This window comes from Balaenoptera ricei, chromosome 1, assembly GCF_028023285.1.
Source record: "Balaenoptera ricei isolate mBalRic1 chromosome 1, mBalRic1.hap2, whole genome shotgun sequence".
In the NCBI taxonomy this organism is placed as follows: Eukaryota; Metazoa; Chordata; class Mammalia; order Artiodactyla; family Balaenopteridae; genus Balaenoptera; species Balaenoptera ricei.
In genome coordinates, this window is record NC_082639.1 from 185,563,808 (window position 1) to 185,635,896 (window position 72,089).

General features: G+C 33.5%; 1 long non-coding RNA gene across 1 annotated transcript; it reads right to left on the minus strand.

Annotated features, from left to right (window-relative positions):
- Positions 1-10,218: 10,218 nt before the first annotated feature.
- LOC132354220 (uncharacterized) lies at positions 10,219-51,416 on the minus strand. The gene is made up of 4 exons (XR_009499211.1): positions 51,344-51,416; positions 25,865-25,923; positions 16,250-16,282; positions 10,219-11,002 (listed from the first exon to the last, which is right to left on the minus strand). It is a non-coding gene; the product is annotated as an uncharacterized LOC132354220 (long non-coding RNA).
- Between the last annotated feature and the right edge of the window lie 20,673 nt (positions 51,417-72,089).

Below are 72,089 nucleotides of genomic sequence, written 5' to 3' on the forward strand. Positions count from 1 at the left end.
AAAACTTCATAGCTTAGTGCTCAGACACTGGAGAATTGGGCTTCCCTGGTGGTGCAGTGGTTAAGAATCTGCCAATGCAGGGGACGTGGGTTCGAGCCCTGGTCCAGGAAGATCCCACATGCTGTGGAGCAACTAAACCCGTGCGCCACAACTACTGAGCCCACGCGCCTAGAGCCCATGCTCCACAACAAGAGAAGCCACCGCAGTGAGAAGCCCGGGCACCACAACGAAGAGTAGACAGACCCTGCTTGCCGCAACTAGAGAAAGCCACGTGCAGCAACGAAGACCCAACACAGCCAAAATAAATAAATAATAAATAAATAAATAAATAGAAACTGAAGTATTTTCTCACACCACACACATTCAGTCATTCAGTTATTTTCTCAGTGTTTAGAGGACATTTATTGCAATGAGGCCTTTCAGAGTTACACATTTTGTGTATGAAACTGTTTCAGCTATAGTTAGTAATTTTTTTTCCCAGGAGGGGGTTTATAGAGTGGAGACTGTGTTTTCCTTATCAATATACATGAAAGAGGGCTACATATTTTGAAACAAACAAACAAAAAAAATCACAAAATTTTTTTGTGTTTTGTGTTTAGAGAAATAGCCTTCAGTTTTATGATATGATTACATTACTGTGCTAAATGCTTCGGGACATACAAAGATGTATAAATTGCAGCAATAAAGTAGAGGGACTAATTTTCGTTTTCTTCACAGTCATGCCAGTATTTGAATGGTGACAAAGAGATGTGTCACCATTATGTAGGCATATTATGCAGACAAAATTCAATCTGTGAAGTAATTTCCTATGGAGAATTTAGTACAGGTAATTCCAATAGTACTGTCATTTTAAAAATAACATTTTAGAATTTCTGAGGATCAGGTTTTTCATTAGACGAATATAACTATTTTCCAAAGATAACTTATTCTTCTTTTTTTGTTATTGGCAGTGGATTTAATATTGGTAAATTGCCAAAACCATTCTTTTCAAGTTTACTGAATATAATATGCACACACCTTTGCTAGTACTATTTATAGTTATACGTGAAGTGACAGCAATGTGAAGAAACTGACTTTACTTCACTAAATGCATAAGGGACAACCTCAATGATAGATGCTCCAGGCTAGGAAACAAAACATGTTAAATGTGTCAGGCCTTCTTAATCAGTTAATTAATTAATTAATATAAAGTTAATAAAATTTAAGACAGTGCTCGTTTTAAGCTTAAAAATTATACAACAAAATTTATCTGGGTGAATAAATTGCCAAGGAATTTTTGAAGAAGAAAACAATGATTGGGAACTAATTTCATTAATATGAAATTTTATATATATATAAATAAAACCATTTTGATACAGTTGTAGATATAAACAAATCTCATAGACCAAGATGAAGAGTATGGAAGTACAGCCAATCTTGTATGTCATTGCATGACAATTAGAATTGTAGAAAAGGATTTTAGATTCCTATTTCATTCTACATAAGAATAAATTGCTAAGAGTTCTACTTCTGAGCTTTTAGTTATTTAGTTAAATTTTTCTTTTAAAATGTTGGAATGTTTGTATAAGATGTAAAAGGCTTTTTCTTTATTCCAGATTATGGTATGTTATTCCATTTTTTTTTTTGGTATTTTTATAGTTTTAAAAAATGTTTATTTCTTCCTTGTGAATAGTATAATAAAATTTTTAAAATGAACTCATAAAATTGAAAGAAAGCATAATATGGGAAAATAGATGCAACATACATTTAAAGAAAATGAATTAATATTCATAGTGCTAAAATACATTTTATAAAAAAAGAGAATCTAAAATATGTGTACCTGTAGTTTATAATAATATATTACTTTTATTTATTCAGTTTAAATGATTTCCTCATTAGATTCAAATTTTGGATTTCATTCTTTTTTTAACAAATAAATAAGAAGAAAATTAAATCAAATTCCTCTTGCCAGAAGAGAGAATCATATTCCTGTATTGAGTCTCTTTCTCTTACTGAAATGTGCAGCAATAAATAGACTGTACATTTTTAAATGTACAATTTGATGCGTTTGAACATGTGCATACACCCGTGAAACGATTACCACCCTCAAAATGGTGAATATATACATCACCTCAAAGTTTCCTTAAACTATTTTGTAATCCCTCCCTCTCATCCCATACTCTCTCTACCACTAGTTAACCACAACCTCCTTTCTGTCACACTAGATTAATTACTTTCTCTAGAATTTTAAATAAGTGGGCCTATATGTTATGACCTTTTTTGGGTGTCTATCTTCTTTCACTCAAAGTATGTATTTTAAGATTCATCCATGTTGTTGTGTGTATGAACAGTTTATTCCTTTCTGTGGCTAATTAGTATTCCATTATACTGATATACTGAAATTTGTTTTTCCAATTATTGCTTGGTGGACACTGTGTTGTTTCCAGTTTGGAGGTATTACAGTTCTCTTAGGTAATTACCTGAGTGGAATGGAGAGATCGTACGGTAGGTGTGTGGTTTAACTTTTGAGCGAATTGCCAAACTCTTTTCCAAAACGGTTATACAATCTTACATTCCTTCCAGCAGTGTATGAGAGTTCCAGTTCCTCCATAAGCTCACCAATACTTGAAATAGTCAATGTTCTTAATCTTAAACATCCTAATAGATGTAGAGTGGTAGCTCGTTGTGGTTTTAATGTGCATTTCTCTGATGTCTGCTGATGTTGAGGATCTTTTCTGTGTTATGTGTCTTCCGTATATCTTCTTTCATGAAGTGTCTGTTCAAATCTTTTGTCCAGTTTCTTTTCCATTGGCTTGCTTGTTTTCTTATTTTTGAGTTTCAAGAGTTCTTTATATATTCTAGCCCTTTACCAAATATGTAACTTTCAAATATTTTATCACTGCCTTTGCTTTGCTTTTCATATTCTTAACAATATATGTTGAAAAACAAACGTTTTCAATTTTGATGAAGTCTAATTTATAAATTTACTCCTTCATGGATTGTGTTTTGGTGTCATATCTAAGACATTTTTCCTAATCTAAGTAAACAAGTATTTCTTCCATTTTTTTTTCTTCTAGAAGTATTAGAATTTTAGTTATATTTAGGTATAACACTTGTTTTCAAGTGATTTTTGTATTTGGTATGAAGTATGGCTCAGGATCCCTTTTTTTTCCCTTTGACTAGGGAAATCCAGTTGTTCTAGCACCATTTGTTGAAAAAACTATCCTTTATTCTCTGAATTATATTTGCAACGTTGTCAAAAATCAGTTATCCATTTGTGTTAGTCTCTTGATCTATTTGACTATCTGTATGAAAACACAACATTGTCTTTGCTCTTTTAAAAAAATTTTTTTATGCTTATTCTTGGCTATTTGGCTATTCTAGGTCTTTTGCATTTCTTCATGAATTTTAGTATCAGTTTGTCAGTTTCTACAAAAAAAGTCTCCTGAAATTTGGATTGGGATTACACTGAATCAAGAAATCAATAAAGGAAACATTGACATCTTATCAACATTGAGCCTTCCAACCCGTGAAAAAAAGATGTATCTCTATCTTTAGGTAGGCCTTCTTTAATCCCTCTCAACAATGTTTTCTGGTTGTCAGTGTGTGTGTCTCACACACCTTTTTTCAGATTTACTCCAATGGATTTCATATTTTTGATGCTATGCAAATTATACTGTTCAAATATAAATTTCAGTTGCTTGCTGTTAGTATATAAAATTGAAGTTGATTTTTAATATGTTGATCTTGTATCCTGTAATCCTGATAACTAAACAAACATTAGTTTTATTAACTTTTTGAATATTTCATTAGAGTTCTGCCTGTATGATCATTTCATCTGCAAGTAATGACAGCTTTACTTCTTTCCTGTGTGGATGGCTCTTATTTATTTTCCTTGCCTTTTGGCACTGGCTAGCACCTCCAGTTTCATGGTGAGCAGAAGTGGTGAGAGGAGTCTTGTTTCTGATCATAGGGGCAAAACATTCAGTCTTTCACCATTAAGTGTAATGTAAACTGAAGGTTTATGGAAGATGTCATTTATTTGCATTGAATGCATTCCCTGCTATTTCCTAGTTTGCTGAGACTTTTTATTGAGAATGAATATTTGATTATCAAATGCTTTTTCTGAATCTGATGTATTTGTCAATTGATTTTTTTTATGTTAAACCAAACTTTCATTCTTGAAATAAACACTACTTGATCATGATATCAGCTTTTTTTCATATATTTTTATACTTTATTTGCTACATTCTGTTAAGCATTGGGCTGTAGCTTTGGACTATTTTCTTATAATGCCTTTGGGTGGGTTTGGCATCATGGTTATGATGTCCTCATAGAATGAGTTGGGGAATATTTACTCCTCTTCAATTTTCTATAAGAGTCTTTATAGAATTTGTATTATTAATTCTTTATAAGTTTGAATGGATTCACCAGTAAATCTATATGGGTCTTGAGTTTTATTTGTGCAAAGTTTTTAACCACAGACATGTGTGTATTCATGTTACCTTTTTCTTCCTGAAAGTTCTTTGGTGTTTGTGTTTCTCAAGGAATTTGTCTGTTTAATGTAACCTGTTGAAGATTTTGGCAAAATTTGTTGATACTTTTCCCTTATAGTCTTTATAGTATCTGTGGAATTGCAATCTGTAGTGGTGTCACTTCTGTCATTCCTGGTATTAATAGTTGTTTCTTTTTTCCTGATCAGTCTGACTGGGTGAGTTTCAATTTTATTGCTTTTTCTCAAAGAACTAGCTTTTTTGATTCATTGGTTTGGTTCATTGATTTTTCTTTTTTTTCTGTTGTCTGTTTCTATGTCCTTGATTTCTACTTTAATCTCATTTCATTTCTTTTGCTTACTTTGGAAATAAGTTCTATTTTTTCCCAAGTTTTTTAAGCTGAAAGCTAAGATTATTGATTTGAGATTTGTGTGCTTTACTTTTTATAAAATTTTTATTGGGGTATAATTGATTTGCAATGTTATGTTAGTTTCAGGTGCAAAGCAAAGTGAATCTATTATACAAACACACATATCCACTAGTTTTTAGATTCCTTTCCCATATAGGCCATTACAGAGTATTGAGTAGAGTTCCCTATGCTACACAGTAGGTCCTTATTAGTTATCTATTTTATATGTAGTAGTGTGTCAATCCCAATCTTCCAATTTATCCCTCCCTCTCTTTTAACCCCTGATAACCATAAGTTTATTTTCTACATCTGTAACTATTTTGGTTTGTAGATAAGTTCATTTGTAGCCTTTTTTTAGATTCCACATATAAGCGATATCATATGATATTTGTCTTTGTCTGACTTACTTCAATCAGTATGAGAATCTCTAGGTCCATCCATGTTGCTGTAAATGGCATTCTGTGTCCTTTTCTAATATAGGCATTTGAAGCTTTAAAATGTTCTCTAAATACTCCTTTATAGGCAACTAACAAATTTTGCTATGTTCTGTTTTCATTTTCATTCAGTTGAAAATACTTTATAATTTCCCTTGTGATTTTTTTGATATAAGCAATATTTTGTAGTATGTGATTTAGTTTTCAAATATCTGGGGATCTTCCAGATGGCATTATATTATTTACTTCTAATTAAATTTCACTGTAGTGAGAGAACATTCTTTTTATGACTTGAATCTGTGCAAATTTTTGGAAACTTTTTTAGGGCCCCAAATATGGACTACCTTGGCAAATGTTCCCTGACACCTGAAAAGCATGTCTACTCTGCTGATGTTTGGTGTTGTGTTCTCCATATGTCATTTAGATCCATGTGATTCAAGTCTTCCACATCCGTGTTTATAGTCTGTCTACTTGTTCTTTTGATTATTGAAATTTCTAACGGTAATGGTGGATTTATTTAATTCTCCTTGCAGCTCTATCACATTTTTCTTCGTGTACTTTGAATTCTGTTATTAGTGGGAAAAATTAGGATTATTATTTCTTCTTGATGACATAATTTATCATTCTGAAATGCTCCTTCTTAGCTCCTGTTAAACATCTTTGTTCTGAAATCTACAATGTCTTTTATTAATACAGCAACTACAGCTTTTATTTTACTGTTGTTAGCATGGTATGCTTTTTTTCTCTCCTTTCACTTTTAACATACTTATTTTCATTTAATATGTGTTTCATATAGGTGGCATGTAGATGACAATCTCCACCTTTTCATTGGAATGTTTGTTCTATTTACATTTAATGTGATTGTTGGCTTATCCAGGCAAAACTTCTTAGGGTTCATTCTCAGTGTAACAGAATACATTTCATCACTGGATTATAAATCAAGATATGTGGGAGAAAATTGGTGTGAGAGAAGCTCAGAAAAGGTTTCCAGCACATTCTTTAATGCTTCGCTGGTCAAATAGTTAAGCTAGACTGTGTGACCAATTATATCAGTTATACTAGGTATAAGCCATCAATCCATTCATCTCTAAAAAATGTAGACAAACAGCCCTGAATACCTCCAGGGAGTTTCAAAATTTAAACAGTACATTAAGTCACCAGATAGTCCATCTCTTCCCTATGTTGGCCAAGCGGTGGTATCAGACATACAAGTATGCCCAAGGACAAAAATATTGCTTCCAGGGAGTTTTCATTTCTAAGGAAAACATTTGGTCTTTCACCATAAAGTATGATGTTAATTATAGTTAATTATAGCTTGTTTGTAGATGTCCTTTTCCATCCCTTGGATTCTGATTTGCAACTTTTTTTTTACATCTTCTGTATGTATCTCTCATTACATGTATATGGTTTCTGCTACCTACTTGAACATATGGAATATAGTTAAAATAGGTATTTTAATATCCATGTTTACCAATCTTGTCATCTGTATTGTTTTGAGGTCAGTTTTAATTGATTATTTTTCCTGTTTATTTTGACTCATAGCTTTGTTTCTTTGAATTCCTGTTCATGTTTTATTGTATGCCAGACAATGCGAATTTTACCATGGTGGGTGCTAAAATATTTTTAAGTTGTTTTGAGCTTTTCCTGGGATGCAGTTACTTGTAAATATTTTATTCTTTTGAAGCTTGTTTTAAGCTTTGTTAGACCAGATCAGATCAACCTTTTGTCTAGGACTAATTTTGCCCGACTACTGAGGCAGGGCCCATCTGAGTTCTCTAACCAGTACCCTGTTTCTTACAATGATTCTTCACTATGGTTGGTGGGAACAATACGTATTCCTAGTACTCAATGAGATCTGGTGATTGCTCTGCTTTTTCCTTTAGGGTTTCTTCCCTTGTGAGTCAGTGTTCTCACACATGTGTGCTAATCAGGACTCAGCTGAGGACTGGAGGGGGACCCACTGAAGATCATCAGAGTTGTCTCTTGGTGTAGTTTTGTCTTCTCCAGCACTCTGCCCTGAAGGCTGTGACACTTTCCCCAGAACTGAGGGAGATTGATGGGCAACATCTGAGCTTCCCCTGTCTATGACTCTGGAAACTCACTTTAGACATTGTCTGGGGCAATTGTAGTCACCTCATTTGCTCACTTCTCCCAAGAATCAGTGTAATGTGCTGCTGTTTAAGGTTTGAAGTCTATTTTTCATCCATTTTGTTTGGTGTTATTGTATTTTAAGGTGGGAGGGTAAAACCTGTGCCTTTTACTCCATCTTGGTCAGAAGTAGAAATCCATACTCCAGTCTTCTTATACTTACTGCTGGCATGTTCCATATATATATACATACATATATATGTGTATATATATATATATATATATATATATATATATATATATATAATATATACATTTCCCCATAATTTACTTTCATCCTATCTTTTTTATTTATATTCAATATCGTGTCTTCTGTAAATAGCATATGATTGGGTTACTTATCTATTTTGACAGTCTTTGCTTTCAATTGGAGTATTTATACCATTGATAATTTAATTATTGCTATGTTTCAATTGTCAACTATAATTTTACTCTTTTCTCTGTTCTACTTGTTGCCTGCATTTCCCTGTCCCTCCTTCCCTTCTTATTTTGACTTATTTAAATATTTGAGGAGTTCCATATTTACTTATTTATGGCTTTTAGCTATACCACTTTACCCTTTTTGTTTTTTAGTGGTTTCTCAATCATTGTTTTTATATTGTTTACAAATCTAATAATCTTTATATAACAGTACAGCAGTCCCTTTATTTAGCAATCACTTTTTCTTGATCTTTGATTATTTTGATTAAAATTGAACTGATTTAATTTTTAGTCTTAGTTACTAACTCAGCTAGTAGGACTAGTTTTATCATCTAGGATGGAGGGTGGGGTCAAAGATCTGGGTTGGTATATGATTGTGTTTCGGGCACAGATTTTATGTGAGGACACGGGATATGAAGATCATATGATTTCAGGAAGATTTTACATAGCTAGTGATATATATGATGATTCTTATTTTCTTAATAACTGCTGTGAACCCTAATCCATTTTCTTCACTCGAAGTAAGTTTTGCAGTGTTTCCTGGTTACTATTTAAATTTGCAAGGCCTGATTGGATTCAGCTGATCTCTTTATGCTTTATTGAAATTTAATAGCATCATATTTTTGACATATTATTTTTTAATGACATTCCATTTCAATTTTACATTTCTTCTCTGTATTCTCATAGCTGCACAACCTTCAGCAATTATTTAATTTCTCTCAATCTCATTTTCTTCGTATGTAAGATGGTAATGGAACAGGTTCCGAAAAATGTTATGAGCATTAAATGAGGCAATACATGTCCAGTGCTTAGCTCAGTGGCAGATGGATCATAATTTTAGCTAAAATTGTTATTAGTAAAAAAATGCTGTTATTGACCTTCATATTAATGCAAGGACTTTGAGTTTTCTTTCCTAATGAAAGAACTCCATTTGTGATGGTGTGTTCACACACTCTCAGTCAAGTCTTACTGGGATACACAATATATTTACAGTGGCTTTCCTTGCTAAATTGTACTGTGTCTCAGATAGATTGCCCTAACATGATCTGAAAACACCCTAGTGCACATGGGTGTTTTAGTTCACTTCATTCACTGAACCTTCATCATATGTCTACATTTTTTTCTCCTACTTACTGCTAGGTGTTGCTTCTCCACAGATGGAGTGAAAACGACCGAATGTTCTTGTTTGGTTTGACTTTTTGAAATAATTTATCCAGCATTGACATAGCATCATTAACTAAAGTAGTAAAAGGGTGTAATGTGAAGTACAGTGTTTATTTGGTAGCACTAAAGGAACAAAGAGTTTGAATTGGATTGAAGTGAAATGACAAGGACTGTTTATGTGTTGACTTTGTGGGATGCCCAAAATTATGAACAAATAATAGCTACCCTAAAATCAAATATTACTTCTGATAATTCTTCGTAATTTGAGGTGCATGCAATATTTGATTAAGTTTTTATTGAAAATAATAGTTAATTCCTCTTGCAAACACAGTCTTCTCATTCATTAGAAACTTTAGTAATTTTCAATGACACTTCAAAATTGATCCATGGACTAATGTACGAGATTCCAAATATTTAACATGTTAAAGCTCACAGAATCACAAACTTGGTGACTGGACAGGGCACATGACACCAAAGCCAGACTTCATTTGTCATAAGAGTTAAGAGAGATAACCATTCCGAACTAGCTAGTAATGAAAATGCTACTACAAAAAAATGTGCATTAAAAAGCTTTCCGGCATAGACTGTTATTAATTCTGTGGGGATCATCAGGATGGAATAACTGTAAAAGTTTTAACAACTATTCTTATTAGCACACTTTCTTAAAATGAATTATTATTTAATGAACAAACTAGAGCAGTTTGGAATATCAGTAGAACTTTAACTCATTCAGTTCTTGGCATTTTAGGCATTGGAGCAGAGCAGTGAAAGGATTTTCTGCACTTACGATGTGTACTTTTCTGTTCCCATGTTGTATGAGCTTCAGCTTTAGATTTCCACATTTTTTTGTTTGTTTTAAAGCTATTCTTTAATACTCATTTAATGTGTTGGACCTAATCATACAGTCATGGTAATCTATACTTGAGTAAAGACAATGGAATTGGTCTCACAGCTGAAATTTAATTTTGTTCCAATCATTACAGAAAGCAATAAAACTTCAAAGTCATTATAAAACCTGGCAAATGCACCTATATAAAAATGCACATGTGTCATATTAAGATATTCTTTCTCTTTTAGAATTAAAACTAAACTTCAATAAAAAACTTAAGTGAACCTTTATCATTTATTATAAAAATAGACAGAGATGAAAGGTAATAATACAAGAGACCTATCCAGTTCTTTGACCACTGCTATTTGTATACCTTTTATTCTTAATATTTTTGAATACTTACCAATTCATAATGCTATTTAAACCTGAAGGGGCACTTTTAATATAAGTCCAATTCATTTTGGCTAAGTATATAGTATCTTTTTCCAAGGATGCCTAATCAATTTTCATTTAAAGATAGAATCAACTAATAATTAATTCTCTAGAATCTATCATTGTCGGGCAGATAATTTATAACTAGGGTTGCATTTCCACTGAAACAGAGTCATGCATTCACAAAGATTCATCAGTGCCAGTGATCGAAGGCAACAGTGGCTGAATTGTTTCGGAAAAATAATTTTCTACAAACTGATTTCTGCATATTACCATTCTGCAGTAGAAACAGCATCCCAGTAATTTTATGTTAATCTTATGAAAACAGAAACCATTCTGACTCATGGTTTCTTCAGAAACTAGCTTTACGTGCTACACTGATAAACATTTTCAGGACAGGCCATGCAAATTCTCAGTCCAGATCCCATGTGTGAACTTTCATGAAGGTGTATATAATTTCCATATATTCACATTCACTGGTTCACGTTGTAAATCCCCTGCCAGTTCAGCTCCTTCCTCGTCTCAAACACGTATTCCATTAGAGCGTTCTCAGGAGGGCTTATCAGCAGAGATGGGAAGAACAAGCCCCATCTGGAGATCCTGTATTTATTTTCCATGTTTCAGTGTAGCATATTTCTTTTTTGTGGGCTGTTGGTATTTCATGACATTCAAATGTGCATATGAGTGGCTTTATCTAAAAAAACAGGAAATGTGGGATATTAGAAGAAAATAAAATTATATGGTGACACAAAAATATCCTTCTTATACTGGGTATCCTTCTTACACTTATATTGACCTCACTTATATTACATTGTTGGCGGCTACTTTCAAAGGTATACATCAACATTTTCTGCCTCTTTCATCATTTACCTTATCTAGTACAGAACTTCCTGCCTAATAACCTCTTAGCATGTTTCAGGCCCACTGTTTAGACTTGCTCATACTGCTTTTTCAAATGTGCAACTAAGTTATATCATTTGGACTCCTTTAAGCAGCAAATAATCTTGACTCAAACTGGCTTAAATGATAAGGAAAGTTATTGTTTCTCATCAGAAATAGTTCGAGTGTCATCTGTGTGTTCCCATCCTCTGTTGACTTGGTAACACCAATTCCAGGTCCAGATTTCCTATCTGGATACAGCAACATCCCTAGGAAAATGGGGCTGGGACTGTTTTCCTCTAACTATACCTTAGGAACAGTGGATACTTTCCCAGAAGTCTTACCCTACAGATTTTCTAACATGTCTAACAGACCAAAAATGCTCATAAGCCCATTATTAAACCAGTCACCAGCCAGGGAAATGAGAGTCCCATAATTGAGACTCATAATTAGAGAAATCAGTTTGTCATTTCCTGTCGCCACGTACAAGAATACTAAAACATCTTAAAACATTGAGGCAGCAATCACAATTTAATTCATATATTAATTAGGGAGAAACTTATTTTTAATAATGTTAGGTTTTTAGGTTTTTACCTAATGGAAGATGACCTGTTTCTCCATTTACTGTTGTCCTGTTTTGTCATTTAACATAATTAAGTAGTGATTCTGCAAGAGGGTCTTTTGGCATTCTTTTTTATTTACTTTGACATTTTATAATTTTGCTGATTTTTGTTAATTCCATATCTCTTTGGTTAATGGTAGCAAAAAATGATTTATAGTTGAATTCTTATTGTTCTGATATTTTTAGTAGAGCCTTTTAGGTTTCTAATGATATAATCTCATCATTTATCAAAAATGATAATGTCACCTCCCACCTTTTGTATAGGATTTTGTAATTCAGTTTCAGTACCTTCTCTCATTGCATCAGTTAGAAACTTCTCATCACTATTCAGTGTCAGAAGCAATAAGGGTCAGCCCTGTCTTCTTTCTGGTTTTATTGAAACTGATTTTAGTAATCTTTATTAAAAGTAGACCTTTACTTTTGGTTCCTACCTCAGTACTTATTGGACTTGGAAACTTTCTACTCTACCATGCTTAAAGATAGCTCTGGTATGGCTCAAAATTTATCAAGTTCTTTCTAATGGTTCTTCATAAACTTGATCCTTAAATATTTTAGTAAAAGGAATTTTATTGACAGGTATTCTAATGATTGAATCATCTTTTTATTCATGGGATAAGTCCTAACTTGTCATGCTGCATTATTCTTTTAAAATGCTGCTGGGCTTTTTTGTTAATCATGTATTTATAATTTATCATTTGTTTTTATAAATACAATTGAGATTTTTTCCTTTATTAGTTTGTGATAAGAGGTTTGCATACTAGCATTGCAAAATAAGTTGGCAGGCAGTCTGCTGTATACGATGATCTGATATATTTTCATATCCAAGGAATTATCTACCACTTGAAAATTAAATTTCAATCACCTTGCATTCATTAAATAAATAATTTTTAATAAAAAGAGTGACCTCTTACTGAAACTTTCAAATATTTTTTTTTAGTAAACACCTCAGCATTTCTAAATAATATAATTTTACTGCTCCTTTTTTGCTTAATGAGGTTAAATATCATCTACTGTCATTTCTATGGAAGATGAGGATTTAGCACACTTTCGCCATCACCCTCTATTTCCATTTCTTCTATAACCCCAGTATATCCTCTATCGTGTGTCTCCTTTCCTGGTTTATCCTTGTTTCAGAAATTGATAGTACTATGTAATGAAGGACCTCATGAGTTTTTACAAAAAGATGGATTTTATTCTATATGAAATAGGGAGCAGTTAGAGTTTTTTAGTAGAGGAATGGCGTAATCTGATTTCATTTTGAAAAGATCATTCTTTTTATTGTGTGGAGATATTTTAGGAAGCCAGAAATGGAAGAAAGGAGATCACATGGGGAGCTATTGCAGTGGACTACGTGATAGAGGGAAGTGGTTTGAATAGGGGAGTAACACTGGACACGAAGAGAGTAGACAGATTTATAGTTTGATGTAGAAGTAGAGTCAATGAGACTTGTCACGGATTTGATGTAGGGGCTGAAGAAGAGTCCTCAATGATGACTCCCAGGTTTTTGCTCACAGCAAATGAACGTACTGCCATTTTCTCCGATGGGATAGACTTGGGAGGAATAGGTGGAAGTGGGTTGTGGGTAATTCCGAATTCTGCTTTGGATCTGTTTATTTTGAAATGCCTGTTGTGAACTATATTTAAGATATTCTTATTTTATCCCATCTTTGTGAACATCCCTTCTAAGTTTTCCTTACTGAATCTTTTTCCTTTTCCTTGTGAGGTTTCATAGTATTTTGCCTGTTTCTCATTCTACATCAGGCACAGTAAGTTCTGTTTCTTTGAATTCATCCCTTATCCACATTCCTTTCCATCTGATGCTTCAGCTGTATGTAAATATCTGTACCATGTGTAAATATCTATAGGTTCTCAAACAACATCCTCTTGTACAGTTTTTGCACCAAAAACCTCTCTCCTTGAAACGTTGTTACTGATCTTGACTACTGAAGAACATCTTTGAAGCCCCCAGATTAAATATTTTAAATTAGAATATAATTGTCTCTAGAGTTTTTTTTTTGTTCTCCTCATAAAACTTTCTCCATTACTACACTTATTTTAATGTATTGTTATACCATTATCCATGTGACCATCTACTAAAGATGATGAGCTTCTTGGGAACAGTGGTTGTGTCTTACGCACTCATTGGATGGCACCTATGATAAGCCAGGCACACTTGTGGAGGAGCACAGTGATGTTAATGGCCCATGACTCCAAGGACCTAACAATTTGGTGTAAAGAAAATAACCAAAAGCTGTCAAATAGAGAAATAAAATACAATGGAAAACATAATAAGGAAAATCAACATCTTTATGAAGTCAGGTAAATTCTCTCTGAGTATTAGAGGAAGTCATCCAGATGTGATGCAAGTTGACCCACAAACTGGATGCAGGCAGGCAGAGGCACCGCATCCTTCCCCCATTCTTAGAATGTATATTCTGCCCAGGGTTCCCACAGCTGCGACCTTTTCAAGGACACAGACTCCAGAGAGCAATGTGTCCTTGAGACCATCTGGACAGTAGATGTGACTGAACCCTTCAGACCTCCTAATAAACTCTTAAGGTTCTGGAGGGTGGGCGCAGAGATCCACTCATCATGCAGCTGCCCAAGACAAGCCTGGTAGGTTCCCTTGCTTATTAAAACTGCTGTCTACAAATCTGGAGTGGTCTGCCTCTTTCTTTGGTCTCTCCTCCTTCTTCTGTATGGGGCCCAATTTCAGATGTCACACAGGAAGCTCCTGAGTTTGCAAACCAACACTGAGGGAAGCCTAATGAAGAAATGTCTTGAAGATTGAGTATAAGTTGATTAAACCAAGAATGTGATCTAAGGGTAGGCAGTGTCCTAGACAAGGCGACGGCAGGTGCCAGGTTCCCAGGTGAGAGAGAAAGCATAGGTATTGAAGCAATTAAAAATAATTAATTGAATTTGAATTCAAAGAGAATATGTAGCGAGAAGTATATTTGGAACCAAGCTATAGATTATACTATGGATATTTTAAAATCTATTTTGACTATGTTAAATCTGAAGTTGCCAGCTTTTTGTTTGTAAATATACATATGTATCATGACCAAATTTTTCTCTAAAATGGTTTGATTTTTCTCAGTTGCTTTCCCTTGTTTATGACCTTTTTTTACATTTTTTGAAAATGTGGTAAAAAATTGAAAGATTATCTAGTTTCTGTGCTATTTTAGACAAAAATTTAATGTCTTAAAGACATGAGGGGACATTTAATATTTTAAAGAAGTATATGAATGGGAAAAATAACACTATTTTTTGTTAGATAAAAAGGAATAAGATACTAACGGTTTTATCTATTCACTTATATATTTCAAGCACCTGGCACTTAGAAGATATTCAATAACTATTTGTTGAATGAATGAATTAATCCAGGGTAAATACCTTTATATGTAACCATTAACTTCTTTGGATTAGTTTCTTTATCCTAAATTTTCAACTGGACATATAACAATTGCGGATACCATTTAGAAAAAGGCAACATAAGCATTCAAATTTTTTATAATATTAAACAAATTGTTTTCACTTGTGAATCTTTCTATCTTTGGACTGCTTACATTCTTTACATATTTGCACTGAAAATGACCATAATAAAATGGAGTCTGTTTTGTGTATTTTAACTTTATAGCATAGATATTTAGTAATTTTATATGTAAAATACATTTTATAAACATTTTATGATTGTTCTATTTACTATAATTGAATTAATTTTTAATAAAATATTAATAATTTCTCCAGTATTATTCACCTGTTTTTACCAAATTTTTGTTCAAATATAATTCCACAAAGATATTGTTATGCAATGAACTTTGAATTCTGTGAATTATAAACTTAATTCTTTTAGTAATGTAATGATTTTATATCTAAATTATACATATACTCATATTTTTCTTCAAAATTGAACCAATTTATAAAATAAACTATAAATTTAGAAAATAAGCTTCTTTTTATTTTTAGCCTTAAGAAGATTTGTATCATTATTGAAAACAATGTTTTGCTAGCCTAGAATGTAAAAGTCATCACTTAACTTTTCTTCATATTATCGAAGATAAACATTTTCCCAATTATTTACTCACTCTTTTTATTTTCTCTTGTTTTCACTATTTATATGTTTCAAAGTTTATTCTTGTGACCTGTCATTTTTCTTGTAAACTTGAATGAATTCTTTTTATAAAACACATGTGGACTCTGTATCACATGTGAAAAAATTTATTTCTAGAATATTTTTATTGTGATTTAAATTATAATCCACAGAGTTTTAAATTCTATGTTTTATGTCAATATTTTATTTGTTGTTATTGCTTAAATAAAGATAAGATTGTTATTTTATTCTTTATTTGAACATTGAATTCTTTGAACGAAGTATTTGAACAAATTCCTTTGCTGTTTATAGTAAAGCCCGACAGAAATGGTTAACAACAGGCTTACCTTCTGTTCTCTTTCCTTCCTAAAATGATGTCCCTGGTAAAGAAAAAAAGATGTCTTGGTCAAATGCCCTTGTAAACACAGACAGAATTCTTGTCAGATATGTTAATAGTATTTACTATTGGGAGAATCCTTATCTGTGAAATGCATTTAGCAAAATATACCTGGTTAATCTAGTATTTCTTATGATCAAGAAACCAGAAATGTATTAACTTGTGGAGCAATGCTCCCTAGAAAACGTCATGTAAGCTTTGTAACTCTAAGTGTAAAATGGAGGTATTTCAAGTCTGAAACAACTCCCTCTTGTGTAATTGATAGGACTGTATTTATTACGTAGAGATTTCAATGTTGACTTGAGATGGGGGGCTAATCAGCAGTCCCAGACCACTCTGTTTTGCCTGAGCCTTGAAATTACTGGTATTATTAAAATTGCTTAGTAAGTGTGGATATCGCCTAATCACTGATACATCTGAGTGTGATTTGATAATCCAATCTTTGTGTTATCTCATGAGGTGAATTGAAATTATTGATGTTAATTTTACTAAATATTCTTCCATTTTCTCATGTTTTCAAAAAGCTTTCACATATATATGTATATGTGTGTGAAGCACGTGTGTGAGTATAGACTGTGGACAATATTACTTTCTTCCCCCATCAGTGTTTTTTATTTTTAAATTTATTTTATTGAAGTATAGTTGATTTACAATGTTGTTAATTTCTCCTGTACAGCAAAGTGATTCAGTTATACATATCTATATATTTATAGATATAGATATATATATAGATATATATATATATACTTTTTCATATTCTTTTCCATTTTGGTTTATCACAGGATATTGAATATAGTTCCCTGTGCTATACAGTAGGACCTTGTTGTTTATCCATCCTGTATATAATAGTTTGCATCTGCTAATCCCAAACTCCCACTCCATTCCTCCCCCACCACCCCACCCCGTTGGAAACCACAAGTCTGTTCTCTATGTCTGTGAGTCTGTTTCTGTTTCATAGATAGGTTCATTTGTGCCATATTTTAGATTCCACATATAAGTGATATCATATGGTGTTTATCTTTCTCCTTCTGACTTTACTTAGTATGATAATCTCTAGGTCCATCCATGTTGCTGAAAATGGCATTATTTTGTTCTTTTTTATGGCTGAGTAGTATTCCATTGTATGTATGTACCACATTTTCTTTATCCATTCATCTGTTGATGGACATTTAAGTTATTTCCATGTCTTGGCTATTGTGAATACTGCTGCTATGAACATAGGGGTGCATGTATCTTTTTGAATTAGTTTTGTCTGGATATATGCCCAGGAGTGGGATTGCTGGATCATATGGTAATTCTATTTTTAAATGAAACAACCAACAAGGGATTAATCTCCAAAATATACAAACAGCTCATGCAGCTTAATATCAAAAAAACAAACAACCCAATCAAAAAATGGGCAGAAAATCTAAATAGACATTTCTTCAAAGAAGACATACAGATGGCCAACAGGCACGTGAAAAGATGTTCAACATCACTAATTATTAGTTTTTTAAGGAACCTCCATACCGTTCTCCATAGTGGCTGCACCACTTTACATTTCCACCAACAGTGCAAGAGGGTTCCCTTTTCTCCACACCCTCTCCAGCATTTGTTATTTGTAGACTTCTTAGTGATGGCCATTTTGACCGGTGTGAAATGGTACCTCATTGTAGTTTTGATTTGCATTTCACTAATAATTAGTGATGTTGAGCATCTTTTCATGTGCCTTTTGGCCATCTGTATGTCTTCTTTGGAGAAATATCTATTTAGGTTTTCTGCCCATTTTTCAATTGGGTCGTTTGCTTTTTTGTTGTTCAGTTGTATAAGCTGTTTGTATATTTTGGAAATCAAGCCCTTGGTGGTGGCATCATTTGGAAATGTTTTCTCCCCATGCACAGGTTGTCTTTACGTTTTGTTTATGGTTTCCTTCACTGTTCAAAGGATTATAAGTTTGATTAGGTCCCATTTGATTATTCTTGCTTTTATTTCTGTTGCCTTGGGAGGCTGACCTAGGAAAACATTGGTACAATTTATGTCAAAGAATGTTTTGCCTATGATCTCTTCTGGGAGTTTTATGGTGTCATGTCTTATATTTAAGTCTTTAAGCCGTTTTGAGTTTATTTTTGTGTATTCTGTGAAGGAGAGTTATAACTTCATTGAGTTACATGTGGCTGTCTGGGTTTCCCAGCACCACTTGCTGAAGAGACTGTCTTTTCTCCGTTGTATATTCTTGCCTCCTTTGTCGAAGATTAATGACCGTAGGTGTGTGGGTTTACTTCTGGATTCTCAATTTTATTCCATTTATCTGTATGTCTATTCTTATGTCTGTACCACAGTGCTTCTATTGCTGTAGCTTTGTACTAAGTGTTGAAATCAAGATGTGTGAGCCCTCCAACTTTGTTTTTCTTTTTCAAGATTATTTTCTCTATGTGGAGTCCCTTGCAATTTCATATGAATTCTAGAATCAGGTTTTATATTTCTGCAAGAAAGGCTGTCAAGATTTGGTAAGGATTGCATTGTATTTGCAGATTTCTTTGGGTATTATTTCCTTCTTAAAAATAATAAATGTTCCAATCCATGTACATGGGATATATTTCTTATCTAGATCTTCTTTAATTCCATTCAGCAGGACTTTAGTTTTTGCTATACAGGTCCTGTACCTCTTTGGTTAAATTTATTCCTAAATAATTTTTTTTTGTTGCCATTAAAAATCAAATTATTTTCTTAGTTTCCTTTCCAGAGTATTCATTGTTAGTGTAATGAAATACAATTGATTGCTGATTTTTGTGTGTTGATATTGTCCTCTGCAACAATGTTGAATTTGTTCATTAACTTTAATAGTTGTGTGTGTGTAAACTTTAGAATTTTCTATGTATAGAATCATGCTATCTGTGATTAGAGATGGTTTTACTTATTCCTTTCCCATTTGAATGCCTTTTATTTATTTTACTTACCTAATTGCCTGTCTACAACTTCCAGTAAAATGTTGAATAGCAGGGCCAAAAGTGGGCATTCTTGTCTTGTTTCTGATCTTAGGGTGAAAAAGTCAGTCTTTCACCATTGAGTATGATGGTAGTTGGGGATTTTCTTATAAATATCCTTCATCATGTTGAAGAAATTCTCTTCTACTCCTATTTTGATGAATTTTTTTATCATGAAATGTTCAAATATGTCAAATGCTTTCTCTCCATAAATTGAGATAATCATGTGTTTTTCCCCTAGTTCTCTTAACGTGGTGTATTACGTTGATTTTTCTTATGTTAAAATATACTTACATTCCTGAGATAAATATCACTTGGTCATGATGTATACCCCTTTTTATATACTGTTGAATTCAGGTTGCTAGTATTTTGTTGAGAATTTTTTGCATTTATATTCATAAGTCTTATTGGCCTGTAACTTTTTTTCCCCTTTAATGTCTTTTTCTGGCTTTGGTATCAGGGTAATGCTGATCTCGTGGAATGAATTAGGACATGTTATCTCCTCTTCTGTTTTTTGGAAAAGCTTGAGAAAGATTGGTGCTAATTCTGCTTTTAATGTTTGGTAGAAGTCAGCAGCAAAGCCATCTGGTACTGTACCTTTCTTTTTTGGGAGGGTTTTTAATTAATGATTCAATCTCCTTATGTGTGACAGATCTGTTCAGATTTTATATTTCTTTTTGACTCAATTTTGGAAGTTTATGTCTTTCTAGGAATTTGTCCATTTAATCAAGACTAGCTATTTTGTTGGTATACAATTGTTTATAGTATTATCCTATAATCACCTTTATTTCTATAAGTTTAATAGTAATGGATCTACTGTCAATTTTGATTTTAGTAATTTTCATTTTCTCTCATTCTTCTTAGTTAATCTAGCTGTAGGTTTGCCAATTTTTTAAAAACTTTTCTAAGAATCAACTTTTTGTTTTATAGGTTCCCTCTATTATTTTCTATTCTTAATTTTGTTTATGCATTAACCTTTATTATATTCTTCCTTCTGCTAGCTTTGAGCTCAGTTTTCTCTTCTTTTCCTAGTTTCTTAAGGTGAAAGGCTGTATTATTGACTTGAGAACTTCCTTCCTTTTCAATGGGCGTATACAGCTATACATTTCCCTTTGAGCACTGCTTTTGCCTCATCCCATAAGTTTTGTTATGCTGTGCTTTTAATTTATCTCAAAAGTATTTTCTCATTTTCCTTGTGATTTTTTTCTTTGAACCATTTGTTGTTGAAGAATTTGTTGTTTAATTTCCACATATATGCAATTTTTCCAGTTTCCCATTTGTTATTGATTTCTGTTATTAACTTCATTCCACTGTATTTGGAGAAGATAGATTGTATGATTTTTAGTTTGTTAAATTTTACTTAGATTTGTTTTGTGGCCTAATGTTTGTGATCTGTCTTGGGGAAATGTTTCATATGCATTGAAGAGGGTGTCTATTTTGATGTTTTTGGGTGGAATGTTCTATATTTTTCTGTTATGTCTAGTTGGTTTACAGTGTTGTTCAGTTCCTCTTTTTCCTTACTGAACTTCTGTATAGTTATTCTATCCATTATTGAAAGTGGGACATTGAATACTCCATTATTGTAGAACTATTTCTCTTCATTTTTGTCCATTTTTGTTTCATATATTTTGGGCCTCTGTTTTGAGGCTCTGATTATATTTGTTATATCTTCTCGATGGAGTGATGCTTTCTTGAATATATGATGTCTTTCTCTGTCTCTTGTAACAATTTTTGACTTAAAGTCTATTGCATCTGATGTTATTATAACTACCCAAGCTCTCTTTTGGTTACTATTTACATAGTATCTGATTTTACATCCTTTCACTTTCATCCTATTTGTAACTTTGGATCTAAATTGAGTATCTTGTAGACAGCATATAGTTGGGTCATTTTTATTAAATTCTAATCTGCCAACTCTGCCCTTTGATTGGAGAGCTTAAAAATTTACAAATGAAGTAATTACTGGTAAGGAAGTACTTACTTCTGCCATTTTGCCTTTTTTCTATATGTCTTATACAATTTTTATTCTTTCTTTCTTTTCCTTCAATACTGCCTTCTTTTGTGTTTAACTTTTTTGTAGGGCATGATTTTAATTTCCTTCTCATTTCTTTTTCTGTATATTTTAAAAGATTTTTTTCTTAATGATTACCATGGGGATAAATCTATTAAAAAATAGTTTGAATTAATACCTACTTAAGTTTGATGGTATACAAAATCTTTGCTCCTATACTACTTCATCTCTCCCTCTTTGTGTTATTGTCACAAATTATATCTTTCATATGCTGTGTACTCATTAACATAGATTTATAATTATTATGCATTCATTTGTCTTTTAAATATTATAGAGAACAAAAATGATTACAAACCAAATATACAATAATACAACTTTTTTACATTTACCTATGTAGTTTCTTTGACTGGTGTCCTTTATTTCTTCATATGGCTTGGGTTTACTGATCTGTTTGGCACTTCTTTGAGGCCAGGTCAAGTGCCAGTATTTCCCTCTGCTTTTATTTTCTTCTGGGAATGTCTTTATTTCTCCTTCATTTTTGAAGGTTAGTTTTGCTGGATATGAAATTTGGGGTTGACATTTTTTCCCAGCACTTTAAATATGTTATTCCACTGCCTTCTGACTTCCACAGTTTCTGATGAGAAATTGGCTGTTAATCTTATTGTGGCTCCCTTGTAAATGGCAAGTCATTTTTTCTCTTGCTGCTTTCAAGTTCCTCTCTTTGTCTTTCAAAAGTTTGATTGTATCTTGCTGTGAATATTTTAACATTGACTTTATTTGGAGTTCGGTAACCTTCTTGAATGTGTAGATTCATGTCTTTCATCAATTTTGGAAGGTTTTCAGGCATTATTATTTCAAATATTATTTCTCCTTCAATGCTTAGTCAGACTATTTGAATTTCTGCCTTACCCTTCACTTACTGTTTAAAGATAGCCAGAAGTGGAAGCTTATCCTCTTCTCAGTTCTTTTCTGAGAGTTCATCTAGCTTTGGGCACATGCAACAGACTTCTGGAATCCCCATACAGGAGTTCTTTAACAGCTTTATTTCAAAGGTATCTCCTCCTACCCCAACCTCTTACTTCCTAGGCTTTTTGGTCTGTCTGCTGCTTGCCCCATCTGTTTTATCTTACCCCAGATGGTAGCAGGTAGTGTATATCTTTAAATGCTTTCAATAATTGCCACAGAGTGGTCATTCCAACTCTGACAGATTTCCAAAGGAGGGGAAACAAAAACAAATCCTTGAGAAGATTCCATAGGGGGCTACAAGACAGGACTTGATGTATAATAATAATTCTTTGAGAACAAGATCTGTACTCTTGTTCTTGCACCTCAGTGATACCAGGAAGTTTCACAAGAAACATGGTCTTACATCCCTATGGTCACCTCTGATCTAGGTAATGAGGGGTGGGTGGTAGGCAGGTAAGCAAAATTCCACAACATTCTCTTACAAAAGTTGAGGAGCTTATTTATTCATTAAGCACTCCCTTGATTTTTTGTAAGATTTTTATTAGATTCCAATATTCTGAAAAAGTTGATTCTGACAGTTTTTGCCAGATCAATCACTGTTTCAGTGGAGGAATGGAACTTAAGTGCTCCCTACACTTCCATTTTCCTTGGTAGCACCCTAATAAGTGTATTATTGTTTTTGGGTATGTTACTCATTTATTTGCAATTATCTAATAGACAATTTTAAAAAGCTTAGAATGCATAGAATTTGACTAGTTCCCTCAGATTTTCAATATATTTTCATACATTGTGACTGACTAAGATGACTAGAGAAAGCTGAAATAAAGCTAGCAGTACAAGAAGCCTAACATGTTTGCTCTAAAAACATCTATCAAATACTCAGGAGTGATGGCATGAGGTCCCTCTGAAAATGAGGCTGGATGTGGGTATGCAAACAGTAATATCAGTTGAAGCTTTGTTTAGTAAGTTGCCAGAAACTGGGATTATCCTTCACATAGACACACACACACACACACACACACACACACACACACACACACACACACAAAGACAAATGCTAGCAGAAGTCTAGAGGTTTATTTTCTGGAGAAGCTGATCTCAACTGAATTTGAACTACTGAACTATGAACTAGTTTGTACCATACACTAAAGAAAAATTAAGTAAATTCTCCATACTGTAGAGTGAGTCACTTATTCTTCTAGGCTTCCATAGTGGTAGTGGTTTCCAGGTAGGAAATTGATAGGCTTTTCTTCTGGGAAACCTAACTAGCTCCAAAGAAACAATATAAATGTACTATTGTTTAGTGTTCTCCTCACCGAAGTGACCCAGCAGGATTACTCTATAGTAAAGCCAACAAATCAAAACATTCTGGTTCTGCACCATGGCGTTTCCTTATAGTTTTTAACTGCTGCCTTAAATATAGGAAGACATAAATGGGTCCCTAGACATCTGAGAAGAGCTTTTAACTTGAAAGACCTAGATTAAAACAAAAAGAAAATATGTGGAAGGTGTAGAGAAATAAAGTCATTTCCTCTCTATTTTTTGATAAAAAGTATGGCCATGGCTTTTATTTTTTAATGCTTTGTTATACTCAGTAGGTTAGGGTATTGTTTTATGTTGATGAAGATTTAGTTAGAAGTATGTTTTTTATATCAGCTTGATTAGTTTTGGTTTTAAAAAATTCATATGTAACTTCTAATTACTTTCTAAAATTTTGGAAACTTTTATGTAATGATGGAATTGCTATAATTATTTTCCAAGTCTGACCTAATATAGTACTAAATATGTCTAGTGCTGGTCATTTTTGAATAGATGCTAATGTGTGTGTGTGTGTGTGTGTGTGTGTTGAGGGTAAAGGGTTGGACACTGTGTGGAGAGAGAATATTCCTTAGTGATCTTATTACTTTCCTAAACTCAGTCTTCTGCATTTTTCACTTTTTAAGCTATTATATTGGATTATTGACTAAATTTAAATTATTAAAATTAATTCAGTTTTTTGATTTATAAACACAATAATTATGCAGAATTTTTCATCACTTTATATATTCTGTCTTATCTACTGGTTGTTAAATTACACTTTTTTTTCTAATTTTGCTTATTTTAATATTTTCTTAATTATATTTTTAGAAATTTATTTTATCCTTAATCGTAAGAACCTGTATAATATGTAAGAGAAGACATGCTGTGAATGAAAATATAATTTTTTTAAAATATTGCTCTATTTTCCATGATTGCTGACAACTGAAAAGTGTATCTAAAAATTTCCTTTGAGATATAACTAATTATTTTAAATATTGGTATGCACTAAGAGCCTTTTCTTTTCTTTGAAATGATTCCATAATATTTGATACACTGATATAGGTTATTTACTCAGTTTTTAATTTTCCCATCAGTAAATTCAGCAGCTATCTATAATCACAACATAATAGTTCAGAACATGAAAGGAAGTCTACCATAGTTAAATGAACCCATATGGGGAATTTAGATAGGCTGAACACTATTACCCATTTTGGGCGACCTCCATCCTGGCAGCACTGATGCCTGTAATCCTTAGAAGTCCCTGTGATCAGGAATAAACTCAGTTGGTTAGGTGTTTAGTTTGCTCTCTTTAACACTTGCTTATTCAGTTCTGTGTGTCATAATACGAAGTTCAGAATAATTTAGGGTGAAAATATTTTTCATTCCCACAAAGCATTTGCTACAGAAATCCAGTGCACATATTGGAGGCACATGGTATCATTTTTCAGTTTCCAAAGCAATTCTTCAGGTGAAAATGTGACTTTATGGTTTAAGGAGTCATATTTACCACAAGCTAATGGGATATTTTAGAATATATACACAACTGTATTCTAAAGAGTATGGGTACTTTAAAATATTTTTTAGTGGGGATAATTAAAATAATGTTGATAGTCCTTAGAGTACAAGTACTGTGATTCAGTAGAACACTGAGTACAGAGGCACTTTCTTCCTACTAGCTCATGACAGATTTTAGACATGTAGTTATTTTATTTTGGAAGAAAAAAGATTTTCCAAATTGAAAATAAGTATTTTAATGTTGGAGAGTTAAGTAGGCTATTATCACAATGATGGCTAGAAAATATTAACAGATCACAATTGTGACATCGTGTCATGAATAGTCTATACTTGATGCATTTTTAACAGATACGGCTAAGGATATATTTAAAAGATGAGGAGCACCAATGCCCTCTCATTGACAGGGAAACAAACTACCTCCCAACAGGTAGACATAATCGTAAATGTTAATATCTCATTTTCTAATGAGACAAGATGAATTATGGTAGAATTGAGAGTGACATTACACAACGAGGAAATGGTGAGTGAAATTTCCCATTTATTCAGGAAATTCTGAGTCATTGTATGCTCCTGAACTCTTTATGTATCCCCATTTTTTTTGGTTCAATTCTTGTTCTAGTTGGCTAGTCTTTGATTTATCCTGTCTTCTCTCAAGTCTTTGCAAAGGCAATGATAGCAGTTGTGGTGTAATACAGAAAATTTCTAATGTTTGTTCAAGCGATGGAAACCTTTTTTGTCCCCTAGATGAAGTATTACTCAGAATGCCATATAGACTATAACAAAAGGAGAGCCCAAGTCATTCTCTGCTTACCATTGCCCTTGCTTCCTTTGGCAGTGTTTCATGAACTCTAAAAAAGGAATCAGTTGTTCCTAGCAAAAAAAAACAAAAAAACAAAACAACTTTATTTTGGTTTGTTTTAAAGCCGAGGCTTCCTCTCTAAGAAACTGCAGCATTTAAATATATTTTTGGAAAGACATGTCTGATTTGACTTGCTACCGTTTTTTGATTCACATAGATTTTATGTTGAGGATCATGCATTTTGGTATAAGTTAAAGTGTGGTACAATAGCTAAACAGATTTAACACACTGAGAAGTGTATGGAATTTTTTTTACACAATACCAACTGCTTGGTTGTTTGGAAATGTCTGCCTGTGGGTGACTACGAACAGAGAATTTGAATACTATTAAAGACACACATTCCATCTTCACCAAGAGGGATTTTCCATTATGACAAACAGAAACATCTGGCTAGGTCAGAATGACTAACCATTACTTACATTCTACTTCTACTACATACTACTTCTCATGAGTTACAACTGTGTGTGTCATCGACGTATTCCTCTCTCATGCAATGTTTGGTGATAATGCAATTAAAACTTCCCTGTTCTTTATAAACACTGGGAGTTAGTTTTAATTTTCAGTTTTACTTTTTATGAATTAAAAAAGTGTATCTACCATCATTAGGGAGTATATTTTAATTATTAGATGGTGAAACATTGCTAAAAGGACATATTGTTAAAATAAAATTTCAGCAAGGGATCTAAATCAGATGTAGTTAGTACAATTATATCAAATTCCTAACTGTAAGGTGACATTTTCAGTGAGAGTTGCTGTGATGGAATCTCAGGCCCAGGTATTAACTCATGTTTGTTTTTTATTTAGAAGTATGGAGAGGGTAGACAAAATTTAATAAAGCAATGACTCTAGAATTAAATCCTTTGATGAATGACATTTGAGGTTTATTGTATGTTCTCTCTTCCCCTTGATCCACATCCACCCCTCTCCTGCCATTTTTAAAAGTGATTAGATCATTCACAGAGCAAATAGAACAGATTTGTTTTCCCCTTTTCCTATGTTAAGTGATTTTATATCAAGACTAATGAGATGAATATTTTCCTACAATTTATTCTTAGTATTGCATATCCTGTACTTGAATTGGTTTCATTAATTATGCATCCAGCATTCAAGAGAAGATGAGATATCCAGGAAAATAAGATGATGTTTGCTTTAAAAACTCTTATTAACTTAATGTTCGGTCCAAGTGAAACCTGTTGTAAGGCCTAGTAGTACTGTGTTGCCATAAGTTTCATTGATACTAATCAGATCCTCTTTGTGCTAATGACAAACTACAGTGTATTACCTTCTCTCATCTGCTAATTTTAATTGAAATTGAGATTCTGTGGTTGTGTACTCATTTCTTGTATTTGATTCGAATATGTGTGTGCGTTCAATATTTCTTCCTACAATATAAGGAATACTAATTCAGTCTTGTGTGTGTGTTTGGATATGGCATTGTTTATACACACTCCTTCAAATACCACTAGCTAAAGGCTTGAAAAATTTCTATATAATACTACTTCCATTATTGGTTGGTTATGAGTTGCGCTGATAGTTCATGAAAAAAGCCTTAATATTAGCTTATTATTTACCTGATGTAGGCAATACCCTTCTTTCTTGAGTTTGAATGACTTTTAGATTAGATACATGATATCATCAGAAATTTAGGTAAACTTATTACTTTTAAATATTTTAATACAGAACATTTGTTGTTTTCTTATAATTTACATTTCAAAACAAAGGGCAGAGCTATAAAAACTATAGAGAGGATTTTTATTTTTACTTATTTTTTATATGAAGGAGATATATGGGAGTTTCTTCCTTGTTTATGGAGTTATAAAGTGTTGATTCTTTAAAAATAATTTATTAAGAAATATTTGACAGATGTTATGTCTTTAAGATTGGTAATACAAGGGTCTGTTTTGTCTTTTTGGTTTGTTTTTTGTTTTGCTGTTAGGTAAATTGAGAGCTTACCACGTATCACAAAGGCTTGATTTTGTCCAAATAAATGTATTAAATCTGCTGCTAGAAAGCCCAGTGAAAGTGAACACTTGACTGAGTCTGTAGGGTACAGCTCCCTACTGAGCCTTTACAGAAGAGCAACTGTTTAAAGAAGAATGGAAAGTAGAACAGACACGAAGTTAAAAGACAAATGTGCAGACTCCTGCTTTTAATGGTATTCCAGGGTTTAGCAAGCCATTAACTTTAGTGCTGTAGAACTGCTGAAAGGAAGATTTAAAAATAAAAGTTGTGGCTATCCAGGGACTAAGATGCTGAAGGATCCAGAGAGATCATTTGCTGTTGGAGAGGATCTCCAAGCATGGAAGGTCAAAGTCAATTGAAAAGATATATGGAAATGGTAATTGATTCCCCCTGAAAAGCTGGTGGCCAGTACAGAGAGGGAAAATAAATAAATTGGTAAATCATTGGTGTTTTAAATATTAGGAAAGCCATTTGTAAATCTTTACAGCCTATCTCAAATTTTCTATATATTTAATAAGGACAATTGCCTTTGTGCAAATAAATTATCAGTAGTTATTGGAAATGAAAATTGTCAGCATTATTGAAGATTTGCTTATGAAGTACTGGGGGAAATTCTCCATGAAATACCATATTTCATCCTGCCAAAGTATCAGTCTCTGGTGCAGTTCTGCATCTTCTAGAATAAGTAACCTTGGTATATAATCCCCCAATACCTTCTATTACCCATTTTGTCACTCATTCTCCATCTCTTGTGTGAATTTTAAAATATCACAAAGAGCCAGAAATCTTGTTCTTTTGAAAATGATACATTGGTTTTAATCCTGAGGTTTTGATCAAATTTTCGACTGATGTGGTGTACTGTTAGTATTTTTAATTTTCAAAAATGCAAAAATAGGTCTGGTTTTCCTTTCAATTTAAATCTGCTGTTCTGAAAGTAGAGAGGGAAATCCTATCTAGGTTTGATTAATTAGTAATAAAGATGGTTTCCAATAAATCTTTGCTTGTGATTCTTCTTCATATAAAAGGAAACTGACTTGGAGCCAAGTTACCAGCAAGAAATAAATGCCCTTTACTGTTACACTTATTCAGAGATAGGTCTTGGATTGAAGCCACCTATGTAAAAGGAACCATGCATGGTTCATGATGGAAGAGAGTGCTGTAGATGAAAATGGAAACTTGCATCCTACCGCAGGACAGAAATGGAAAAAAAAAACCAAAACTGACAATGCCTGCCAGGTGGCAGATATTTCTATATACACTAACACACTCAATCCAAAGTCAAATGCTCTAAATCACCAAGGAAATAATACCATGTATAAAGGACGATGCATAATAACCACAGAGTATGGTTCTGGAGTCAGACTACTTGAGTGTGAATCCCTGCTCTGTCTCATACTAGTTACATGATGTTGGCAAAATACTTATTTTTATGTTCCTGTTTCCTTATTTGTAAAATAACAACACTGATAAGGTTTTAAGGGTTATAAGAGTTAATATTTATATGGTTTTTGGAACAATGCTGAACACACACAACTGCTAGATGAAGGTTTGCTATTGCTATTTATAGAAGATAAAGATTTAATATCATGAAGCACTGCCTCCTATCTCGTTATAATCTTTAAAGGTGTTATTTAAGCCTAGCTTGAAAAGAAAATGTATGTATCTAAGTAGCAACATTAGTATCAATATTATTAGATAATACTTAATATTATTACAGTTAATTAATACTTAAAATATTTGCTATAATAGAACGTATAACATTGTTTTCAGTATTACAGAATAATGTATTTGTGATTAATTGATTACATATTATAGAAAGATTGACAATATATACCTAAACAAATGACTACAGTTTTAATTGGATTCTTCCTGATTTTCAGTTTGCTTCATGGCACATGGACTTTAAAGACATTCTGATGCCTGTAAAAGGGAATCGAGCAGTTTCGTCATATTGTTTCCCAGATATTTTGCCTTTATAGATAAGGCCTGGGAACGTACATTATTAAAAATTCCCAAAGACTGAATATCAGTAGGTTGGGACATAAAGTATTTTTTAAAATAAACCTACATGAGAATAGTTTGTAGATAAATTTCAGAAGGTCTTGAGGCAATAATGCTGCTTCCTATAGACATTAACATAGAAATAGAAACTAATTGTATAAAAGATACAAATTATGAATCCATATTTAAACGTCCAGTGGGAGATTTCCATCCTATAATTAGTTTCAGTTCTATAAGAAATTATGATATACTCTATGATTATGTGCCTTTGAACACCAATGAATATTTAATTTGTTTTGTTGCACTACTCTCATATATCATATGAAAATATTTGTTCTCACATGTGTCAGATTATATTCTTTCATTTGAAAGTAATCTTTTTTTGAGCCCTATGTATTATTTCTAAAATGGGTCAAGAATAACAACTTCAAATAACTTGAAACATCTTCTGCTTTTGATGCTGAATAACTGTTGACATATGATTTTATAAATAGACTTTATTTTAAATATGGAAATTCATGGCTTTGTAGTAGTTGAAAATGGGATCTTAATATTTTATAAGCAACTTCTTTTTCCATTTATAACAGAATAGTAAGTAGACAATGAACTATTATTAAATTTCTTCAGTATATCTGATATTTAGCACATTTAAACATTTATAACTACCTCCTTTAATTATTCTGTAGTATTTTCTGCATATAGATTAAGTTCTTAACTACATAAAAAGAGATAATTATTTTAATAACAATAATGTATGAGTTGATATTTTTCTTGACTATACCACAGAATAAAAAAAGGAAGTGATTTAAAATCTTTAATGAAAAATTATACCTGGATTTAATATTCTTTTACTTATGCACTAGTAATTACATTCATTAAAGTTTTAATTTCAAGCAATATTGCCTAGATAAAATTAAGTAAGCATCTCCTGTTAGTATCTGTTTATATACTGAGCATTATTGCCTTTTACCCTTCATTTCTTGTAATCTACATTCAATTATAATTCCTTTTTCTCATTTAATGCTAACCCATGTTGTAATAATGTTGCATGTACTGAAAAATTATATAGAGAGCTGCTAGAAGATGTGAAATATTTATTGTACATATAAAATAAGCTTTACATATTCATCTTAACTGAATTTCAATTTGATAAGAACTATGTCTTCTTTAAAACATTTATATTAATAAATCTTAGAATAAATAGCCTGCTGTTTTAGATAAAGGTTTATATATCATTTGCCAAATTCAGTCAACATTTGTAAAATTATTTTACAGATAATTCTTGATGGATAATCCTTGATATTCCATTCAATAATTGCTAAAATAGTTTCTTTGTTTATGGAGTTGAGGCTGGGTGATGATCCCAAGCAAACATGATTCATCTTCAAAAATGAATTTGGCTCAATTTTTTAAACCTATATAAAGGAAGAAACTGAATTTTTAAATTTCTTCTGGAATCTTCCCGATGCTGCCTCTGACAGTGATATCCTTATTGTATATTGTACACTCTTCATTCTGATATACGTGAAGAAAGGAAAGAAAAGATGGGAGAAAAAGAGATTTGCAGGGGAAAAGAACATATAATAATTATAATAATGAAAGGTGGGTATCTCCTGTAGGGATTATCACACAATGAAAAATGTTCTTCAGTCTATGGAAAAGGGGATATAAATGCCTCCAAAATATAAGTGAAATAGATTCTTGATGGATTGGGATAGACTTGCAGTTACCTACACTTTTTTTTTTAAAAGAATTCTATTTTTCAAATAAAACCTAATGAATAAAATGGATGATACAAGTAAAAAATAAATAAATAAAATCAGCTTAATATGGAGGAAACACAATTATAAAAACTAAAAGAAGAGAGTAGAGATTTACCTTCCCTGAACTTGCTCAAGCCGGTCAGTTCATACTGATAGAATTTTTCCATCCAATTCTGATTTTACTTTTCTTAACTAGATGTAACTTAATGCCATCTTTAAAGGAGATATCTGTGTTTTATTACTTTTTTCAATGTGGTTATTATCAGTCATTACAACAGTCTTAACTGTGTGGCAGTCTAAATGAAATGTGAGACAGAGTAATTAATCATATTTACCATATTTCTTTAGCTATCATATTATTATTACTATTATTATTTTACTTTTGTACTGCACAATCTACAGAATATTGGTAGTTTAAGTCAACCCTGCAGAGTTTAATTTTATCTAATGTAAGAAATTAGAACTTTGAGGATGAGCAGTATGTTTGTTTTCACTTTTACATGATTTTGAATACCAATCAAAATGGAAAAACCATTTGTGATATATTTGTAGATAATCCATTCCCAAATTAATGAGGTAAATGTATTAGTCACAGATAATGTAATTATGACCCAGAAGTTAATGTAAATCATCTTCCAGGAAGGATGAGTGAATGACTCTTTGTAAGTTAGAGAAATGAAGGAGAAAAAAAAAAGTTAGGTCTTTAGAGAAGGGTTTGCCATGCAAATAAAATGTTGTAATTATTTTTTCAATAGGTCCATTATGTCTGAGCAGATAATTTCATAATATCCAAAGATATAGCCACATACATATTTTAGATTTTGCAGAAATGCTTGTAGGATTTCTTAGGCCTATATTTTAGGTCCACAACTCAGGCAATGTGGCAGGTAAGGGAACTACAGAATTCAGTGGGAAAAAATAAACAAAAATTGTCTTACTACTTCAGCTTCAGTGAAAGAGGTGAAGACTTTACAGAAGTTTGAGGTTTGAGTAGCCAAAAAAAAAAAAAACCTATAAGTTCCATTTGCCTAGTTAATATTTGTTTTATTTTTACAATTAAATTATTTTTAGAATCATATTTCACTAGAAATGGGAATAAATTAAAATGTCCACAAAGAAGATTATAGACAAATATTGTTAGAAATTATAAATATAGTTGGCGTAAGTTTATAAAAACTTAGACTAAGAAAAAAAAAGGGTAAAAAAAGGAGTGATGTTATAAAGTCATCGGTTGTATTATGAAAAAAAAAAAAGATAGGCTCATATGTACAACTAAAAGACAACAGAGCTAAGGTAGTTCCACGAGAGGACAATTCTAACAGATTTCATTTTAAGTATATAGTATTTGGCATGATAGGGCATTGAGGTAGATATATATATATATGTGTGTGTATATATATATATATATATATATATATATATATATATATACACACACACACACACACACACACACACACATATATATAGTAGATTATTAGATAATTGGGCTCAGGGGAGACATGAGATTTATATCTATATATTCATCTGTCTGTATCCTTTTATCTTCACATGTATCCTCACATACACACAAATAACATAAATGACATATCCATGTATCCATGTATATGTGAAAATATATGTGCATGCATATATGAACATCCAAGAATGTGCATGTAGACTTAAGTCTATGGATATGTGTATGTTTGCATGTTTAGTAGGTCACATGAATAGAAATAAAAATGAAACTACAAGATTTGTTGTAATCTGAAAAAGAAATGTAGACTAAGACACAGAGTGCTGAAGACCACCTTGAAACTTACTCATATTTGAGGAGTGTGATGGACAAATGGAATAAGAGAAGAGGTGATTGATGATGCAGAAGGAAAGTTAGCGTAGTGTAGCAGTCTATTCTCACAGAAGCCAAAGGATGAGAAATTTTCAAAAAGCCTAAACGTGTTCAAATAGCAGCTCAATGTGGCCTTCATCACTGGGGTTAGAGTAGTAGACTATTGAGAGTCAAATGACAGCATGAAGGGACAGGGACGGTGAGAAACGGAGGTAGCTGGTATGGATTACTCAGTTTAAAAGTTTGCCGGTGAAATAGCAAGTAAAAAATTGTCTTTAAATTTTGTCCTCAATTTTTTGTGTTTATAATATCTTATGATTTATGGTTCAGCAGAAATATTATAAACTTTTGAGAGTATTCACTAATCTGAGACTTCAAAAAAAAATGCTTGAACGATATGCACAGAAGTTAGGAGCTATAGTCTAGCTTGACTTTGTCATGCATTTTGTTGCCAGTGTGGCTGTAGATAGTTCACAACCATCTCAAGGCTCAGGATACTCATGTGCTAAATGTTAAATAGGTCCTAGTTTATTGCAGAATATTTATAAAAGTTAATTCCATAGATGAAGTTAAACATTAAAATGAACTGCATTGACAACAAAAAAATGTGTCAAGTAGAGTCTACAATTTCAGGAATTAGTGCAAAAGTACGGAAAAGACATGGATAAAGGGGGGTATCCTTCAGTTTAGGGAAGGTATGCCTTAATTATAGGCAGCAAGAAAGAAACCGTGATGTGGAAAAATTACTGCTTCAAGGCCTGAATGGAATTTAACTGATTTAGGTCATAGAGAAAGCAAGAAGGGATGATATCTGCAGCATACTTTAAGAATTAAAACAACTTTCATTTTATTAATTTATGTTATTTGCTTTGGAAAAATATATCTGGAAAATATAGGCAGTGTCTAGAGAAAAACAGTGACTTAGATTCTGTGGGAGTAAGACAGTTTCAAGTTATTTAATCTTGGATTTCAGGTGTTACATAAATGCAAAATAAAGCAGGTGGTGCAAAACTTTATCTAGGTCATGCTCCTCTGTTGTTTTAAATCATTTCTATCGAATTAGGCTGTCTGATACATATAGTGCATGCCTGTTTACATTGTTTTAAAACATGCTTAGAGTTGGGTGGAATTCCTGAAATTTAAGAGAACAGTGAAGTCAGGGATAATGATGCTCCTTTAGAAACAAGAATAAACGTGAAATACCCGTTTGTTAATGGATATTTGTGTACTTAATGCAGAGATATATTTATTAGAATGTTCTAATAATTGTTCACTTTCATATTAGTGAAAGGGAGGCATAAGACATACTCATAATGATTCAGCATGGAGCTAATGGAGAATATCCCTTTAATCATGAGCTTATGCATCTCCTCCTACTCATCCAGTGCAAGAAGTGCTGATAAGCAGTAAAATGGACAGGTTTAAATTTCAGACTTGTCTGCATTTTGGAGATATTAATTGTTAGGAATTAAAGATAGAAAACAAGGAAGAAAAATGTTAAAAGTGACTTGTTAATCGGTGAACTGAGTGTACACTTTGCTAATCATGACCCCATTGCCTTTTTTAAAAAAAGGAATTATTATTAAATTGTTCATTTAAACTCAGTCAATATTTGTTAACTAAGCATATATCTATTTCTGTATCTCTATACCTACCTATATGTCTTTATCTTCATCTATATCAACCAACATTTATTGTTTGTTGTACTCAATTTTAAAATGGCATTTTTCACAGAACTAGAACAAATTATTTTAAAATTTGAATGGAAATACAAAGGACCCCAAATAGCAAAAACAATCTTGAGAAAGAAGAATAGAGCTGGAGGAATCATGCTTCCTGACTTCAGACTGTACTGCAAAGCTACAGTAATCAAAACAGTATGGTGTTGGCACAAAAACAGACACATAGATCAATGGAACAGGATAAAGAGCCCAGAAATAAACCCACACACCTATGGTCAAGTAATCTATGACAAAGGAGGCAAGAATATAGTCTCTTCAATAAGTGGTGCTGGGAAAACTGAACAGCTTCATGTAAAACAATGAAATTAGAACATTCTCTAACACCATATACAAAAATAAACTCAAAATGGATTAAAAACCTAAATGTAAGACCAGAAACCATAAAACGCCTAGAGTAAAACATAGGCAGAACACGCTTCAACATAAATCGCAGCAATTTTTTTTGGATCCATCTCCTAAAGGAAAGAAAAGCAAAAATGAACAAATGGGACCTAATTAAACTTAAAAGCTTTTGCACATCAAAGGAAAACATTGGACAAAATGAAAAGACAAACTACTGAATGGGAGAAAATATTTGCAAATTATATGACTGGTCAGGGATTAATATCCAACACATATAAACAGTTCATACAAGTCGACATCAAGAAAACAAACAATGTGATTAAAAAATGGACAGAAGAACTGAAGAGGCATTTTTCCAAAGAGGAAATGCGGATGGCCAACAGGCACATGAAAAGATGCTCAACATTGCTAATCATCAGGGAAATGCAAATTAAAACCAAGATAAGATATCACCTCACACCTGTCAGAGTGGCTATTATCAAAAAGATCACAAATAACATATGTTGGTGAGGATATGGAGAAAAGGGGACACTCCTGCATTGTTAGTGGGAATGTAAATTGGTGCAGCTACTGTGGAAAACAATTTGGAGGTTTCTCAAAACACTAAAAATAGAACTACTGTAAGACCCAGCAATTCCACTCCTGGATATATATCCTGAAAAACCAAAATCACTAACTAGAAAAGATACAGGCGCCCCATTGTTCATAGTAGCATTATTTACAATTGTCAAGGTATGGAAGCAACCTTAAGTGTCCATCAACAGATGAATGGCTAAAGAAGATGTGGTATATATATATGCAGTGGAATAATACTCAGCCATAAAAAAGAATGAAATTATGCCATTTGCAGCAACATGGATGGACTTGGAAGGCATTATGCTAAGTGAAATAAGTCAGACAGAGAAAGACAAACATTGTATGACATCACTTACATGTGGAATCTAAAAAATACCACAAATTAGTGAATATAAAAAAAAAGAAATAGACTCCTAGATATAGAGAACGAACTAGCGGTTACCAGTGGGAGAGGTGAGGGAGGGGCAATAGAGGGATGGGGGAGTGGAAGGTACAAACTATTGGGTTTAACTTAGGCTCAAAGTTGTAAGGTATATCCCAGGGAATATAGCCAATATTTTGTAATAACTTTAAATGTAGTATAACCAACATTTTTTTTAATGTGTTTTTTTTTCTCATCAGATTCTATTTTTCCCCATGTAGACCTTTTTTCAGCTGATGTTATGTTGAGATATTTCAACTGAGGGAGATACTTGACTTTTATATATAACAGACTGGAAGGAGTAACTCAATTTAGCACATTGATTTTTACTTAGATGGGCTCCTTTTCACGTGTCTTTTAATTTAAGGCCAATTTTGTAAAGGATTTATGATGAATTTTGTTAGCTCGCCATGTGTCATGTAATAAAGGTACATATTAATAAATTTACCTTGATGCTTTTTATTCTGCTTATGACGTAATTTCTTTTTATTATAAAACCTATTGGCTCTCATCCTAAAATTATAAGTCTTACTAGAACCCAGAAGGATAATATTCTGTTTATCTTATTTATCATATTTTCAACTAGTCATAAAAAAATCAATTGTATTTATTATTGTATCAATTGTATTAGTGTATCATTCAATGTTACTGGGTTTAAGTGTTTGACTCTGTTACTCCTACATATTGATTATGAATATATCAAATAAAGTCCTACTAGTCTTAGTATTAAATTTTTATTAAAATGTGTCAGTTTTAAGAATAGGTTTTATGACAAATTAAAAGGAAGTCTATTTTAAACTATATCCCCTTATCTCCATTTATTACACAAAATTAATTCCCCCAAATATTGTTGAGTTCCGTAAGGGCAAAATGATAAATCGTGAAATGCACCACACCTCTTAAAATTTCTCACAATTACAAAATTGCTAAATCAGTGGAATAGCTATTCACTCTGATTTGTAATACACTTAACAAACATTACGTGCCCATAGATGAAATAATATTTTTTGCAGATGTTTGAGGTTCTGGAAGAGGGGAATAAATTTAAAGAGGGTGAGAGAGGTAACTGTGACATATTCTTAACTGATTCATGTAAGTTGGGTATGGGAAGGGCATTTAGGTAATCCCTTAGCATATTTTAGCATATAAATGTTTATGAATTACCACTCAGAGTCATTGCTTGTTCGTTAGGTTAAGCAATTTCTTAGATGGGACCAGTAGGTAGTTGGTTCATCTTTTGGCCATTATTTTTTTATTTGAAAGGCTGATGCTTTCATGAAAAAAATCTGTTTCATATTGCTCTAGAAAGTGAGTTTGTCCAAGATGTTAATTCTGGATGGTGCTGATTTAAAGTATTATCTCCTTTTGTGGCAAAAGAGACAGTAGTTTTAATAGTTGTACAAGGTACATAAAGGGGTGTGATTTTTTTTTTTAATTAAAAAAATTTTTTTTAACATCTTTATTGGAGTATAATTGTTTTACAATGGTGTGTTAATTTCTGCTTTATAACAAAGTGAATCAGCTATACATATCTCCCTGTGCTATGCGGCTGCTTCCTAGCTATCTATTTTACATTTGGTAGTATAAGTCCATGCCACTCTCTTACTTTGTCCCAGCTTACCCTTCCCCCTCCCCATGTCCTCAAGTCCATTCTCTATGTTGGCGTCTTTATTCCTGTCCTGCCCCTAGGTTCTTCAGAACCTTTTTTTTGGATTCCATATATATGGATAAAGAAGATGTGGCACATATATACAATGAAATATTACTCAGCCATAAAAAGAAACGAAATTGAGTTATTTGTAGTGAGGTGGATGGACCTAGAGTCTGTCATACAGAGTGAAGTAAGTCAGAAAGAGAAAACAAATACCGTATGCTAACACATATATACAGGGATGTGATTTTTGATATAGAAAATATACTGTCTATATCCAATGTCAATAAGTAACATAGTTTTGTTTCACAAGTAATTTTTTCCATGAACCCCTTATTTTCTTTTATTTAACACTCTATATTTCTCTTTCTTCATAGCCATGTTTCTTCAGTCTGTTTGCTGTTTCCAATTTCTTATGTCTCATTCAAATTTCTACCAATTGCATTCTGCCTTCTAGCACAATCATTCCACTAAAACACCTCTCTCTGAAGTACCAACAGTTTCCTTATTGCCAAATCCAATGGAAAACCTTTCATTCTCCAATTTTGAGGTGTTAATTTATATTGAGTTTTTTTTTTTGCTCCCTGTGTTTAAAAATTTTCCTTCCATACCTTTAAGATGGCAGCGTATCCTGAAATAATACCCTCAGGGAAGAGTCTGTGACATAATAGAAAAGAAAAATACAGACTTTGCCTCCAAAGTCTTATTTTAGAAATGTGAACAACATAAGAAAATGGATCCATGGCTTAGATATCATGCTTTGGAGAAGTTCTTGTGAAAGATTTTGCCTCAGTTTTGCAGAAGGGAAAAGAGAGACAGGTTTGTGGGTCCCAAGAGCCCCTAAAAAAGAAAGAACATGTATCATTTTTTCAGCAATACTTTGGGAGAATCAAGAGCACCCTGAGCAAGAATAATTATTCGGACTGTCTGGATTATTTACCCATCAGTAGCCTTGCAAAATATTCCCATATTCTAAACATGGCCCAAATATAACAGAGAACTCACCATGGGTCATGTGAAAAGGTAAGGCAGGTGTCTCACAGGTACAATGTATGAACAAAAGATCCCTCACAGGTGGTGGCAACCTTAACACTAAATCTTGGAAACTAAGACATAATTTTCAGAATTGAAGAAAGTGACTGAGATTGAGAGTTATGCCAATCTAATCCAATTATGAGTTCCCCATCAAAAGTAAAGTTTGTAGAAAATCTTTCTTGCACTTCTTAGGTGTTATGGACTGAATGTTTGTGCCTACCCCTGTCCCCTGCAAATGTATGTATTGAAACCCTAGCCCCGCAAATGACGTTGTTTGATATTTTTCTTGCAGTAGATTATTATATCTTCATATTCAACTGAGTCCTTGCAATAGACTCATGTATTCAAGCTAAGAAATGAACTTATTCTGTCATGTGGTCTTAGCTTTAACTTGTGCCTCTTTAAAAACATTTTTCCTACCTAGACTTAAGAAAATAATATATGCTTATTTTAGAAAATGTGGAGAATAAATAAAAATAAAGGTTTTGATGACTTTTTACTAAAATTTTGAGTATTTCATTCCAGATTTTTAGAAACTACACCCATTGCTATTAACATAAGTGTAAAATGAATAATAGCTAGCATTTGATAAACATTTACTATGTGGCACACTCCTTTAAGAGCTCTACTTGTGTGGATTCAGTGGATATTCGCGATGGTATGAAGGAGATTCTATTACTATATCTATTTGTCTAGGATAGAGTCCTAGAAATAGAAATCTTTGGAGTAAAAAATGGATACATTTCATAACTCAGTTTGTGCTGTCAGATTGTACTGTAGAAGATTGGATTGATTTATGCCTCCTCCAGGATTATGTGAAAGTGTCTTTTTACTCAACTTGTGCCAACAATGGTTTTTATTATTATTTTTTAATCACTGAAAATATATGTGTCTGGTAGGTGAGGAGCTTCATATCATTTTGGGGTGGATGGTATGCTGTTCTGCACATCTATATCACATGACGGGGATCTGAAAATAAAAATGCTTTGTTCATAATTCTTTTAGTGTGTTCTCTAGTGGTAGGCACTATTATAGTCCTTTATTTCCTTGTTCATTAATTAAACAGAAATAAATCATGGCAACCTCGGCTCTTTCTTGCTGTTAAAATACTTTTCTAGTTTTTATAAAAGGTCTACATAATTTTGATATTTGTGCAATCTATTATTCCTGGAAATGGAGAAAGGAGGTAAGCTATGACATTGGTGACAAAATATCAGGAGTTGCCATATTTAGATGAAAAGTTTTCGATACTACTTGAATGGTGCAAACCATCACAAGTCAAGGATATCTTCAGCTTCTCCTATTATAAACAGGAGTCATCCTTCATTCTTCCCTCTCCCTCCCCACCCTATCCTCATTCAGTCCATCATCAACTCCTATCAGCGTGGTCATCACAACATATCCCAAATCTGTCTACTTCTCTCCGTTTCCTCTTCTGTCACTCTCAGTCGAGTCAAAGTCACCTCTTGCTTAGACTACTTGTCTACCCTCAAAGTCTAATTTTCTATTTTTAGAAATTTTTTACAGCAACCATGATTTTTGTAGGTCATTTTACCTTCTCAAATTATTCGTGGCCCCTCCCTGTAAAGGATTATGTATACTTGCTTAGAGGATTATGTATACTTGCTTAGACTTGCTTAGACTACACCGCTTACCCTCAAAGTCTAATTTTCTGTTTTTAGAAATTTTTTACAGCAACCATGATTACTGTAGGTCATTTTACCTTCTCAAATTATTCGTGGCCCCTCCCTGTAAAGGATTATGTATACTTCCTTGCCCCACTCTTTAGACTCTGCCATATGAGTCGCTTTGCCTATTAGAATGCGAGTGAAAGTGATGTCTATCACCTCTGAGACAGAACTTTTAAGGACATCATGTGGTGGTACCATTGCTAATTTTCTTTTCCCGCTAGAACAATGAGGCCCTAGACAGGGCTTGTTTCTTCCGTCTGGATCTCAGAGTAAAGTAGATAAGTGGTGTGGACCCGCAGCAGACTGTAACAAATTCTGTGGTTTTACACATCAGCTCAGCTAAGTTTCAAAATATAAAACAAATACTGTTGCTTTCCTGTTTCAACCCTGGAAAGGTTTCTTATCACATTTAGGGCCGACTGAAAGCTCCTCACCATGACCTTTAAGGCTCTCTATTGTATAGACCCGGCCTACTCCCAGAGTTCATCTTACACAGTTCCTTTTACAGTTCCTTGTTCAAGCACAATGACATTCATCACAATTCCAGAACCAACAATCTTATTTCTGCCCTATGGCCTCTGGAAGAGGTGTTCTCATCTCACAATGGTGCTCTTCCCTCATGTGTGTCACTCTGTTAGTTCATCCCATTTTGTTTCCTTCACAGTATTCTTTATTATCTGGATGTCTTTGGCTAATTGATTATTTTCTCTCTCCTCCCTCTAGAATCTAGAAGCAGGGGCTTAATATATCCTGTATCCCTCCTGCCTAGAATGAGACCTGCCCTGCAGGAGGTACTAAACAAACATACTTTAAATGGGAAAATGAATCTGATTCCCTTTGCCAAGTGAAGTTTGGTCCTAATAAAAATGCTATTTCCCACCTCTCAGCTTTTCCCATAGCATTTTCTTTTCACTGAATGTATTTCAACATGTCTTAAATTAGAAAATATTACCCACTAAAAAAACCAAACCAAACAAAAAAAACTCTTGAGTGTTTCTATAACACGGTGGCCATGACTTTATTTCAACGCCTTCTCTTATGCACTAAAATTGTTCTTACGGTTCCCCCACTGGGTATATATTTGTTCAGGGACAATGAGAGCTCAGTGCGATGGTGAACTGCTCAGGAACTGAAGCCAGAGGCTCAGGTTCAACTCTTGGCTCTGCTGTGTATCAGGCCATGTGCCCTTGGGAACTTCCCTGAATCCCTTTGAGCCTCAGTTCCCCCATCTGTGAAATTTAATTTGGGCAGCGACAGCCTGTACCTTACAGGCCACTGTAAGATTAAAAGAGTTAATATGTGCAAAATGTTTTCAATAGGGCTTTCATGGAGTAAATGTTACAGAAGTTTGGGTAAGTAAAAAAATTATGTCGTATTCATTTTATTTCTGCAGTCCCCGGAACTTCACTGCTGAATAAATGCTTTTTGAAATAAATTGAACCAAGTTTCCGTTTTTAGGTCTTAGGCAGAAACTTTGACTTCCCTAGTGATAAATTTATTGTGTTTCCATTCAAATGTCAGTGATCCACAGCGTACTACAAGGAGTGTTGAACTAGGAAGAGATAGTGAGAATTTGATTTTTATATACTGTTTTTGGAGGTAGAGCTGATACGACATGCTAAGAAACAGTATGAGATGTGAGAGAAAGAGAAATATCAGAGGTGACAGAGTCTTCTATCCCAGGTATTTGAGGTATGATGCTTTCTACTGAAAAGGTGAAATCTTGGGGCTAGAAGGTTTGAGGGATGAAGAAAAAATACAATTCTGTTTTGGCAATATCAGCTCTGAGTTATGTATTTGACTTCCATGTGCAGTTATTGAAGGCTTTTGTGTACTGTTGCACATAAACTCTTGGGCTCAACAGAAAGGTTAGGACACTAAAATCCATGAGACACGAGATCATCTTGGAAGAAAGAGTAAATACAGATGAGCTCTGGGTGAATTTCTGAGCTCTCACGCATTTATATACTTAAAGGCCAAGTGGAGAAGGTGGAAGGGTCGTTGCTTCTTAAAAAAGAATCGCCAGAGATGTTTGGGGAGTGAGTGTTAAAAAGTTATATATGAATTTGCTATCACTTTCAAGGAGTTAATAGTCTAAAATGGAGCTTGCCTCCACATCACAAATATTTTGAGAATATATAAGATCTAAGCTTTGCAAATAGTGCTAAATTGTCAACTAAATTCTTTCATGTTCCTCCCTCATTAGTATTCAACCATAGAGTTTTCCAAGTAGAGAAAGTTCTTGAAATTATTCACATGCATTTTAATTGAGGAAGTATTTTCAGATGTTTCAAAAGTTCCACATTTTGGGAGAGTATACAACATTAGTTTTCTGTGAGCAATTAAATCAGAGCAATAACAATTATTTTTCTGTACAATTAAAAAAATCTCTATTTCGAGAAAAAAGCCCTGGGTGCTGCATGCTCCTTGCTTGTTTTCCAGGCCATTACTTTCCATTTTTATAGCTTTTAGTGCTCTTATTTTTAGCTAAAATTGTGTCATGTCTATCAAGTGTAATTTCCATATCTTTAACTTCCCACTTCTGTAATCAGTCTCCTGTGAAGTTTTCAATTTCAATTGAGGTCATTGTGGTCTGGATCCAATTCACTACAAATGTCTCTGGCATCCTTTCCATGTAAGTCTGACATGTCGTATACACCTGTTCTTTGCCATCTTAGGAAAAAAGTAGATCTTAAGTGTTGAAATGTCTGTAATTTTTCTTTTGGATTTGCAAAATTTGGATGACAAATTTAAAATTATGAATGATCCAGTTTACTCTTTTCTTATTTTTGCATGTTTTACTTCTCCATACTAATGATGTCATAAATACATAATAGAACATGTGTCAGGGTCTGTAGACAAAGAAAAATTAGTTGCTTAAAAAAATAATTATATTCCCTTTTATATATTGTTGTGACATGAATCAATTCTTATAATTAAGGACTGTAGGTATCAGCCCTCATCCAATTCTGAATACCCTTACAAACCTCGTATAAAATCTCAAAATTAATAGAAGCAGAAGCATTAGAAGCATTTTGTTATTTTTCTCAAAGAGACAAAGTGTAAGCTGTTTAATATTTTTGAATGCTTTTTTCGAAATTGTGGTTACAGAGGCAATTAAACCTGCCTAAATTAAGCAATCCTGTCTCTTGGAAGGTTATTATGTCAAATAGAAAATCTCTTAAGTCAATTTATGAAGGATTAGATACCTGGAGGGAATATTTTATACTGTTAAATTAGCTTTCTCACAGGAGCTAGAGGAAAGTCAGATGAATGTCTTTTTATTTATAAATTGAAATCTCTAAACTGGATTTCATTTCTCTTATTAACCAACAGCAATTCTGATGTGCAAAGATTTTATAGACAATTAAGAAACAGTGCTAAGAGAAATCATAAGTATGAAACTTAACATCTCACAAACTTTAAGATATTGAGTTTATGCTAAACATATACAATTTAGTGGGAAACTAAATGACTACCAGACGCCTCTAAAATAGGGATCTGGTGTCCACAGATTGTAAATTGTCAGATGTTATTTTGGGATTGTATTTTCCAAGATTATTTTTAAAATGAGAATAAAGTTGGTAATGTAGCATTTTTAAGAGACAACTTACTATTTAGGGATTTTAACCTATAGGTAGATTTTGAAATCTATCTAGGCCACAATGAAGATAAAAGAAACAACTGTGACATGAAAGGAAGTATCTCAATTCTGCTCACTGTTGTCTCTCCAGTACTAACACAGAATCCAGCACATTGAAAACATACAAAATATATTTGTTGAATGAAGAGAAAAGCACACACACACACTCACTCTCACACTCATACATGTACTCACTTCATATAATCATTCTTTCTCTACAGAGTTGTCCCAAAGACCCCAAGCTGGCTTCCACAATACTTTGATCAGCAGAGCTAATCATGCTCCTATAGAGACCCTGTCCCCATCCTTCCTCTCTTACCAGAAATTCCAGCCATAACACTACAGAATGCCAGAGAGACCAGTCCCAAGTAGAATTGGAATCCATTATCTATTGAAACAACAGTCAGGCTTAGGATGATGCCAATTAACCTAATCACAAAAAGTCCAAGTTTCCCAGGCTATTTCTGATCACCAGGACTCTTACCCTCATATTCAAGCTGTCCTGATTGTACATCCTTTCCTAGACTCTCAACACTTCCAATGTGCTCTCTAGAAACTCAAATTTCCTTATAACCTTAAGTTCTTCTTTGAAAAATCCCTTCACTTCCCATGAATTACCTAGCCTACAGTTTGTAGAGACTCCCCTTGCTTATCATCACCCCCCAGGCCATTGTGACCACCTACTTCCTAGCAAGTTCCTGGCTACCTTGATACTCACACCACCATGTCTATCTCCAACTACCATTTCACTAAAGTCATCCATAGTTCTTTGACTCTGTATTTGTATTCCCTTCTCTACTTTATTTCTTGCATCCATTTAAATCAGGACTTCAGACATTGCCAAATCCAAAGTTCTATATTCAGTCCACAACCTACTCCACCCTCAAAACTATCTGATTCAGTCAATCACTCTCTCATTCTTGAAACTTTTTCTTCACTTTGTCATGGAGACCACACACTCCTGTTTTTCTCCAACTTCACTTTCTTTCCTGAGTTTTAATGTCTTTATCATTTTACACTCTAAATATTATGATGTCTCATGACTTAGACCATGGACTTCATGTCTGTTCTCTAAGTCATGTCATGGAGTCCCATACTTTTAAATTCAATTTAAAGATTAATGACTCCTAAATTTGTATCTCAAGTCACATCTTTTTCCCTGAGGTCCACATTCATATATCCAATATCAAACTTGATATCTCCATTGGTTGTCTAACAAGTGTCTTGAACTCAATAGATGCAACTATAGTTTTTTGAACCCTGAACCCCGCTACTCCCCATCTTAAGGAAGGACATCACCATTCACCCACTTGCCCAGGGAAAGGACCTTAGAGACTTTCTTGTATCCCCTTTTTAAAAAATTTTTTAAATTTTATATTGGAGTATAGTTGATTTACAGTGTTCTGTTAGTTTCAGGTGTACAGCAAAGTGATTCAGTTATACATGTACATGTATCTATTCTTTTTCAAATTCTTTTCCCATTTAAGTTATTACATAACGTTGAGTAGAATTCCCTGTGCTGTAAAGTAGGTTCTTGTTGATTATCTATTTTATATATAGTAGTGTGTATATGTTCATCCCAAACTCCTAATTTAAGCCTCCCCCCCACCACCTTTCCTTTTTGGTAACCATAAGTTTGTTTTCTAAGTCTGAGTCTATTTCTGTTTTGTAAATAAGTTCATTTGTATCTTTTTTTTTTAGTCTCCCTGTGTAAGTGATATCATATAATATTTGTCCTTCTCTGTCTGACTTACTTCACTTAGTATTTATGGTAATCTCTAGGTCCATCCATGCTGCTGCAAATGACATTATTTCATTCTTTTTTTTATGGCTGAGTAATATTCCATTGTATATATGTACCACATCTTCTTTATCCATTCCTCTGTCGATAGACATTTAGGTTGCTTCCATGTCTCGGCTATTGTAAATAGTGCTGCATTAAACATTACGGTGCATGTATCTTTTCTAATTATGGTTTTTTCTGGATATATGCCCAGAAGTGGGATTGCTGGATCATATGGTAGCTCTATTTTTAGTTTTTTAAGGAACCTCCATACTGTTATCCATAGTGGCTGTACCTATTTACATTCCTACCAACAGTGTAAGAGGGTTCCCTTTTCTCCACACCCTCTGCAGCATTTATTGTTTGTAGACTTTTTATTGATGGCCATTCTGACTCGTGTGAGGTGATACCTCATTGTAGATTTGATTTGCATTTCTCCAATAATTAGCAATGTTGAACATCTTTTCACATGCCTGTTGGCCATCTGTCTTCTTTGGAGAAATGCCAAATTTAGATCCTCTGCCCTTTCTAGATTAGGTTGTTTGTTTTTTTGATATTGAGCTGCATGCGCTGTTTGTATATTTTGGAGATTAATCCCTTGTCAGTTGCATCATTTGCAAATATTTTCTCCCATTCTCTGGGTTGTCTTTTTGTTTATGGTTTCCTTTGCTTTGCAAAAGCTTTTAAGTTTAATTAGGTCCCATTTGTTTATTTTTGTTTTTATTTTCATTACTCTAGGAGGTGAGTCCAAAAAGATTGCTACAATTTATGTCAAAGAGTGTTCTGCCTATGATTTCCTCTAATAGTTTTATATTATCCATTCTTACATTCAGATCTTCAATCCATTTTAGGTTTATTTTTGTGTATGGTGTTAGAGAATGTTCTAATTTCATTCTTTTACATGTATCCTTTCTTTTTCTCATTCCTTACATCTAATCGACCAGAAACTCTTACTCTTTCTTCAAAATATTTCCCAAATCTATTTTCTGCCATTTCCATAGCTCTCATACTGTTTCACATCATTATTATTAATTATTTGGACTATTACATAGGCCACTTTACTAGACTCACTGTTCCCATTCTCTCACCAATTTATTTACCATTGAGTAGTCAGAGTAACAATTTAAAAACGTAAGTGGTTGGCCACTTGCCCCAATTTTTTATAATAGAAAACTAAATAGAGTTCTAAATCCTTGTGATGATTAGAAGGTCATATGTAATCTAACCCTGGCTATTTCTTCTATCATGACCTTCAGCTTCGTTCCTAGCTTACATTGTTTACCTCTTTGTGGTGTGTCCAGCAAGTCAACCACACTCTTATATCAGGGGCTCTGGAGGCTGCAAATCTTATCCACAGGTATCTCCACCACTCATTCCCTCAGCTGATTCTCACGTCTGTACCCTTCTTCTCTGAACACTCTAACTAAAATAGTAACACCTATCACCAGGCATAGCTCACTCACTTTTATTTTATTTTTACAATCAATCTCCATGGACCTCATTTGATTTGTTCAGTGTGATAAGCTTACACCAAGAGCAGTGCCTCACATTAAAGGATTTCAATACTTGTTATAATAATAAGTAAATAAAAATTACATATTTTTCATATAACAGGTAGAAGGTTTTTCTCATAGGAATCACATAGTGAATTATTTTTACAGTAAGTGATTTTTTCTTCTGAAGCTTAGTATTTGGCAGGTATTTGTAGGGAGGACTTGAAATAAATCATCTGTAACTTATCTGTTTGGTATCAATATCTAGAAATAATTAGATGAATAAAATACACATTTTAATTTTGAATTGACTGCCCTTGTTAGAAATTAAAACTTAACATTTAAAAATAACTCCATGTGACTACTCTATACTATATTATTGTTTTATCAAATCATTTTGTAACATGTATACAACCAAGATCTCTTGTACTCTGCTGAAACCAAAATGGGTGTAACACTGTTCTGACATGCTTTTGTACTTAGGAGGCTGCACCAAAAGCTATGGACACTAGACATTGTCTTATTTTTGTATTTCCAATAAAAACAATACAAAACTGAGACTACTTGTGTAAATTAGAATGCCGGTTACAGACCAGAAGGGGAATGGAATGCTGAAAAGAAATATCTGTCTCACATAGATAACTAGAAAGAAACAGCCACACCGTCACACACAATAGACTTTACAATTGGACCATGAATCCAACAGCCATATGGCAAGTGGCATGTTTTTCACATTGAAAGAGTTTATCTCTGACCATATAATGGTCTTGATATGTGATGCAAGAATAACCACATGCCTTTTTGACCCAGCAAGCAAGCTATTTTAAAGTGTTTAATCTTTGGCTCACGTAGCTTTCTAAGATGCAAATGCAATGAGCTTCCTCACGTTTCCTATTTACATTTTATGACATAATGATGTCTTGTGAAATATCTATGTTTGATTCAGTGCAGTTATTGGAATATCAAGGAATTACTTCTCCCTCTAATGAAGAAAATGATATTTACACCCCTATAAATGAGTATAACAAGAATAATGTGGCTATTATTTGAGAATAAAATCAAGTTACCTTTTTGGAGCTAATGGATATTTTAGATTAAAATCATAAAATACAGAACATGTGTCTTGGAAACTTTAGAAAAACATACTTATGTTAGATATTCCAGTAGGGTTGGTTTTCTCCTATCAGTACAAGAAAACATCAGTCACTACAAGCTATGTGCTGTCTAGTAGGTGATATTTTTAAACTGCAGGGACTGTTTCTTACTCATCACCTGGCACAGTGGCTAGCTCACAGGCGATACTCGTTACTTGCTGAATAAGCAAGGATCATAAAAGAAGCACACACTATGTGCCCTAAGGAGCTGAGGTAGCATATCAGAGGCAATAAATAGCTCTGAAGAATGGGTACTTCAGTCAGACAGAAAAGAGTGAAGGCATTTTATATTTTCAATGATGACTACTTGTACAAAGGGCTGATAGATGAAAAAGAAATGGCAGGTATAGGAAATGTTGAGTAATTGGATTTCTCCTTTGGTCCCTTTTCTCTGTCTTCTTCGACCACATCTCTCTGAGTCCATCTGGGGCAAGTTCTCTGCTTTAAGGGCTCATTGCAATTACATTGGCCTCACCTGAATAATCCAAGATACTCTCCCTATTCTAAAGTCCATCTCCTTAATTTCATCTACAAAATCCCTTCACAGATTAGTGTTTGAATAATCAGGGGGGTGGGGGTTTTGGAGAGAAATCTGTCTGCCACACTGAGTTTATATTTTAAAAGTTAAGTCCACATTTTTGGTGTGGTAGCTTTTTTTGGCTGCGTTGGGTCTGTTGCTGCGCACAGGCTTTCTCTAGTTGCGGCGAGCGGGGCTACTCTTCGTTGCGGTGCGTGGGCTTCTCCTTGCGGTGGCTTCTCTTGTTGTGGAGCACGGGCTCTAGGCATGCGGGCTTCAGTAGTTGTGGCTCGTGGGTTCTAGAGCGCAGGCTCAGTAGTTGTGGCGCACGGGCTTAGTTGCTCTGCAGCACGTGGGATCTTCACTCCGTGGCATGTGGGATCTTCCCGGACCAGGAATCGAACCCATGTCCCCTGCCTGGGCAGACGGATTCTTAACCACTGAGCCACCAGGGAAGTCCCATTAGCTTTTAAAGCTAATACAATGAGGAAATGTATTGCAGCACCTGCTAAATTTGAAAATTCAGAGGCAGACATAGTCATCCTATGACTTGCTTTCCGGTGATTTGACATCTTGAATGGCTAGCCAATGCTAAGTCTACTGAATTCCATTGAAGTTATAGTATTTTTGGTGAATTTATGTAGTATGTTCATGAGAAAATAATTTTATTTTCTCCTCCTCCTTGGCCATTTCTTTCTTCTCTGGCCACCCTCGTCCTGCCCCCTTTCCACTGTTGCTCATTCTCTACAGCCTCCGTCTCGTCATCCTCCTTTCATTCACTCCTCATTCTCTTATTTTTTTCTCCCCCTCCAATCAGTTATTATTTTAGACTATTTTTCTTGGTATTCCTTACACACATATTTTATGTAATTCCCACAAGTATTTTTTTGGTGAGATAGGCATACTTGATATTATTGCTGGCTTCTTAGTCTAAAGAAGTGGAGATAACGTTTTTACTTATTTTCTAAGCTGACTTTTGTTGTAAATGGGAGAGTAAAGTCTATAATATGGACATCTGCCCTATTACAATATTCTATCCACTATCTGACACTATTCTAATAAGGTTTGGTCTTTGAAGAGTAAAAATAAAAACATGTCAATTATTTATGTTATTAAATCTGTAGACAATAAACTTTACTGATATATATATACATATCTATGTATGTGTGTGTATGTGCGTATATATATATATATACATATATAAAAATATAAAACAAAGTGCTGAAAAAGCTTAAAATCTAATTTGCGCAATAAGATATGAGACACAAAAAGTGAAGACTATATATTTAAGGGCTAAACGTAATGCTATTAACTTTAAAATACCATAAGAGTTCAGAGAAAGTAAAGATGTGCTGCGGAAGAAAGTGAGTGATCAAATTCATTAAGGTGAGATAGAGCTTGGAGTGTTTGTGGAAAAGAGAAGGGAATTGTAAATACAGCAGATGTTGGGGAAATGGAGAGAAACAGGTTAGAAAGATGAGACCAGAATATAAATTTCCAATAAAGTTAGAGAGGGATTTGTAAAGTCTCAAATCTCATATCAGCAATTAATTTTGCTTTCTGTCACATTGAATGGTTGAGTTTAAACACATACCATCAGCATCTCATGTCTAGTATAGGCATTGTTGTGTCATAAAATAGTATATAACAGTAGCATAAAGAAAAGATTAAAAAAGGGCCTGGTCACATTGTAAACTGAATAAACTTTGAATATCCTCTGACTATATATACTGAATTGTTCATATTTTAGCTTGTGCCTTAGTCACTTTTCTTTATCAAGTAAGAGCTTAATATTACCCAGAGAAATATGATGCAGAATTTTATCTTACCTGTTTAGATGTCCACGTAAGAGAGAAATCATACTTAAAAAAAATAAAACAACCTGCATTCTGGTGTGGAGGATCCACCTTCAGAGAGAACTAAATTGTCTGTAATATAATAGGTAACAGAAGAGTATGTATCTAAAAATATTCTAACCCTAAATATATCTTCTCTACACAAGACACTGTGTTTCATCCAATTTGTCTACATAGTATGCTTTTTTTTTTACCTTTTACTTTCATTTGATTTTACTCTTACTTTTTGCCATATCACCCATAAAGTTTTTTCTTTTTTTTTGAGGTATAATCCACATTTTAAAAATTTGTGGTTTTATGAGATTTCTCAAACATGTATAATCATGTAACCCACTGTCCAATTAAGAACTATTAAGTCCAATAGAACATATTCACCAATGTACTTGTTTTATCATTACATTTCTTTTCTTTTTTTTTTTTTTTAGCTGTGTTGGGTCTTCGTTTCGTGCGAGGGCTTTCTCTAGTTGCGGCAAGCGGGGGCCACTCTTCATCGTGGTGCGGGGGCCTCTCACTATCGCGGCCTCTCTTGTTGCGGAGCACAGGCTCCAGACGCGCAGGCTCAGCAGCTGTGGCTCACGGGCCCAGCTGCTCCGCGGCATGTGGGATCTTCCCAGACCAGGGCTCGAACCCGTGTGCCCTGCATTGGCAGGCAGACTCTCAACCACTGCGCCACCAGGGAAGCCCTTAACTTTGTATATTTTGAGCCCTTTTCTTTATATTAATTAATTTATTTATGGCTGTGTTGGGTCTTCGTTTCTGTGCGAGGGCTTTCTCTAGTTGCGGCAAGTGGGGGCCACTCTTCATCGCGGTGCGCGGGCCTCTCACTATCGCGGCCTCTCTCGTTGCGGAGCACAGGCTCCAGACGCGCAGGCTCAGCAGTTGTGGCTCACGGGCCCAGCTGCTCCGCGGCATGTGGGATCTTCCCAGACCAGGGCTCGAACCCGTGTGCCCTGCATTAGCAGGCAGGTTCTCAACCACCGTGCCACCAGGGAAGCCCTGTCCTTACATTTCTAATTAGTGGCACTTAGCCTGTTTTCTATCACAATAGGTTAGTTTTGCCTTTTCTAGAAAGTCATCTAAATGATAGCTTACAACGTATGCTCCTTTGCATCTGACTTATTTTGCTCAGTGCAGTATTTTTGAGATTCATTAATGTTCTTTTGTACACCATCCCTTTCTCTGTTCCTTGTATTGATAAGCAGTATTCCATTTCATGAATATACCAAAATTTTTTTCATTCTCCTGCTGATAGAGGATATGCTGTTACCAGTTTTTATCTATTAGGGATAAAGCTGTTCTGAACATGCTAATACAAGTCTTTGTGTGGATATATGTTTTCATTTCTTTTGGGCAAATACTTAAAAGTGATTGCTGGGTCCTAGGGTACATATATGTTTAACTTTAAAATAAACTGATCTTACAAAAGGATTGTAACACTTTATTCTCCCACCAGCAGTGTTCAGATATCTGGTTGCTTCATCTCTTCACCAATATTTTGATTTTGTCAGTCTTTCAAAGCTTAACCTTTAGAGTGACTGCAGTGATATTTCATGGTAGTTTTAATTGGCAGTTCCTAATGATAACCAATGTTGAGCATATTGTACCTATCTATTTGCCTATCCTTCTATGTGAAGTGTCCATTCCAGTATTTTGCTCCATTTTTAATCAGGTTGTCTTTTTAATTATTGAATTGTAGGAGTTATTTATATATTTTGAATATAATTCCTTTGTCAGACATACAGATATTTCAAGCAATTTATTCAAGTTTCAGATTTTCATTTTTATTTTCTTCAAGAATTAATGGGAATTTTAATTAAAGTTTTTTCCAGTTTAATTGACATATAATTGACATCCAGCTCTCTATAAGTTTAAGGTGTATCCTACACCTTAAAAGTCAGTGATTTCTCTATCCTACCCCAAGCTTCTTTGTGAAACTTTATAATTTTAGCTTTTATGTTTAGATTTATGATAAATCCAGATTAATTTTTGAGTACTGTGTAAGACAGCGTAAATGTTCATTTTTTTCTCCATTCAGTTGATCGATTAAAATCTATCGAACTACATATACTTTGCCTATTAAATTGCTTTGATCCTTTTATCATAAATCAGTTGACAGAATTGTGTGTGAGTCTATTTATGGATCATATTCTGGTCCATTGATCTATTTGTCTATCTTTATACCATCACCACAATGTCTTGTATACTGTAGTTTTATAGTAATTCTTGAAATCAAGCATGTGATCTTTAGTATCACCATATAATTTTATTCTTTATTGTTTTAATGTACTGAATTATACACATATACACGTAATTCTTTTTTGAAAGTTGAAGCAAACTTGCATTCTAGAATAAACCCCACTTTTTGATCATTCATGATGTATTATCTTTATATATGGCTGGATTTGATTTGCTAATAATTTATGAAGAATGCTCACATCTATAATCATGAAGGGAATTTGTATATTTGTGTGTGTGTGTGTTTGCCCGTGCATGATGTCTTTGTCAGGTTTTGGCACCAGAGTTATGTTGTCCTTATAAAATTTATTAAAAATCTTTCTTCCTTCTCAATTTCCTGAAAGAATTTCTTTAAGATTAGTACTATTCCTTCATTAAATGTTTGATAGAATTAATCAGTGAAACCATCTGTGTCTGATGTTTTCTCTGTGTAAAAGCTGTGGTTATGAATACAGTTTATTTTACAGTTTATTTTACAAATATATGTCTATTTGGGTGTTCTTTTTCTCATTTTTATTAAATTGTGTTTTCAAGGAATTAGTCCAGTTTTGGCTTGCTCAATATATTGATATGAAGTTTTTCATAACTTTTCTTTAATATTATTTTAATATTAGTGATATTGTCCTTGAGGTATGTTCTCTCATTCCTGGATGCTTTTATTGTGTTATATTTCCATTTTTCCTCATCAGACTTTCTATGTGTTTATCAATTAAAAAATTGACTTCTGTCTTTGTTGATTTTTTCTACCTTTTTTTCATTGATTTCTGATCTTCATTATTCCCTTCCTTCTACTTATTTTAGGCTTAAGTTGCTCTGTTTTTCTTACATTCTTAATTGGATGCTTACATAATTGAAATTATGTTTTTCTTCTCAATATTATCATTCTAAACAAAAAGTTTATTTAAATGCAACATCAGCTGCATCTTTTACATTTACATTGCAATTTCATTGTTATTTAGTTCAAAATATTTTCTAATTTCCCTTATTATTTCTTCTTTGATTCATAGCTGACTTAGAAATGCTTGTGTGTTTTTAAAAATTTGAGGGTTTCAAAATATCTCTTTGTTTATGATTTATAATTGTACTGTGAATTGAGACTTACATTATATGTTTGAATACCTGGGAATTAATGTAATTTCTTATGGCCCACCATATAGTCTTTCTAGCTGAATATTTTCTGTGCATATAAAAATATTCAGTGTTATGAAGTTTTGGGGTATAGAGTCCTATATATGCCAATTCGATTAAGTTGGTTGATAGTGATGTTCAAATTTTCCATATTATTAATTACTTTTTACTATAGATTGTCTCAATCACTTAGGAAAAAGTATTTAATTTTTCAAATACAGTCATGAATTTGTCTGTTTTACCCTTTATTTCTGTCAGTTTTTAGTTCATCAATCTTGGAGCTCTGTTATTAGGTTCCTGTAAAATTAAAATTTTTATGTCATCTTCCTGAAGTGATTCTTTTTTCACTATAAAATCTCTGTCTATATATATGTCTGTTAAATATCTTTATCCAGACATCTTTGATAACAATTAATAAATCCACATTGCTTTCTTATGCTTACTGTTTGCATGCTATATATTTTTTGTGCTTTTCCTTTTAACTTTAATGTTTGTATATGTATAACACATCTATTTTAAATAGTTTGTAGTTGTATTTTGCTTTTCCATTCAATCTGACCATCTCTGTCTAATTGTAATGTTTAGTTCCTTTACATTTAATGAAATTACAGAAAATTTGGGGCTTACATCTACCATCTTGCCATTTGTTTCCTATATTTCTCATTATTTTTATGTTCTTATTTTACTCTTTTGCTTTCTTCTTTTGTATTAATCAAATTTATATTTTTATTTTAGTATTCAGTTTCATTTGCCATGGACTTTGTAAGTCATAACTTTTTGTTTTATTATTCTACTGGTTGTTGTAGGAATTGCAGTTTAAATCCTTAACTTATTATAGACTACCACAAATTAATAAAACAAACAAAACAAATGCCTACCACTGTTACTACAGTAATAACTTGAAAATGTGATCAGAATAAGGTATGTAATTGACTTATAAAATCACAGTAGGGCTTTTTTCCTTTTGATAATATCATATTAATTCTCAAGATGAGAGAAATATGAAATCTGTTTAAAAATTTTAAAAGTAGTTATTTGAAAACATTAGAGAATAGATAATAGTTTATTCCAGAAAGAAGCACAGTTCATCAGTGTGAGCACTACAGTTTATGCTGCCTTTTCCATGCTGGGAATTTGCCAATTTTTCCATGGTACGCAGAGACTGCATAGATAATAATGACCTAAACTTTGTGGCAGGCTTACTGGATTGGAGAATATAAAATAGAATTTATGGCTGTCAGGGAACCCAGGATTGGAAGAACCCATTATAAAGGAAGGAGTTTATGAATTAGAAATAATTAAAATAAAAATAATCAAATTCTCTATTACGAGAGCAAAAAAGGCAAACCGCAATTTGAGACTAGATATCTGGAAAAGGTTTTATGTTAGGAATATAAAATTTACTCTGACAAACCAATAAGAAAGAGGAAGACAACCCAGTAGAAACATGGGCACTGGACTTGAAATCATCACTTTGCAAAAGATAATGCCAAGTGTTCAGTAGTGACTAGGAGGGGTCTTGTAGGATGCTACAAATATTCAATGTCTTGTGTTACACTTGTGTATTCAGTCTGTAAAAAGTTATTGACCAGTACAGTCATGATTTGTGTCATTTTCTGAAGCTTTTTTGCACTTCAAAAAAGTGCTGTGAAAACATAAGTATTTTCCAGTTGCTTTGTCAATGGAATGATGTGCCTCACATCGCAGCCCTCATTTTTTTTTTTTTTTTTGACTGCAAACTTAGGTAAGAATCAATTGAACTGAATTTTCTGTATCATAATTTTATTTTCTCTTTTAATTATAATCATGTACTCATGGCTTTTTCAGGCCTAATTGCGTTCTTTTTTAAAAAAAAATTTATTGAAATATAGTTGGTTTCCAGTGTTGTGTTAATTTCAGGTGTACAGCAGAGTGATTCTGTTATATATATATGTATACATATTCTTTTTTAGATTCTTTTTCCTTATAGGTTATACAAGATATTGAGTACAGTTCCCTGAGCTATACAGTAGGTCCTTGTTGGTTATTTATTTTATATATAGTAGTATATATATTTTAATCCCAAACTCCTAATTTATCCCTCCCTGCAATTTTCCCTTTGGTAACCATGTTTGTTTTCTATGTCTGTGAGTCTATTTCTGTTTTGTAAATAAGTTCATTTGTATCATTTTTTTAGATTCCACATATAAGAGATATATGATATTTGTCTTTTTCTGTCTGACTTCTCTTAGTACGATAATCTCTAGGTCCATCCATATAGCTGCAAATGACATTATTTTATTCTTTTTTATGGCTGAATAATATTCCATTGTGTATACGTACCACATCTTCCTTATCCATTCATCTGTCAGTGGACATCTGGGTTGCTTTCATGTCTTGGCTATTGTAAATAGTGCTGCTATGAACATTGGGGTGCATGTATCTGTTCGAATTGTAGTTTTCTCCAGATATATGCCCAGAAGTAGGATTGCTGGATCATATGGTAGCTCTGTTATGTAATTACTCACTTTTTGTTGTTCAGATTTTGAGTATTAGCCATTAGCAGACTTCTCTCATATCTGACAAATCTATCCTTGAATTTATCATGAATTAATTCATACCTAGACATTATTTAAAGTGTTTTTCCCCTTCTGATGCCGACTAAAACAAAAATTTCCCCATGTTTATCTTGCATTTTCCTGCTACAAACATTAAACTAGTTACTGACCGCCCACTTAGAGATGAATAGTGAGAGAGGGCATTTATTAATCTTTGTGTGTGGATACCTGGAATAGTGCAGGTGTACATGTGGAATGCTGTCACTTTAGTAATGTAGCATAACATTACATATGATTTTCAAAATGCTCTGAGTTCAGGTTGATTTTCCAACCTTTTCTGCGCTCACTGTCTTTCCTTGCTCTAAGACTATTATTTCAGTTTTCCCTCTCTAGTTCAGCAACATATCATCTGCAGTCATACAAATAATTGAACAAATATGTTCAGTTTCCATTTTAGCCGAAATTCAAATTAATTTATTTATTTCCTCCTTTAAGAAGTATTTATGAAGAATCCTCTGATTATTGCCAAAATACACAGATCTAGATGAACTTCCTCGTTGCCATTAGCAAATGTTAAAAAAAATTCCATTCTGCCTCCGTGAGAACACCAGATAATTTACAGACATAAAATTTCCTTTGTCAGAGCTGTATTCCCATATAATTAGCGGATAACAGCAATAGAAAGGGAAAGAAAAAGATAAGATTTTTGAAATTCTGTGAAAATATTGCCATTTAATTATTTTCTTGCAGGAACAATAATTATTTTTAAATGTTTGAAAAAAAATAGACCTATAGCTATGTATTTTACTACTAATAATATAATATATTGAAGAAACAAGCATAGATCTATCCTTAAAATAGGCAACAATTCCCTACTGTTTTATGGATGATTTCTGTGAAAATTTCAAGTAGCAGATAATTTCTCCATTTATTTTCTTTTAACACCTTAGAAGGTTATCCTCTACATAAGTAAAATCAATAACAGTTCTCTTAACTATTTATCTACATTGTCTTAAAACCATTAAAATTCAGTTAATTGTGGCTCACCCTTAAAATCATGTGCAGCATAGTAAATCAATGCAGTAACATTTAAATATTCATCTGTTTTCCCAAAGGAAATTTTAAAAAGTGCTTCCTGTGATTTAAGTATGGAGGTTTCATTGATTAAATGTAGTTCCAGTGTTTTAATTGAAGAGAATCTGTTTCAAGTAGAAACTTATTTCTGTGGCCAGGTTTCTGAATGTAGTTTTTAAAAACCAAATTTATTTGCAAACCATAGAATTCTAAATCTCAGTTCCGTTTCATAAGAGAGGTTGTTGCATAGACTGCTAGTTACCTATTCAATATCTTTTCTCCCTTTTCTTACTTAAAACAAAACAGATTTCATTCTGAGTAAGAGTGATCCCCATTAAGAGCCTAAATTTTGCAGCCTTTCTTGCAGCTAGGAATGATCAATGAGAAGTAAGTAGAAGTTGTGATTTAGAGCATCCTTAAATGAGCTGGCTCACCTCAGTATTATGCAGTTTTTCTTTTATTCCCTTGTATCATTTCTTTGCCTGGGATATTGGTGTGATGCTTAGAGCTTACAAAGCCACCTCTGATCATGAGGTACATGTGAAAATCAATACTAAAGACCATGGAGCAGAAAAGTAAAGGGAGTCTGGATCCCTGAAGACCATGTAGCTGATATGACAACTCCGAATTGCTTATCTCTGGCCTTTCTGGACATAAATAAAATAAAACAAATAAACCTCTACTTTTCTTAAACCACGTATTGGGGTTTCTGTTAGACAACACCTGAACCTCATCCTAACTGAAACAAAGGTCTATTAAAAGACAAACAACGTGGAGGGGAGGGATAAATCAAGAGATTGGGTGAACATAGACACGCTACTATATATAAGATACATAACCAACAAGGACTTACTGTATAGCACAGGGAACTCTACTTAATATTCTGTGATTACCTATATGAGAAAAGAATCTAAAAAAGAATGAATATATGTATATGTATAATATATATGATTCACTTCACTGTACACCTGAAACGAACACAACATTGTAAATCAACTATACTCCAGTAAAATTAAAATATTAAAAAAAGACAAACAAATAAATAAATAACGTTTGGCTCCTGCACACATTAAAACAAGGCTGGCGAGAATTAGATCAATATGTTATTAATGTTTTTTCTTTGCTGTGAGATGTACTTGCTTTTGCCTAATTCCTACACACACAAACACATTTCCTTTTTCTTTACAGGAAGAGCTAGATAAGTGACGATTTGTATGAGCCTTTCTCTGCTTCAGTTTTACCCCTTTGCACATCTATAATCTTGGCAGTTATTCAGTATTTGTCTAGAAATTTGTCAACTACCAGTCTAGCTGGTGTTGAAGGCGCACTTTCATGATACACATTACTGTGTGTGATGTTTCCACCCCATAATAATCAGGCTTTATTTCCCTTAAACCCACATTTCTCAGCTGCTAGTTCCTTATTTCAAAACTCCCTGGAAAGCCTCTAATGCTAGAATTCACAAAAGTAGTCTGAACATTTTAACTCTGGTCATTTAAGATTGTAATTTATTGTCAATTCAGGGAAATAAACAAGTTGGGCTCACGAGAGAAGTGGATTTAGGCCATCAAAGCAACTCCTTCTTTATTTCCCAACAACGCTGTTTTCACAAGGATGGCACAGCCTCTGGTGACATCTGGTTTCCCTGTGATTTCCCACCATCCCTCTAGAAACAGTTTAGCCGCTGTCTCAGTTACATTTTGATATCTTGAGCATAGTCACTAAGATATAGCGTAATATAATGGAGTCTAGTGTAATTGGAATGTGTGTATGCATGTTTCTTATTAAGATTATACCTAAGTATTTTAAACATTTTGTTTTATTTTATGAATGGAATTTCCCATCACACGTTTGCAATTAATTACTGTTTGTTTGCATAAGAAAATATTTCAGTGTATTCAGATTTATTTTCTAATTAAATGAGCTCTCTTCTATTAATTGATTTATTTTTTTTCCTGTTTCTCTTTTTTTTAATTTTTATTTTATATTGGAGTATAGGTGGTTAACGATGTTGTGTTAGTTTCAGGTGTACAGCAAAGTGATTCAGTTATATATGTATCTATTGTTTTCAAATTCTTTTCCCATTTAGGTTGTTACATAATGCTATGGAACGTAGTTCCCTGTGCTATACACTAGGTCCTTGTTGGTTATCATTTTAAATATGGCAATGTGTACATGTCAATCACAAACTCCCTAACTATCCCTCCCCCCCACCACACACACCCTTCCCCCTTGGTAACTGTAAGTTCATTCTCTAAGTCTGTGAGTCTGTTTCTGTTTCCCTTGATTTTCTTGTGAGACAAGCCTATTAGGTGCAAATAATTTAGATTTCTTCTTTTATTTCTAAGAATTCTCTTATTGCATTAGCCAATATTTCCAACAGCACATGACAATCAACATTCTTATTGTATTCATAAATTTAATGTATTAAATTTTATTTAGTTTTATTTATAAATTAAATATAAATTTCATTTAATATTCTGTATTATTTTAAACAATACAGAAATAAAATCATGTAGCAATACATTTATAAAAGTAGAATTCAGAGGGCAGAGTGGATACATAAAAATTGAATAACTAGGGCTTCCCTGGTAGCGCAGTGGTTGAGAATCTGCCTGCCAAGGCAGGGGACACGGGTTCGAGCCGTGGTCTGGGAAGATCCCACATGCCGCGGAGCAACTGGGCCCGTGAGCCACAACTGCTGAGCCTGCGCGTCTGGAGCCTGTGCTCCGCAGCGGGAGAGGCCGCGATAGTGAGAGGCCCGCGCACCACGATGAAGAGTGGCCCCCGCTTGCCACAACTGGAGAAAGCCCTCGCACAGAAACGAAGACCCAACACAGCCATAAATAAATAAATACCTCTGATTAAAAAAAAAAAAAATTGAATAACTAAATCTGAGGAGATTAAGTTATCTCAGTTCATATGATGTAAAAACTTCTACAATCTATCTGCTTAAAAAAATCCACCATATACTCCAAAATCAATCTCTCTTTACCAAAAAGTCTCACCTGATAGTCAGAAGAAATATATTCCCCTTATCTTATACGACTGTTGATTCTGACTTTTATTTCTACATTAGCAGTTATCTCATACTTTTTGTTTTAGTTATTTTGAAATATTTATGTGCCATCACTGGATTGTAAAGTGTTCAGAACTATAAATAATGCCCTATAATTTTGTATTCATCACAGTATCTAGCTTTAGTGCCTTGTACATAGTAGGTATTCAATATGTGTTTACGATGGAGAATATCGTTTGTTGTTTATTTTACAAAATTCAAACAAGAGTCATATTATCACTGTCAGCAGCAGCATCTTTCTACCACAATATGTTGGAAAGTTAATTTTCTATGACTCTAAATGGTCTGAAAAGTTCTACAAACACAGAATCATGAAAAATGTAAAAAAGGTAGAAACTATTTTGGGGGACTATTTTTTTATCAAATGATATTTTTAATGTGAGTTGAAAATGTGAGTAGGTTATGTATTTTTGAGTATTGCCCAATATATTTAAAATAAAGTGCTCTTATCTAGAATTTTTTCTGAGCCATTTTTAAACTATCAGGGCAAACTTTTTAGGTAAAACTGTCCACTGTATTATAATTATGATCTGAACAATAAATACAAGAGGTATCTTGTAGGAAGAAGATATATTTCTTTGTCCAGAAGACACTTATATTTCTAGAAGAGAAGGATTAAGGAATCAGGGCCTTTCTTGCTCAAGGGTGCCTTCGTTTTGTCTCCTGACTTGGAGATTTTAGGCCGACCTCCTGGGAACGCATCTGAGAGTGAATGGGTATCAGAAGCAGCAGCCACTTTGACTAAAGCAATGAAAGACATGAAGCATATCGCTCTTCCTTGTACAAGAGACTCAGGGTAGAAAGGAGTATAAAACTTGTCTCAATTTTTTGGAATTAGAAAAAAATCTATAAACTGCCTTTAAATGGCCTTATGACCTTAGAGTTTTTCTTGACAAACGACTTTATTTTGACTCATTTTATACACGAGAAATCTGAATTCCAATTAAAGTGGCTTATCCGAGTTCAATATCGATAAGGGGAAAGCAGAGCCATGATGGATGTAAACCTCAGTTCCCCTGACTGCCAGTACAGAGAACTTTGTGTTCAATGAAGTCCATGGAATACTACTTCCACTATTTATCATAATTACCATTTGCTGAAAAAAATCACTGTAAGTAGTTACATAGATTATTTCATTGGCTTTTCAAAACATGTGTTGACTTGTATACTGATATACTATATACAGATGAAAAAAAAGTTTTCCAAGAAATTTTAGGTAAAATTTTCCAAGGTCACATAGCTGTCAAGTGGGAAGGTTGAGTTACAGTTGTAAGAAAAGTAACTAGCTTATTTATTAAAAGTTTAGAATTTAATTGTATCTGAATTTGGAAATTTAAATAACACACATTTAATTTGCAAATTGCTATTACCTGTATAAATAATGAAAGAAGTCCTAAAAATTCATTATTTTGTGACAGTACTGCCTTGCACACGTATCTTTTATCAGTCATGTGAGGTCTGCAGGAATGGAAATTTGTTCTGAGTTAATTCTGTGGGAATACCATTTCTAAATTTATACATGCTGTAGCTGAGTGATTATATATAAGCAAGCAAGCTACAGAACGACACTCTCTCCCTCATCAAAAGAACCCGACAAACTTCTAGCATATGGAAGGATTTCTGCACTACAAGTTATTCTGAGAGGGAAACACATGATTTATAAATACTGTCAAATAAAATATGCATTTCCAAATGCTAGTAATATGGCAAAGTATGTCATATAGCATAGATAAATGCCCTTCCACACCTTCTTATAATCACTTCCTGATGTAATCAATATACTTTGCAGTCGGACCAATTCAAGTTCATATCTGATTGCACCGTTCATAATCTGTGTGGTCTGGGGTGAGTTCGTTGACCTCTCCTGGTCCTCCTCCTTTTTCTTATCTATAAAATGTAAATAATAATAACTTCTGTATAGGGTTGTTGTAAGATTCAAGTTAGATAATATCCATAAGGCAGTTAGCCCAGTGCCTAATATCCAGCATTCAAAAAGTGTTACCTCTCATCTTTCTTCTGTAATAGCTTCTGTAAAGCTATTACAAATATTTCTCATGAATGTATACGGGAAAACCCAGGCTGAAGAAGGGAAAGTCACTGTTTCTAGTTTTCTCAGTAGGCAACTTCATGCATCTATTTATGAGCAGGATTATCAACACAAAAGATATAATCAGCAATCATATCTCACCTATTAGATTGGTGCAAATCCAAAGGTATTTGACAATACCACTGTTGGTGGGTTGTGAGGAAAGAGCCAGTATCATAGAGTGTTGGTGGATGTAAAGTGTCAAACCTCCATGGAGGGCAATTTGACACTTTCTAAAAAAACTTAGGAATACATACATTCTTAGACTCAGTTATTTATGTATATATAAATGGCAAATTGGCTTACATGATTATGGAGGCTGAGAAGTCCCATCATCTGCCATCTGTAAGCTGCAGAAGCAGAAAGCCAGTGATGTGATTCAGTTTGCATTCAAAGCCCTGAGAATCAGGGGAGTCAGTGGTGTCAATTCTAGACTGAGGGCCAGAAAAGATGAGATGAGATATCTCTGCTCATGCAGTGAGGCAGGAGAAAAGGGACCAATTCCTTCTACCTCTGCCTTTTGTTCTATTCAGTCCCTCCACACTGGGAAGGACAGTCTATTTTACTGAGTCCAGTGATTCAAATGCTGATCTCATCCAGTAACACCCTCACAAATGCATCCTGAAATAATGTTTAATCTGGGCACCCTGTGGCCAGTCAAGTTGATGGTTAACCATAACAGTGTATGTCTATGTATATATATATATATGTATATACATAGAAAGCTACCTACATATCTATATAGATATTATATATCTATATATTTCTCTATCTATCTATGACTCCAAATGGTGACAGAGAAATAGATAATAGTGTGAGTGGGTGTTTAAACAAGGGGAAAAGATAACATTTAAATTTTCTTGTTAATACAGAAAATAATTTTGGGGAGATACACAAGAAATGAATGGGAGTGGGATACACAAAAAATGAGTGGGACCTAAGGGTGGGAGAAACTTTTCAGTTTGCCATTATAATTTTTAATGTGTTTGATTATAAGTACATAGAATTTGAAGATTAAGGAAAGGTAGAGAATCAGTAGAAGGCTTCTCCAGCAGCATACCGGAAACCATACTCCCATAGAGTTTTTATTTGAAGTGGTCACTTGGATAGGAAATATCTTTTTAAAATCATATGGATATAACTTAAAGTCTTTTAGCCTTCCTTTTTAAAAATATAGTTTGAACTTCATAGTGTGTTGCATATCATTTAAGTACCTTAATTGTTTGAAAATAGGTATCTTTCTGGCACATTTAATATTGTACACATAACTAAATGCACGTAGTCAACTCATGAAGATAAGGTATACATCAAATGAGGTAATGTGCTTCTGTTTATAAAACAAAATATGGCTATAACTTGGTAAGTCCCTGTTGTGACTTTGTTAAATTAGCATTTGTTAAGTAGAGGCTAGGGGTGTCAGATGGTGAGCCTGGGTTCAATAAAATACCACAAAGGAATTAGAATAGAGGTTATTATTCAGAGGTCCTGGAGGAAGTACATGTCAAGCGTGGGGTTGGGGGGCACATGGGGAGATCAAGGCAGGGTACAGGCAGAGAGAGACAGGGCCTGGGGAGCATGGCTTCATTAGGGTCTAAGGGTGGAGTACTTTGGGGTTCCTAGGCTAGAGCTGGATTGGTCAATTCAAACCAAAAAGAATGGGGTTCTGGTAAGCTTTGTGGGGGTCTTATCTAAGAAGCACACAAGGGGAAGGACCTGGGAGGCAGGGAGACTCTTTACCACAAAGGCCTTTGGGGCAGTCATATCAGGAAATTAATTCCAAAGCCCAAATCCTATCCTTAACCACTTCACAATGAATAAAATCAGAAAGTGTGTATTGATGTAAAGGAGTCAAAAAATATTTGAAAAAGAAGACAAATCTCCAAGAGTCTGTTCATATTTTTTTTTCCTTTTTTTTTTGGAATATTGCGGTAACTACTGTTGCTTAAAATAAAGTGGCCGTTAGCTGAGACTGTGGTGTTTGACTATGCCGTAAATTCTGCTCTCTGATACTTGTGGGATCAACAATGCAAGGAGGAAATTCAGTATTTAACAAGGGCCACTCTGAGGCTAACATCACACTAAATACCTTTCATATGTTATCTCATTTAATTTTCACAATTATATTAGATAGTATCTACTTCCATTGCAATGAAAAGAAAATTGAGGCAGAAAGGGGATAAGAAAGCCTCCTTAGGACCTGTAGACTGTAGGTGATGGAGCAGGAATTCAGGTCTATTTTCTCTTAAAGCCTTGTTTCCCCCCGCTCTTCATGATATCCTCTATACATTTGCAGTAATATTTTTCTTAATTTTCTACTCAACTATAAATATATATAAAGGATGTTTTTTAGATATTTTTATTTAAAATATTTATTTATATTTCATCAAATAAGTAATTTTGGAGACCTAAATAGAACATGTTCTCAACTTTTAAGCACTAAAATTCCAAACATATTTTGTCAAGTTGTTAGAAACTTGGACCAACATTTCTCCGAGGAAAAACATTACAACTCATAGTTAAGACGTGTTGTTAGTCCACAAGAGTTGATAAGGTAGCTGACCAAATATGGTCATAGGACCATACAACCTAACAACCATTTAGAAAAAATATTTTTTCATAATTCAGATATTGCAATATCTGGGGACATGTCTTTTTACCTCAACCCGAAGTTTGGGAACCCATGTCCATCCCATCCCCATAATTTTGTGCAGGGAACAAACTCCCTTCCAGGATAAGCATTAGTGAGAGCAGAGACTTAACATGTACATATCGGGGAGAAGAAACTGAGGACAAAGTGTTTCATACTGATAATCATATTTTTAGGTCTGATGGGTGTCTCTAAAATATTCCTGTGAAAAACTGTGATCATAAAAATGTTAATATATCTCAGAGATAAAAGTTAAAGATTTCAAATAAAAATAGTTATTCCAGAAGCAGTGGCTCCACCCTTCCTTCAGAAAGGGGCAGGACTACTTATAGGGGAAGTGTTCATAAAAAGGGGCCTGTTTGGGGTAACTTAATCTATTTTAAAACCTTCTGTCCATTTTATTTTTACCCAGAGGTGGGTCAAGTAAAGCAATTTTATTATAGGTAACTGAATTTTCCTATTTTCTATGAAAGGAACATATTGGGGCAATCAAATAGATATATAAAGTAGATGAGAAACAACTCAAAATGAAAAAAAAAGTACACTGAAGCCTAGGGAAAGCAGCATTCTTGCTTGCCAAATAGTTTTAAGTGTTATGGAATAAAGGCCATCAAAAGCATTTCCTTTATAATGAACAGCTGCTAGCTGAAATCAAACTTTGTGTGTACGCAGAAAGCTTTTGCTGTGGTCCTTGTGGGTAGAATAATAGTCAAAATGATTCTGATAATTGAAATTAAGTAGGCCGTACAGGTCCCAACTGCCACAACAAAAACATTTTGGAAAATTGGATCTCTCACACAAGCTAAAATATGTAGCAATTTGTTTTTATGGAAATTATATTTATAAGCTTGTTGTTAAACTGAAAGCAAGGTCCTAGCCTAGACCTCTCTTCAGATTTACCATATCCAAGTAAATTAACCTATTGAAAATTCTTCATTTGTTTAAATTGGTTCATTTAAGAAGTTGTAAAAGCCTTTATTAAAGAACCTTCTCTAAGGTTCTTTACATCTCTATATAGTCTGGATAGACTATATAATTCATTACCCTGTGGCCATGTTTCCAAATATAGTTAATAAGGAACAGACCCTACTATCACAATTTAATATGTATAATTGGGGGAGAGGGGCGTGTTTGCATGTATTTGAAAGAGCTGTTGAAGTATTATAATTCATCAGAGAAACTAGAATTGTGAACCGGCTTGTTTTGTACCCCACAAGACCAACTTCTAAGGACAGAATCAAGCAGGCTCTGTACCCTATGTTTTCCTTTGGGATTTGCTGTTGTCATTGAGAGGGGATCAGAGGACAAGGTGGGAGATGGATAGGGCACCTATTTGCCTAGTTTCTCCCTGCTGGGCTAGAGTTTGCCAGTGGCTAGCCCTGTTCCTCTACCAGAGGGTTCTCTCAAGGGGCCACTCTCCTATAGCTACAGCTGTCTCTGGGTCTGGTATATGTACAGAGGACAATGTGAAGACACAGTGAGAAGACAGCCATGGACAGGCTGAGGAGAAATGCCTGGAACAGATCTTTCCCTCACAGCCCTCAGAAGGAACTAACCCTACTAATACCTTGATCTCAGACTTCTGGCTTCCAGGACTGTGAGAAAATAAATTTATCTGTATCTGTAGATTCCACATCAGCTGATTCAACCAACTATGGGTCAAAAATATTTGGAAAAAAAATTCCAGAAATTTCCAAAAGGCAAAACTTGAATTTGCCATGCACCAGGAACTATTTACATAGCATTTACATTGTATCAGTTATTATAAGTACAGAAGATTTAAAGTATACAGGAGGCTATGCATAGGTTATATGCAAATACTATGCCATTTTGTATAAGATACTTGAGCATCTCTAGATTTTGGTACCCAGTGGGGGTCCTGGAACCAATCCCCCAAGGATCTGAGGGTTAACTGTGTGTTGTTTAAGCCACCCAGTCTGTGGCACTTTGTTCTGGAAGGCTTTGTAAACCAATACATATTCTCCTTCTCATTGCCCCTTCAGACCTAGGAATGGTTAACAGCTTTCCGTTATTGGATGTTGCAAATGAACTTGAGATAGGCTAATATACTATGGAAGGGTGTTGAACAAGAACCACACCATGCAGTATATTCATGTTCAAATGTTCAGGGAGAATGTAATAACCTAAGATTGCTTGAAGATTTAGGAGAAAGTCTCACAATACCTGAGTGTATTCATAATAAGAAAAAGTTTAACTATTAAACCTTGTTACTTTTCTAGAGAAAGCTTTCTGACATGTATAACCTATAGTCCTCTCTTCTTTTATTTTTTCAAACGTTAACAAATCACATATTATTCAAAAGAAGAAGTCATACATTTCTTATAATATTTCTTAAAGTAATTTCTGTATTCTATTATTCTGCTGCAGTGAACAGATCTAGGATATGACCTAGTTAAACACTCAATTTGGGTGAGTAAATGACATTTGCAAAAACTGATTGAAAGTTGTGAATAGTAGTAAAAATGACCACATAGAAATTGTAATGTCAAACTTTCTACCTTATGTCTAGATTTTGGAAAATTAAATACATTTTCTGAATGATTTACTTATTTGAAATTTTTTTTTTTTTGGAAAATGTGACGTATATGTTTTGTTTTGTTTTGTTTAATTAATTTATTTATTTATGGCTGTGTTGGGTCTTCGTTTCTGTGCGAGGGCTTTCTCTAGTTGCGGCAAGTGGGGGCCACTCTTCATCGCAGTGCGCGGGCCTCTCACTATCGCAGCCTCTCTTGTTGCGGAGCACAGACTCCAGACGTGCAGGCTCAGTAGTTGTGGCTCACGGGCCTAGTTGCTCCGTGGCATGTAGGATCTTCCCAGACCAGGGCTCGAACCCGTGTCCCCTGCATTGGCAGGCAGATTCTCAACCACTGTGCCACCAGGGAAGCCCTGAAATTTTTTATTATAGGTGAAATAAAAACATACAATCTGTATGTTAGGTTTGCTTCCTGATATTGTCCACAGAAGTAGAACCTCTGTGAATATCTGTTGTAAATAGGATATTGAAGACTAAAGTAAATGTAGTTAAATTTAAAGCAAACACTGTTAAAATATTTTAGGTATCAAAACATTGCCCTAACACTTACTTTAGGTATTGTGGGGACTTGATTACCTAAAGGGTTCTCCTATTAAACAACACAACAACAACAACCTCTTGGGGAAATAAAAAATAATATTCTTTATAATATATTGATAGGCTTAAAAAATAAGTTAAAAAAAAAAAAAGCTAAGGTATTTGTTACCTACCACTATAAAAGCAAAATGTGAAAACAGCAGAGCAATGAGCACTAAGCATTTGCAAAAGCATTTGTATTTCTATTAGATGACTGAGCCTTTGGACAGAGCACCACGAGGGGGAGTTGCCTATGAGACTCTTGCACTAGTCCAGAGAGCCTCCAAGTGATCTAAAAATTTTGTAGGAAGGCAGAACACTTAGCTTTTGCAAGAAACAATCACAAATTTCTCTGCATAAAAGAATCTCCCATTTAGACACTTAGCATTCACACAAATTAAAATTATTATATAACCATATATAAACTATTAATTTTTTTTTAAAAGGGAGAGAAATAAGAGAAAAAGAGCCAGAATCAAAAGTTTATCATATTTATTTGGTGAGATTTGAAAATAAAACAAATCAAACTCTTAGAAATACAAAATAGAGAAGCATCAAACATGTAAATAAAATGGTGAAAAGCAGATTAGATTTAGCTAAAAAAAAAAAAAAAAAACTTTCACCAGAATAGAATCAGAAGGAATTACTCAGAGCAGAGCTAAAAGATATAAGGAGATGTAAAATGTGGGAAACAGATAAAGAGGCACATTAAAAATTCAACAACTTCTATATATTTCTTATCAAAATTGAATCAAGAAGAAATAGACAATCTGAATTATTCCTATCAAAGAAATTAAATTTGTAACAACGACAATAAAAATATTCCCAGGGAGAACTCTCTAGAACAAGGTGATTTCATTGGTGCGTTCTTAACAAACAATTAAGAAAGAAATATCACCAGCCTTGCAAAAAGTCTTTAGAAAATAGAGGAAGGAGCATTTTCTATCTTATTTTATTAGGTTAACATAACTTCTATAAGTAAATCTGACACATATAATGAAAATAAAAGAAAATTACAGATCTATATTCCTTTTCCACATAGAATTAAATATGTTCAACAAAATCTTAGCAAGTAAAATTCAGCAATATTAACAAGGATAGTAAACCCTGATAAAAATAGTAGAATTTATTAGTAAATTTAGTAAGGGCACAGACTAGAAGTCAACATTCAAAAATAATGTTATTTCTAGGTAGTAGCAAAAATTAAACTAGAAAGACCAGTAAAGTACCATCAATATCATAAATTGCTTTGAAATATATTTGATAAAGAGGTCCAAGCCCTTTACCCAAAGGAGTATAAAAATTGAAGAATACAGTAGGGAAGCCTAAATAAATGGAGAACTATACCATATTTATTATTTATTGTAAATTCAATAGTATTGAGTTCATTATTCTCACAATTGATCTATAGATTCAAAACTATCTTTCCCCCTTAAAAAAATGTCCAGCACACTTTTGTTCTTTTAGAATTTGTTAAGTGTATTCTAAAATTTATATGAAAATTCAAGACTTTCTTAATACACACAACAATTTTGAAAAGGAATAAGGTTGTAGAATATACAAAACTTCATCTGAAGCTGTGTCATAAAGCTATAATATATGGCATTTGCATGAGGATAGGCAGTTAGGTCAATGAAACAGAATAAAGTCCAGATATTAAACCACACTTAATATGGTCATGAAAAAAACAAAATGTTATTTACTTATCAAGGAAATGCAAGTTAATATCACAATTAGATAGCACTTCACAGCCACTAGAATTGATACAATTATAAAAACTGACAATATTAAATGCTGACAAAAACGTAGAGCTACTGAAACGCTTGTATCACTGTCGAGATGGTAAAATGATACAACCATTTTTGAAAACACATTGGCAATGTGTTTATAAATTTAAATTTATGCTTACCACATGTTTCAAAAATTATACTCCTTGTAAATAACCAAAAGAAATGAAAATGTGTGTCCACAAAAGGAGTTGTATACAATACTGTGTCACAGCATCTTAATTCATAACATAACTAGAAACAAGCCAAATGTGCATCGACAGGTGTATGCATAAGCAAATTGTGGACATTCACACAATGGAATACTAATGGGCAGTAAAACAAATGAACATGTGGTAACACAGCGATAGCCAGGTAATGGAAATCAGAACAGAATTGTACGTATTGAATGACTCCATTTGAATGAAATTTTAGAATAGGTAAAGCTAATTTCCAGAAATAGCAAACATATCAGTGGTCACTTGGGGGATGGGTTTAGTGGAATTGATTGCAAAGGGACAAGAAAATATTTTTAGTTAATAAAAATGTCCTATACATCAATTGAGCTAGTACTTACATGTGTTTATCTATTTGTCAAAACTCAAGACTGTATACTTAAAATGTGTGAATTGTATTACATGTTAATTAAACCTTAATAATGTTGATAAAACACAAACAACCAAGGAAAGAAAGATAGATGCTCTACAAAGAAAGGACAGTTGAACTCAGAGCAAACTTTTCAGTGGCAAGAATTGAAACCAGGCAAAGTGGAAAATAGCTTTAAAATATTCTGAGAAAGTAACCAAATCAAATTGCATATTCAGTAAAAGTATCTTTCAAGAACAAGGGCAATAAGGACATTTTCAGATAAACAACAACTAAGGCTACCCATAGAGCTTCACTAAAGGAACTTCTAAAGGATATACTTTAGTTTAAAAAAAAAAAAAGAAGAGAAGCAATTTTGATTAAAAAAATTGGTAACCATATAGGTATACAGAGCAGATATTATTTGTATAAAATAATGTGATAATGTTAAA